Source organism: Papaver somniferum, chromosome 3 (genome assembly GCF_003573695.1).
Source record: "Papaver somniferum cultivar HN1 chromosome 3, ASM357369v1, whole genome shotgun sequence".
NCBI classification, from domain to species: Eukaryota; Viridiplantae; Streptophyta; class Magnoliopsida; order Ranunculales; family Papaveraceae; genus Papaver; species Papaver somniferum.
This window is the reverse complement of record NC_039360.1, coordinates 3,225,723-3,297,811: the sequence shown is the minus strand read 5'-3', so window position 1 is coordinate 3,297,811 and position 72,089 is coordinate 3,225,723. Positions and strand designations below refer to the sequence as shown.

The 72,089-nt window shown below is 36.5% G+C and overlaps 2 protein-coding genes, 1 long non-coding RNA gene, 2 other non-coding genes and 1 pseudogene across 11 annotated transcripts; 1 reads left to right on the top strand and 5 right to left on the bottom strand.

Annotated features, from left to right (window-relative positions):
- Positions 1-22,124: 22,124 nt before the first annotated feature.
- LOC113360861 (probable S-adenosylmethionine-dependent methyltransferase At5g38780) lies at positions 22,125-28,166 on the top strand. The gene is made up of 4 exons (XM_026604300.1): positions 22,125-22,237; positions 22,398-22,841; positions 27,165-27,407; positions 27,502-28,166. The coding sequence occupies exons 1-4, from the start codon at positions 22,172-22,174 to the stop codon at positions 27,862-27,864; spliced, it is 1,116 nt and encodes a 371-aa protein (XP_026460085.1). The 5' UTR covers positions 22,125-22,171; the 3' UTR covers positions 27,865-28,166.
- Positions 28,167-29,698: 1,532 nt separating this feature from the next.
- On the bottom strand, positions 29,699-29,770 carry TRNAM-CAU. The gene has a single exon. It is a non-coding gene; the product is annotated as a tRNA-Met (tRNA).
- Positions 29,771-39,287: 9,517 nt separating this feature from the next.
- On the bottom strand, positions 39,288-42,052 carry LOC113355162. 7 transcript variants are annotated; one of them, XR_003362181.1, is made up of 7 exons: positions 41,843-42,052; positions 41,662-41,736; positions 41,496-41,562; positions 41,188-41,295; positions 40,889-41,080; positions 40,706-40,812; positions 39,288-40,145 (listed from the first exon to the last, which is right to left on the bottom strand). It is a non-coding gene; the product is annotated as an uncharacterized LOC113355162 (long non-coding RNA). The 7 variants fall into 7 exon arrangements; XR_003362180.1 differs by having other exon boundaries at positions 39,288-39,801; positions 39,903-41,080; XR_003362178.1 differs by having other exon boundaries at positions 40,706-41,080.
- Positions 42,053-59,340: 17,288 nt separating this feature from the next.
- Positions 59,341-60,797, bottom strand: LOC113358923. The gene is made up of 3 exons (XM_026602634.1): positions 60,252-60,797; positions 59,973-60,154; positions 59,341-59,692 (listed from the first exon to the last, which is right to left on the bottom strand). Exons 1-3 carry the CDS (start codon positions 60,795-60,797, stop codon positions 59,341-59,343), a joined length of 1,080 nt encoding a protein of 359 aa, XP_026458419.1.
- Positions 60,798-63,457: 2,660 nt separating this feature from the next.
- On the bottom strand, positions 63,458-65,748 carry LOC113358922 (annotated as a pseudogene).
- Positions 65,749-66,252: 504 nt separating this feature from the next.
- Positions 66,253-66,332, bottom strand: TRNAL-UAG. The gene has a single exon. It is a non-coding gene; the product is annotated as a tRNA-Leu (tRNA).
- Between the last annotated feature and the right edge of the window lie 5,757 nt (positions 66,333-72,089).

Here is a 72,089-nt window from a genome sequence, read left to right as displayed (position 1 = left end):
ATCCAACGATAGTGATCCAGCTTTCTAGTATTGGGTGATGTGTGGCAGAATGGGTCCGCATCTCTCTCTCTCTATCGCGAAAAATCTCGGGAGTGAGTTTCGGAATATCTAGCATTTCGGGCGGATCTTTAGTAAAACAGTATGTATATATGTTATGATAGGTGAGACCACGGTATTGAAAGCGTGTAGCATTTTTCATTTTTATGAAGTGATGTGTATGTCGAACCGTGAAGCATGTTTTCTTTCCAAACATGTTTCCTTCACCTGCATGTTTTTCTTTGCATGTTTGTATTGTCTTGCTTGCGAGGCTTATGGACAATGTTTTATCGTGTTGTTTGAAATAAATGGGAAGTTATGGACTCACGTGTGGACTATGTTAATTAGTACTGTAACTATTTGTAGCCTCTTTAATACATTTGGAAGAGGGAAATTAATTTCAACAAATATGGTGTTTCGGAATTCTTGGAGGCCAAAGAGCAACCGTGCACCATGGTCGACCAACAAAATCCCTGATGTACTTGTAAAATTATTTGACCGAACAGTGCTGGGCGGCCGAACCACTTAGTATATTATATATCCAGCAAAGAAATAAAGAACACAGCAACTGATCAAAAAAATCCAACAAAAAAAAAAAAGAAAGTGGACTCGAACACTTCATGATCTGTAAAGGGATATCACTGTTAGCGGGGTGATACTAATTAAAAGATCCGACAGTCAGGATTTATTAACATTTTCTTGTCCTATATGCATTGGTATCACCCCCAAATAATACTGGTATCCCCTTTATAAATCATGAAATACTTAGTTTCCAACCAATGTCTAGACGGTACGAAGTACCCATTGAGATTTCAGTTTTTTGGTTAAATTGGCTTTCGATTTGAAATTCTGGGTCTAAAAGACAAGTAAAATATGAGAACCTTTCAAATAACCACAAATCCATAGTTCATGGTGTTAATATCCTCCACGGATATTTTGCCCAGACTAATATTAATTTAGGTAGTGTTAAGTTACCCATATGTCCCTCCTCTTTTTTTTTTTTGATACAAAAGAAGAATTTATTACTTAAGTGGGAGAATTGTTAATGTCCCCCTGCCAAGAGAGTACAAATTTCCTCGGAGAAATTATTTGAAATGCTTAAACTAGTAGATGAGACTCGAACATATTTTGCAACTGCATCTGCTATCCTATTGTCTTGTCTATTGACATAAGAAAAACTACAAAACAAAAACTAGAACTTAAGCTCTTAATTTGTTTTAAAATGTTTTTATTCTCCCATTGTATGAGGAGATCTTCATTGATAGATTGAATTAGCAATTGTGCATCCGTTTCGATGTGAATTTTTGTGTCTTGTTTATCCCTAGCCCACAACAATGCTTCTCGTATAGCCATGCACTCCCCTGCCTCTGCACTTAGTGCTCCATTTGAGTATGTTCCTTTATAGTCCCGTAAGAAATCATTAAATGGATCTGTGGTTTCTCTTCTTCCTGGGTTGTAGCTGTATTCGATTGGAGTATGTTGATTATGGGGGTTTTGCTTTGCGTTTGAATTCTTTGTAGGAATGATGATTTTAAGCATCAGTGAAGGTTTAAGATTAACTGGGTTTTAATTTGATTTTTTGGGAAGATCTTAATACAAGAAACAATGGGGAAGGAATTGAATTGCTTCCATAAACTTGTGGTTGTGTTTGAGATGCAAAGAGACCATGTGTTCTGTTGGTGATTGATTGTTGCTGCCATGAAGAAGCTCGTTGGTGATTTTGATGGAAATTTCTTGATATGAAAACTCGGATCAATTTTCTTTTACAAATTAAGCTAGGCTATAAAAGAAATCTATCAGATGGGTATACGAAATCATGAAAGTGATAGAATTATTTAAATAGTTTGTAACCTATGCTCAATATTATAATATTTGCATCAGTATACAGTGTTACAGTAAATCTCTTTAGCTCTACTTTTTTTAATGGAAACCTCTCGAACTCTTATATACACCAAAAAAAGTGTTTAATAGTTTTATTAAATGTAGTGATCCGAGTGACTCAAATGACCCTTTAAACGCAGTATTCCCAAAATGCAAGCTAAAAATGACAGAACCGAAGAAAAAAAAATGACAAAATTATAGAAGACAAACTCATTGCTAATTTGGTTTCAATATCTCATACTGATGAATCCGAAAATAAAGAAAAACATCTCATTCCTTATGCGGTCGTTGTGAAACTGAAAATATCTTAGTTTTTTGGTTAGGCCGCCAAATCGTTTACCTCGGATCCCTTATGATCACCACTGCAAAAACATAAATATACAAAAATATCAATCATATATATGTTTAATCAAAAATCAAGACATGCATCAAAAACAGGAAAAAAGAATATGCAGAGATCCCTGAGAGAATTCTGGAGTTATGTTGTTATGATCACCTGCAAAAGGAAGAGCAAAAGTTAGAACATGAAGGTAGAACGAAGAAGAAACGGCGAGTAAAAAAAAAACAGGGAGAGGAGAAGAGGCGGTGAAAATATGAATTAGGGTTTAGAGATATTTTCTTTTATACAGCAAAGTCGTGCGTATTCATCACCTACCACTCTTTTGTGCGGCAAAAATTGCCGAAAAGATGTCAGGACCCAAAATTCCTGTTAGTCTATATTCTCTCAAGTGTGGCCAGAAGTTCTAGAAATCGAGCTTTGTTCAGCTTTCAACCACAACTCTCTAAATTGGACTCAAATTATATATACAATAAACTATTGAAGAAGTATACTTCGCGTAAGAAATATCCATCCTTGGAGAAGTACGAAGCATTACCAATAATGAGCATGAGGTATACCCAATAAGAAATAAGAAATACGAAGTATAACCATAACCAATTAGAGATGTGAAGTATGACCAATTACAAGTATGGAGCAATGAGAAATGTCACTCTTCATTCTTGTATATGCAGTCGCGGGTATGCCCCGGTAATTACTAGTATTGTCAGTAGCTTTGTATGCGGCAACAGCGGTGTGGATTGCAGTAGATGAGTAGGTACTTAACATTAGATGCTGATGCAGACATTCATAGCCCTTTGTCCACAGCGTGGAGCAGTTTGCAGATACGTAGCATCTGTAGCTTTGGGTAGGCAGCATCGTTGCTTTATTCACATAGCAGCTCCGGCATCGGTCATGCAACATCTCTTTCGTTGGTACGTATCAGCAGCTGTCCGTAGCTTCTTGGTTTTGTCTACATCCAGCTCTATCGGTTTGGTTGCCTTCATCCTTACTTTCCCACAATTTTTTTATGTTCGTCTTCACGCTCATGTGGCTCTGTGCTTGCCCCTGTATTGTGCGGATTTGTAATCCATTACGCAGAGGTAAGTTGAGTGTTTGAACCTGTTATCCCGTTGGTCAATTTCGGGCTAGGAGATTACCGAACGGTGAGGGTTTGAAAATTTCCCGGAGACGTAGTGTAAAACTGAATGTTTTGCAAACACCCGTTCCGCTGAACTTCCCAAGGCATGCCATGTTGGATATATCTTTCTTGTGGAAGCCTTCTAATAAATTATGAGTATCGAGGGATCATGGACCAAAGAGAAATCGTGACATGAGATAGAGATTTTACGTGGTTCGGTCAATTCGACCTACATCCACGGACAAAAACCCGAAGGGAGAAATATTATTGATCACCAGTTTTGATGTCACTGGGATGATTTACAATTAAAATGACACTCTTTATTTATAGAGTGAATATGTAAATAATTAATTAATCAAGATATTATCTTATTCTTGAGTATATCTTAATTAACTATAACATATCCTAATTAATTAGAATATAGAAAATATAGGAAATTAATTAGATACCTTCTCTATAGAAAATAAGCTAAATTACACAAGATCTCCTATTCGCGTAAACTTAGCTCGATCTCTGTCAATCTTCTGTATTGCTTGATCTATGTCGATCCTCTAGTATCTTGGGTCTCGACTACTTCTTTTGACCTTTGACGTATGACTTGAGTCTTGGTCACTTTACCTTGATCGTTGACTTCATCTTGAGCTTGACCACCTCGATATATTCTAACACCTTCCCCCGGTCATACATTCAAGACACTTACGGGGGAGTCCGGAGAGATTGAACACAAGTGCTTTCCCCAGTATGACTATATGAGACCGGTGGTGCTTGCCACGATTCTCCATTGTATGCATTAGTATCCAAAAATGTATGCAATTTATGAAAATGTATGAAATGTTATCAGAAATGTTAAAAGTATTTGTTTGTATGCCCCCTTTTAGTTTCGGAAGCTGGTTGTGGAAGCTTGTGAAAGTAAAAGTAATTTATATTTTGTTGTAATCGTCCTGCCCCCTTCATGTGACTATCTGTCCCTTGACTTCGAACATAATTTCGGTGTTGTTGGACTTGAACTGCACCATTGAGGTTTGTAGGAAATGAACTTTGCGGGGGTGTATTTCTGACTTCGTCCCTTAGCAATACTGCCTTGCACGATGGTTTCGGTGGGCCTTTCTATTAGATTTATCAGTCCCTTGATAAATTTGTTCACGTATACATATTTACAGAAAGAAAGATAATATCAATCACTACCATTACTCAATGATCTAAATATGGAAAGAAGATCAATGCATGTAGAGAAGATTATATGTGATTAAGAATATGTTGTAATTATATTTAATTCCTTTGATATATTTATAGTATTAGGATCTTTACTCTTCTTATGTAACAATAATCAGTATATATAAATAATAAAATCATCAACCTTCACACTGTTGTGTGAGAAACCAAAACCTGTGTTACCCAATTTTCTTTATGGTATCAGAGCTAGGTTAATTTTTTTTCCCCTACAACATCATCATCATGACTGACGGAGGCGATCAATCTTCCCCTTCGACTGTCATTCCAGAGAAGGATACTGGTTTATCTCCTACCAGTCCCTATTATGTGCATCCTTCTGATAATCCCACATCAGTCATTTATTCTCCCTTGCTCACAAGTGAAAACCACTGCACCTGGAGTCGAGGTATAATGAAGGCAATAAGTGCAAAAGGCAAACTAGGATACATTGATGGAACGGTAAAAAATCCAACTAATGCATCAGATCTCGCTCACTGGACGAGATGTGATGACTTAGTAGGTAGCTGGATCTCTAATTCCGTGGATCCAGAAATCCGTTCAAGTACTCAGAACTTCCCCTCGGCATATGAAAAATGGTTAGAAATCAAATCTCGTTTTTCTCATCATAATGCGTCAAAGTTATATGCTATCAAACAATCTATTGCTTTTTTGAAACAAGAGAATCTGAGTGTTGTTATGTATTATACCCGGCTCAAATCACTCTGGGATCAATTAGATGCTTTTCGACCCATTGAACCTTGTATATGCGGAGCAGGTAAGAACTGTATGAGTCATCACAGTCAGGATCGCTCCATGGAGTTTTTGCAGGGTTTGCATGATAGGTTTTCAGCCCTGCGTAGTCAAATACTTCTTATGGAACCCATGCCAACACCTGCGAAGATATATAACCATGTCAGGCAGGAAGAAGAACAACAAGGACTCAATTCTTCTTCCATTCCTTCTGTGGACTCTGCTGCCCTGAATGTCTCTCGCATCTTCGATTCTCGTCAGTCAAGGCCTTTTCAAAATCCTGGAAACAACAAACGACAGCGGCCCTTCTGTGACCACTGTAACAAACACGGTCACACTAAGCAGACCTTTTGGAAGCTTAACGGGTACCCAAAAGACTTTCCCAAGCCAAGGGATTCAGAACCTTCTGTGGTCGCTGCTATCACTCAAACCCCGGCTGTTGCACCAGCTATAAGCGCTGCCCAGTATGCACGCCTGTTATCTCTACTTGAAGCTGACAATGATCGCGCTGATGTAGCACCATATGCTCATTTTGCTGGTATGTCTCTTTCCATATTCTTCTTTTCATGACATCAATCACGTATTATCTTGCATGTCTCTTTCCTGTTCTAATGATATTTGGATTATTGACAGTGGGGCAACCCGTCATATTTGTTCTTCCTTGTCTCTTTTTTCTTCTCATCTTGTGGTTAATAAACCACTCACTGTTCAGCTACCAGATGGTACACATACATCTGTGACACACATTGGCACTGTGAATTTATCTCCTCATGTTCAATTGCTAAATGTATTTCATATTACGAGTTTTAAGTTCAACTTAATCTCCGTTAGCAAACTAACCAGCACATTTAATTGCTATGATCAGTTCTCACACGAATCTTGTGTGTTTCAGGATCGTCAAACCAACAAAGTGATTGGATGGAGTAAGCATGTGGCAGGCCTATATCACTTTTGTTTTCAACCATTTTATTTATCATTAGCTGCAAATAAGCCTGTTGATACATGGCATTGTCGTCTAGGACATCCGAGTGTGGATTGCTTTAAGTTTTTATCTCGTAATTTCCCTTTCATTAGTTCTTCTTGTAGTCATGGTTGCGATGTGTGCCCTCCGGCTAAACAGACTCGTCTCAAGTTTAATAAAAGTATTTCTTTGTCTAAACATCCATTCCAATTGATTCATGCTGACATATGGGGACCGTTCTCAACTCTCTCTCTGAATGGTGCTAAATATTTTTTGACAATTGTGGATGATTATCCGCGCCGCACTTGGGTATTTTTGATGAAATCCAAGTCAGAAACTTTAAAATATCTTCATTATTTTTTCAACTTTGTTGTCAAACAGTTTGGTCGAAAGATCTCTACCATTTCATCTGGTATCAATTCGTTGATTATCCCTCAACTCCAGACTTTCCGGTCTGATAATGGATCCGAGTTCAAATACAATGAACTACAATCATGGTTTCACCAACAAGGAATCTTACATCAAACTAATTGTGTGTATACTCCGCAACAAAATGGCATTGTTGAAAGGAAACACCGCCATTTGCTCAATGTAGCTAGAGCATTGCGTTTTCAGGCTAATCTTCCACTTCGTTTGTGGGGTAAATGTGTACTTGTTGCTACTTATATTATCAACAAGTTACCAACTCCTGTGTTGTCACATAAGACTCCACATGAAATGCTCCTGCATAAACAACCAGATTATTCATCCTTGCGTGTAATTGGCTGTCTTTGTTTTGCAAGAAACACTCGAATTTCTCACAAATTCGATCAACGTGCCAAGCCTGGCATCTTCATTGGTTATCCTTATGGTCAAACGGGATACTCTATTTATGATCTAGAATAAAAATCCACATACACGTCTAGAGACGTTGTATTTCATGAGAATACTCTTCCTTTTCATGATGTTGTGAACAAACTCAATCCCACATTTTCTGTACCTGTTCAAAAATCTGAGTACATTGATTTCGATCCAATTTTTTCATCTCCATATTCGCATGTATTCTCCCCTGACAGTTCACGTCTGTCAGTTCCCAGACCTACCAATCCTGAAACTCAGGATTTCTCTCATTCTGGGATTCCACCTCATCCAATCTCTACGGCTCCAATTGGTTCCCACACTCAGGAGTCCTCTACCGTATCTCCAACTCCACGTGGTTCTTCCACTCTGGACCCCTCCACTACATCATCAGCTCGACGTGTTTTTCCTAACTCTGACGAGTTTTCTAAACAAAGTTCAACAGACACTTCTGTCACACCAGTTGTGGTATCTCATGCACCATCATCATTACGTATTGATTCTTCACATACTGTAATCTCGTCTCATCCTTCTGAGACTTCAAACTCTTATGTGCTGCCAACGCCAGTTGTGAATACTAGGCCAATTTGTTCCAGGAATCCGTCTGAATACTTGAAGGACTATCATTGTGCTGCAACAAGCTGTCCCTCTATATCAGTCCACACCATGACTGATTATCTATCATTTGATACTTTCAATCCAACTCATAAAGCTTTTTTGGCTGTTGTTGTCCTCACAGCTGAACCAAAATCCTTTTCCCAAGCCATTCAATGTCTTAAATGGCGCGCATCTATGGCCAAAGAAATCCTTTCTTTACAAGCAAATAATACTTGGGTTGAGGTTGATTTACCACCTGGTAAGACGGCAATTAGATGCAAGTGGGTCTTCAAAATCAAGTTTAATTCTGATGGCACCATTGAACGTTACAAGGATCGACTTGTTGCAAAGGGTTACACTCAACAAGAAGGTATTGATTATTATGATACTTTTGCACCTGTCGCTAAGCTTGTCACTGTTCGTGTTTTATTGTCAATTGCAACAATCAAAGGTTGGTCTCTCCATCAGTTGGGTGTCAACAATGCATTTCTTCAAGGTGATTTGGATGAAGAAATTTACATGAAAATACCTCCTGATTTAGCTCGCAAAGGTGAGTCTATAGTTTTTCGCCTTAATAGATCTCTCTATTGCCTTAAAGAAGCCTCTAGGAAATGGTTTGCCGAACATTCTTCGGTTTTGTTAGCTGAAGGCTTTACAAAATCTCTATGTGATAATTCTCTCTTCACATATCATCGGGGTTCTACCTCTATTTTCGTTCTTGTTTATGTTGACGATATCATCATCACGGGCCCAGATGATAACTTCATTTGTTCTCTTAAATCACGTCTTGCCTCTCATTTTTCCATTAAGGATCTAGGTTGCTTACAATATTTCTTAGGAATTGAAGTCTCTCGATCTCCTAAAGGTATTTTTCTCTGTCAAAGAAAATATGTCCTAGATATTCTAAAAGACTCAGGTCTCACTGGAGCTCGTGTTTCATCTTTTCTCATGGACACGGATATTAAATTGCTCCCTACAGATGGAAAAGCTTTAACTGATCCAAGCTCTTTTCGTCGTCTAATTGGTCGCCTTTTATATCTCACTGTCACTCGTCCTGATATTACATACGCGGTCAATTACTTAAGTCAATTTATGCAGCATCCACGTACAACTCATCTTGATGCTGCTCACCGTGTCCTTCGTTATCTCAAAGGTACAATTGGACATGGTATTTTTCTCTCTTCTTCCAGTGTACTCTCATTACATGGATACACTGATTCAGATTGGGAAGGATGTCCAATTACTTGACGATCTACTACAGGCTATTTTGTTTCCATAGGTTCTAGTCCTATTTCATGGAAATCAAAGAAACAACCCACTGTTGCTCGCTCTTCCGCTGAAGCTGAATATCATGCCATGGCTAATCTTACGGCTGAACTTCAATGGTTACGTTATCTTTTCAAGGACTTGCATATTCCTTGTCCTTTGCCTATCACCATCTCCTGTGATAATCAAGCTGCAATTCACATTGCCCAAAATCCTGTTTTCCACGAACGTACGAAACACATAGAAATTGATTGTTACTTTGTTCATGAGAAGTTACTGAACGAGTTGATTTTTCCAAAATATCTCCCATCTTCTAATCAACTCGCTGACGTTTTCACCAAGCCACTAAGAGCACAACAATTTGGGCGTCTGGTTGGCAAGTTGGGCGTCCATTCAGGCTCTCCCACTCCAACTTGAGGGGGTATTAGATTTATCAGTCCCTTGATAAATTTGTTCACGTATACATATTTACAGAAATAAAGATAATATCAATCAATACCATTACTCAATGATCTAAATATGGAAAGAAGATCAATGCATGCAGAGAAGATTATATGTGATTAAGAATATGTTGTAATTATATTTAATTCCTTTGATATATTTATAGTATTAGGATCTTTACTCTTGTTATGTAACAACAATCAGTATATATACATAATAAAATCATCAACCTTCAAACTGTTGTGTGAGAAACCAAAACCTGTGTTACCCAATTTCCTTTACTTTCTCGTCATTGTTGTGGTGTTTCTCATTGACCCTGCAACTTGTTGGGTGGCGAAACTTCAATGCCACGGACCGCAACCTCCAAAGTCGTATTGTTGATGACGCTTTGGTATGGCAAGGTAATGCATTGTAGTGCATATATGTGTCCCCGTTACTCTAGTGGAGAGCTGGTGGATCCATTCTTAGCACGGTGACAGTTCTTTGGATCGTCGAACCAAGACTTTGGTTCATCGTCTTTGGGGACTATTGTGGCAAGACTTTGGCTCATCGTCTTTGGAGACTATTGTGGCAAGACTTTGGCTCATCATCTTCGAATCGTCTTCTAACTTTGGCACATCATCCCGAGATTTTGTATCACCGTGTATGCGACTTTGGTTCATCTCGATCGGATTTTGAATCATAGTAGCAAGGCTTTGTGCCGCCATCGTCGTCTGATTTTATATCTTCGGTCTTTTGCGCCTTTGGACTTTGGATTATTGGCATCAGATTTTATACTGCATCTTCGTTGTATCCTTGGAGAACCCGTCGTCATCTATCTTTGGGTCATCAGCTTACCCTACAACAACCTTGCTTTGATCTCCTGCTCCATCATTCATCATCGGGATTGAGTTGATTTGCATCAGAACTATCATCGGGATGGAGCCTGCCTGCATCATGCATCATTCTTTTGGTTCTTTTGACGCATCAAAGTAACGTGACTCGTGCACTGCAGCTGTCACATAACTCCGTATGAGCCTGCACATAAACAAAACGAAGAAATTTTTCTGTAGATAGCACGTTTTGAGGGGGTTCTCCTTTGAAGTTTCCCAATTGAGACATCACTGTATTGCAAGCTTTATTGAACTGATCTCCTTTTATCGTCCTCGGGTTCAGCATGCTCTTTCGGCTTTCATCCTTGTCATAATTTGCACCTTTGTCTTTGTCAGTCTGTGCAGTCGTCGTTGTCCTTTGCATAGAGTGGATGATCGGGACTGCATCTTCGGACCAAAGCCAGGTTTGCGTCATCAGAGTGGAGGACTGGAGCTATCATCGGGTTTGTACAACGTCGATTTGTATCATCGTTGGTGTTGTAAGATAGAGCATCGTACCTTCACGTCAGGAACCATAATCATTGTCGCAAGGTGAGCTCTGAGCTTCGGATTACTTGACTGTATCAATAATGTGAGCAGTGGAGTGATCCTTCCCTTCGAAAGTACACAAACACCACATTATAGCTGGTGGAATTAAATTCCAAATCTTTCTAGATCGGTTGGATACAGAAAGATGCTTCCAAGACAAAACTGCAACCTCGACATTGAGCGGAATTGTAAAAAGAAAAACAATTCTGCAATTCCATCTTCAAATATTGCCAAACTTCCCTGGCCAAACAACAGTGCAGAAGGAGATGTGAAGTTGTTTGATTTTCCTGGCTGAAAATGCAATTTTCGGGCACCTCGATCCTTCGTCTTAACAAGTTATCTGTCCAAGATAAGTATATTAGAGCAACTGCAATGGTACGGGTAAATCCAAAGATTAAAGACCAAAGACAACGATCAAATTTGATCTTAGTCCGTGGTGCGACGCTACGGTACAAGACTAAAATTGGTCGAGCGGATGATTTTAACTGCGCTGGTCGAACAGACGGAAGAGAAAATCACGCCCAATGGGGCGCAAATACAAAATACGCCCAGAAGAGACGTAGACCTTTAATCCCGCCTCATGTGAGGCGTTAATCCAACTTGCGCCTTATCAGGCGGTAACACAAATGGCGCCCTATCGATTCCAGTTTCTTCTTCATCTTTTCTGATAAACCATCCCTTGTTCTCATCGAGCTTTTAGTTTCCTCACCGTTTGTACTCTTTTCTTTTTTTTCGTTTCTCAATCTCTATTATCCAACGACGAAAACCCTAGTGCTTGAGTATTGATTCTGTAAATACGCCCCACCAGGCGTTTGTCTATACTCCGCTTCATACAGGCGCAACTTTGGTTTGCGTCTCACTACCAGGTGGTGATTGAAATTGCGCCCCATGCTGGCGTAGTTCTATTTCTACGCTCCACCAAAACCAAACTATAGACCAAATACGGTCTGGTTTATAGTTTTAGTCTAATATATGATCTTCAGTCCGTTCCATAGTGTCTTGGTCGACTTTTTTAGTTTTAGTCCTACACTGTGGTTGCTCTTACGGCATATACACCACAAAAAGAAAGTAATTTTTGGAGGAGTCTTGAGCTTCCATGTGAAGAAAGGAATACTTGTCGGAACTAAACCGATCGGCTGCAGAAGAAACCAAGAAGCAATACTTGGACCAATAGGGAACTTAGAAAACCACGAAGAAAAATTTGTCCCGTATTTTTCCTCATAGTCTTACAAAGCATGTTGAGATTATTATCACCAATAAAGAAGAATACTCATCAATAACACCAATTCTGTAAATGTGGCTTTTGTTGAAATTAATCTTCATTAGCAACTTGAAAACCGCCCAGAAGGCCTCGAGATTGACCTTTGTTTATTAATCGAGTTAAAGCTTCTTAACCAGCAAGAACGTTGTAGGAGCTTTAGGGAATCTGATCGTCGGGTAGCTGTCATCGTCATCATCATTCATCATCGGAGTGGAACCGAAATCATGTTGGCCAAGCTTCTTATGCTTCTTAGCAGCTAACTAGGACGGTGTTTGCAGCGACAATCATCATCTTTCAGCAAGCATCTTGGCTGCGATCCTTCTGAATCATCGTCCAGACGCCTTCGTATTCGGATTTTTGCAAGGCTTGCTTCATCGGCATCAGTCTTTGTTTTATCAACGCTGGACTTGCACTATCATCGTTGTATTTTTCACCATCGTCGTCGGACTTGAGCCGGGCTACGCTGCGGTTACATAGTGGCTGTACTGCAACGTTGGACTTTGGCACATCGTCACGAAACTTCTCATCATCATTGGGCTTGGCATCTTCGTCTTCCGATTGGGCTCATCGTGGAAGGACTTTGCCTCTCCATCGTCATCAGGGGTGATCCATCGTTGTCGAGCTTTTAGTTGGGATTCTTTGATCATCGGCATCGGAATCATCTCATCGTTGCATGCATTGGAATCACGAGCTTTTACATCATCGTCGCCAGACCTTGCATCATCGTCAATGGACTTCGATCTCCACAGTAACATCATCGAGTTATGCGTCAGGTTATATATTCTTCATATTCATCATCGTTGGCTTCCTCCAAGCATCGGCTTTGCAGCAACCCTGGACTGGATTGGAGCTATCATTGGTTGGGAGAGTCGGTGTTATCATCATGTTGGATATGGATGTCTTTAGGTCCTTGTCATGGGATTTGAGCTATGCGTCGGGTAAACTGAGTTGGAGCGAAGACTTCGAACATCGTCCCAAAACTCTGTCATCATCGTTTGGCTTTGGTGTGCTGATGTTGTTACTTTATTCTCGAACTGATGCTCCCTTCGTCAAAAGAAGTTGGTCTCCCTAAGCTGAACTGCAATTTCTCTTGGGCATGATTCCCTCGTATCAGTGGTGCCTAACTTGATCTCGTATCAGATTCGTCGTCTGGATTTTCATTGTTCTTCTTGGTATGGTCGGTCATCAGAACTAGTCCATCGTCACAAGCTTATCTTCATAAGCATGAGGACCGGAGCTATCACCGGAGCTTTGGATCGAAGCATTATCTTCTTAGCTCCTTTGTTGGGATGCTGGTACAAAGTAAAAACTGGAGCAAAGATTAATCAAAGGCCTACTTTTAATTTTATTAATTCATAAAAACTAGGAAGTAGGATAAGATACTACTTTCTCACAAGATAAAGTAGTTTGACTAATATCCTGACATCCGACGAAAATTTTATTTAATCTGTAATCTGAAAAAACACTTTTTTTTTTTGTATTATTGGGCTAAACAATGTGAGATTTAAATGAATATTCATTAAAAAGTGACTTACTCCGTCCATTTCCAAATCTTGAAAAATGCAGAAACTTTCATTTTCTTTCCCCTTATAAATAAAGCAAGAAATGAAGGGAGACATAATCTCGATTTTGATTCCATCAGTAAAGTAAAATGGATTGAACTATTTTATCAAACACCTGCTAGGCTAGTTTAAAAGTTCAGTTCAAAGCTTAATCTTCTATTTTTACCAAAACCAAAACTAGCAGCTGCGGGACATTTTTAATTTACTTGATCAATTGACACATTCAATACCACACGCAATTAAATATAGCTGAACTACAGGTGCGCAAGTTTTGGGTAGTAACCAAGCACTTCTTTTGAAAGCAATGATTAAAAGAAAATCTCGATCAAAGAAGTAGAATAAACGAAAATTAATTTCAGAAAGTTAGTAAAGAGCTTAAAAAGATATTAGATCTAAGACGGGTAGAATAAATTCTTTACCCATAGCTTGTTTCTAGCGCCAAATTATTACTACCACTTTTCTAGTAGACAATCAAATGGACAAGATCATTGGACCTTGATTCAAATCATAAAACAACAAACAAAGATATGGAAAGAAGATATAAGTGTAAGTGCAAGAAAAATTAAATGAACATCGACACAAAGGGATTAACGTGGTTCGGCAAAGCCTACATCCTCGGGGATAAAGGAACAATTTATTATTTATCTCATCTGTTACATATGGTAAGATTGGAAATTCATTCAAGAAGATGTCGAAGAAATATCTTCATATCTCTTTGGTAAGGGGTATCTTCATTCATGAATTTATGAAAGAGATATCTTCATATCTTTTTGGTAAGGGATATATTCATTCATGAAGATATGAAAGAGATATCTTCATATCTCTTTGGTAAGGGATATTTTCATGAATGGGGATATGATGTTTATGGGAAAAATATCTTCTGGCAGATTACGCTTCTATCCTTAACTTAGGATTGAAGCTGTGTTGGGCTGATATACACTACATTAAATCTAGGTTTTCCTAACAATGAGTTTCCTAACTAAATTTTTTTTGGTAACTCAAATGGTCCATTATAAATCTAGTAACTCATATAAAGGGTTAGCAAATTAAGAAATAATTACCATAATTAGGAATTATCTCATAAAAACTAAATAACTATTGAAACTGTGAGATCATTAGTTATACATCTCTAACACATTCTACACTAAATCACTATTACTAATATTCCTACCCAAAATCCATGTATACCAAAATCCACCCCATCTTTATAACTCTTTGTCATTTTTAATAGTAACACAATTTTACATAGCTAACACATTGATTTATTTTAAAATTGAGAAAATGTAAAATAAAATTATCGGATTTTATAAATTTTTTGTTTGGAACCAATTTAAGTTTTAGAACCTTAGAATAATTATTATCCCGGAACCAGAAGATATTGGGAACCGCAACCTAACATAGCTATTTTCCCAAATCTTCCAAGGACCGAAACCACATCCGACACAACTCTTCCAACCATTACACACCTGAAGAACTCGATCATCTTTCTTCCTTTATATCAGTTGAACTCAAATCCGTTTAATTTTTCTCCCCCAAATACCGATCTGTAAGAGATCTCTAGCCATGATAGTTGAAGGAATTAAAGGATTAAATCTCAGCAATCTTGCCCAATTTTTCTAGAAAGTTATCAATTACAGGTTGGTTTTCTTCCTCTCTTTTTTTTGTTGTTTTAAGATGGTGATTGCAATTTAGGTTTCTTTTAGTCGGTTTTTCTGTTGTGAAAAGAACCCATGATTAAAAATTTCTTCTGTAACATCGTTCACGTTGTAATTTAGTTTTGAGCTCAAATTGTTTGTTAAATTGTTTGAATGGAGCTGAAATACTTAAATTTAAGTTCCCATAACTAGTTCTTGTTTCAATTTTTATTTTAGGGATTGAATTTTGGTTTGTTTAGTGCGGGTTTTTATGAGATTGGGTTTTTTATTTTTTTCGCGTGTGTGTAGAAAATGAAAAGTTCTTGAGAGGGTAATGTAAAAATTATGAATGTGTATACCGTTTCTTCATCTCATGCATTCAGATTTCTAATGCACTTTTTTAACCTATTTATGCACACATTTGGTTTGTGGGTGTTTTAATTTGCAGGTAAGGGGTCGAACTGACATGGTTACTAGAGATTGGGAACTCAAGAGAAAAGTTCACGCACACTTTGCCGCTCCATTAAGTACAAGTTGGTCAGACTTCTTAGCTGCCTTTGAATTTCGTGCTGAACTTTTGGGTACACATTACACTAGGCGTCCATTGATCTCTCTTCTATTTACGTCCATTATGGGAAATGTAAGAAGTTACTTTCCGCTGACGGTATGAAAACATTGTCTTTAGATGATCATTTTGAGTCTCAATTTGCACCATAAAAATATAGTATCTTGCAGAAACATAGTAATACAACAAGATTCATGTAGACCACTACTTTATATTGCTCTACTGTGTAAGCGAATGTAGCAAACATATATAGAAATCTCGTAATTTTGAATCAATCGCGCATGACCACTTCGAGGATTTCTATCGTCATGGGTTCAACTGGCGCTTGGGTTGGTAAGCCTTCTCACTCCTTGGTGTCTTTTTGGTGCCATCACACTTTCTCGTAATTCTCTGATATTTGAACTCGTCTTAGGATGATATTACTACATTGTGCTGCACCAAATTGAACGTTTGGGATCAACTAGTTAGTGAATCAGCTCCGTGCTTATTGACCAACTTGTATGAATTATTTATTATCCCCTGACTGGTATTCTGATTTGACTGTTGTACTTCATCTTTAGGAAGGCAGAAGGTTGCTGCAATTGGTATTCGGGTATCGCAGTCGATAACTTACTATGGTCTAGCACTAAATGTTTCCACAGACCTTCGGGACATAGCCTCATGCACTAAAATAATCCATGAATTCTTATATACTTACTTACTGCTCTTGCTGTTATGTGTCATGTTCTGTGCACCACATTACAGTTCTTACTGTTCCGCGTCACTAAATTCCTCTAAGTTCGTTATTATGAGCTTTCTTATAAGGCCTTATAAGATGAAAAGGACAGCCACATTGTAATTGTACCGTTAACATTTACGCAACTGGAGATTGCAGTTAGCAAAAAGAGGGTTTCTGAACTTGGTACTTCTGGAGATTTTATTTTTCTTTTATCATTCTTTAGGTTTTGTATTAATAGAGAGTAACACATTGCTTTTCAATTATATTTTCTGTTGAAGATACTTACCGGAATCCTCCTACAAGATCTTGTTGACATTGATGTCTTCCGCGATGCGAATAAGGTCATTGATTTCCTTCAAAGCAGGGTAACTCTTGGTGTGCAGAACATATCCAGGCTGAAAAAATCAAAGGTGCAAATTATTTCTCTTGTTCTTTGTTTGGCTTGTGATATTTATTTAGGTGAAAAGGCCATCATCTTTATACTATGCACATTTTAGTTCAACATTATCTAATGATTTTTAGAAACTTTAAACCTGCACGTAGGTTTTATATTCTCATATCCATGGTGCTGGATGATATTCTTTGGGCAATAGTTCTTAATGACTGTTATTTGTCTAGGTCAATAGATTCTTGTAGAATTTCTTTTACTGTTTTATATTCCCTTCCAACCTCTGTGCTAAATGATCGTTTTACTGTTTTGTATATCTCTTCCGGCCTTTGCAGCCTTTTGGTTTCATTGGTCTTGGGGAGAGTGGTACTAGTGGTGAGTGAGTGAAAGAGAGAGTGGTGAAGGTGGTGAGAGAGTCAGTAAATGGTGCTAGTGCACGTTGAGTGGGTGAATGAGAGAGTGGTGGTGCAAATGCCTCCATGGGAATCTGTACTTGGGGTTTTCAGCATCTAATAACTTTACCTCTAGTAGTATTGTTCATACTGTAGTATTTTTCAACAGTTAGTAAAATCATAGATTTATGAATCCTGTCAATTTGGTCCAAAACTATCTATTCGGCAATATGAGTTATCGACATCAATCCTGGTGCAATAGTTGATATGATTTTGAAGTTCTATATGTCCAAAGGTTAAAAATACTGTCCAAAGGATAACAATTCTAAAACTTTCTGCTGAATGTTATGTTTCAGTTTTCTCTCTCACAATTTTCCAATTTCTCTTCTGACTCACTATGTGCCATGAGTGACTAAACTGCAAATCACTTTTTCGTAGGGGTTTCATGGAACTGCGTGTCCGATTGACTTTTCCTTTCTTGGTTGTCTGTCCAAGTGATTAAATGTGTTTGCAGTTGACAAATTTGGAAGATAATCATATAATTCTTTAAACTATACATGTTTGAATACTAATGAATTTGTGGTGCAATGGTAGCACGTCTGACTTCGATGCAAAAAATGCGTGTTCGATTCACGCCAGGTTCACTCATTTGCATCTTTCATCAACGTTTTCTTTGTAGTGAAAATTATATAAATGTGTGAAATTGTGTGTGCAGTTTATATGGAATGGTAACGTGTTTCAGTAATGCAAATTATCTATAAATATACTAAATGATTTATTGCCGATCAGATGCGCATTTTCTTGTTTAGTGTGCACTTTTGCCTAATATAAGACAACTAAACTATGTCATCTGATAGCATGGCAATCTGCTATTTAGTTAAAAGATTTTGGTTTTTAACTAATTTGTAAGAATTTCGTAATTGTGTATAGTAAATTGACATATATTTTGTCAATATAGTTCAAAATTTAGTAATTTACCAATTTCTTCAAATTATTCGTAACTATGTCATCCGATAGCATGGCAATCTTCAAATTATTCGTAAGTATGTCGTAATTGTCTGCAAGAATTTAGTTGATCTCATACCTCAACAATTGATATGTGACTATATGTACCAATATCTTCAAACTTCTCGTCAATGGTGCACTTACATCTAATTCATTAATCTCGTTCGATTTAAACTTCCTGTTAGAATTAAAAAGTCGGCCTCATTGATCCACAATTTACTTATCAATTTATATATGTGAAACTTATGTCGAAATCTTGTTTGTTGTAAGTTCGATTATGGAAACTTATATTTACTATTCACCAGGATAATCCTCAGTTCGATTTTGAAAATCTGGTATATATTATTTTCGAGAGCAATATTTATTTCGTTGTAAGTCAAAAATACATTTTCAGACGAGTGCGGTAATTTCTAATATTGAAACCTTGTTAGTTACATCGGAGTCGTAAACCTACTAATATTTGCAATATTATCCTTAATGATCTCTTTCACTAAGTTGGAATGTTTACCGGAACCCTTAGTTATCGTAATTAGGATTTGAAATTTGTGAATTTCATTTCTCATTTTCTAATTCAATCTTATATATTATTCGGATTTATATATAGTCGAAGGTCGATAACAATATTCGAATTTATTCTAATTTATATATATATTATTTAGAATTCTTTCTTATCCAGAGTTGCTAATAAAACTGAATGCCAGAATAGGGTTTATTTAAAGTTTCGGGGAATATTCCGAAGGAATCTTACCTGTAAATGGATGGATTCATCGTTCTTACTAAGTATCTGACTTAATGTAGTCCGCTCACGGCCAGGTTTCAATCTCCGAGCCAGGTTATGGATTGTATCTTACTATTGTCTGAGAGGTTTGAGGCTGTAAACCATGTCCTAATAGAGGTGGCTCTTACTGGTTCACCATGATGCAAAGCGAAAAGCATTACCCAGTAGATATTTAGCTCAAAGCTGTAGGGAAGAGTCAGTTAAGTTCTCCCTTTTAGATTACTTACTTTCAATAGGACCAAATGCTTGCAATTCTTAAAAGGCTGGAAATTATTTGAGAAGGTGGTCATAAGAAAAAGCAAATGTGTAAGAACTAGGTCCTGCAATCTTTCCCTGTTATTTATACCCTTGAAGTAATGTATGTGTAGTTTTTAATTTCTAGTTTGTCCCACATGTTATTTCAGGAACCTGTGTTTCATGTTACAAACACGTAGCAGCTAAGAAGGAAAAACCAGAATCTTGCTGCTCTGAATCGGATTTGATAGTGACTCCGAGAAAGTGAGTACCTTTTCTTTTTGTGGGTTTGTTTATTTTGCATTTAAAAGATGTTATGTTTGATAAAAGTTTGTCTCTTAGATGCTGCTACATCTAAAAAGGTTGCAGCTCCTTTATCTAATAATGGAAATTTCAAGAAGAAAACGAATCAAGTACTGATGATAGTTCAAATGATTCAAGCTCTGAGGGTGTGAGTTTTTCTGGACCATTTGTAATATATAATAAGTTCAGTTTTCATTAGAACTATAATCATTTGAAAAAAAGAAAATCCATTGATGCAGCAGCCAGTTGCAAAGAAAGCTGCTCCTTGCACCAGCAACAAAGAAGCAAGAATCCAGTGATGATGACAGTTCAGATAACTCGTAAAGGTTACATAGTAAGTAGATGGTGTAGTAATTTGAAAGTATCATGAGTTTTTGTATGTTGGGTTACGTATTTTGTATGCTAATACATATCAATACTTGTTCTAATGTAGGCACAAATGAGGGAACACGCTGGGCACTTAGATGAGAATAGTAAGCAACAGTCCATTACTCATGAAATCTATGTGATTGTATTACCTACATGCCGACATTAACTTGTAAGAACTATATGAAATAGTCATTGACATGTGTTCTAGTTTCGTGTGAATGCATTATGAGAATGTATGTGGTGATTGACAACACTGAGAAGAGTCTAGTGTATTTATATCCATCTTTATGTGTATGTTGTATCAGATAAGGATAAGACTACACCTAACTTCTTAAAACAACTGTGCAGGTACTAGAAACATCATCACCTAGTGCTATTCTGATGCCCATACAGATCAATCTTTGAATCCTTGCGTTATTACAACTCCATCAAGAGGAACCAGTTCACAATGTCAATGAAGAAGTCCTCTTGCAAGTACAATTGAAACACCAGCACTGAGCACATCTTTAAGCTAGGGGTAGAGGTAATTTCGACTGATGATGTTGGAATACCAGTAGATATAAAGCAGTATAGCATCTGTCTAGTATATGGCACATGAACTAAATCATTTTTTTAACACCTGAATGTCTTATATGTGTTTCAGCCATTCAATTTGGTGAATGATTACACTGTAAATTGTTCCTGAATGTATTGTAGTTTCAGAAATAAGAATGGTTACAGTAAGTTGCAGTGTCAAAATTTGAATTTTAAAATATGGATGACCTGCCTGGCATTCCCAGGTGACCGGAACTGGCATTCTCAGGTGACCGGCTTCAGGCGAGGATCACCTGAAAGTGCCAGTATTTTTTTATTAAAATCTAACGAATTCCTAACGTAGAAAATGAGTTAGACTATTTTGAAAAATAAGACACGTGTCATCTCTTTATTAGTCACTTGAACTGTTATACAGAGGGTTAGCAAACATTATAACACAATCTCTACATTACAAGTAATTATGAAGTGTAAAATGTCAATAGTTAGGAAAAAAATTGTAATGAAATGCGTGTGTTAGGCTATTTAAGTTTCCTAATGAATTAAAAGCGTTAGATAAAATACTAACACATTATATAACTGGCTATGGGTAATCATTTTTCTTAGTTAGGGAAATTAGCTCTAATTTTTTTGTAACACTTTTCTTCTATAAGAAAATCTTTGATTTGGTGTAGTGATAGTGTGCGCTGATGTGTAATTGCATCCTATTTCAGCTCACGATCTCACTCCACGTGTCAAGTCATTTTTTGGTGTATACACGGATTATATCCAAATGAACAACCGTGAAAAAATCATACAGTAGCCAATTCATAATTTGATATGACATAAATAACAAAATTGTTTAAGCTATCAGTGAAGTAAGCTATCGGAGCATAACATACGTAATCAGTGTGCATGTCAAAGACGCTACTGTACTCAAAGCAGACTAACAAACTCCGAAATCATTAGCAAAGTTTATGTGGCAAATTATTTCCCACATAAAGAGGAGGGATTCCCTCATACTTTTATTATCACACTATCTCATACGTTGAGCGTTATTTTTATAAATAAAAACCAAACTGTAATGGATTTGAAGCAAATATTTTGGGAATATGTTCCTCTTACCAAGTTCTACATATCCACTAAATCCGGAATATTCTAGGATGGGTGTAATTTATTGATAGAATTTCTCTTTTGGGATAAACACATTAATTTTAAGTCTCACAACAGAGATAATGATCGGTGATATAATATGTAATAGTGGTCAATACAATTGGACCATCTCGTACTATACCTTCCTCTTTAGTACATTACCAAACTCATAATCAACAAGTGAAAATAACACTGTCTTGTTTTGTCAATGAAAATGCTGAATCAATCATTGAAATCATTTATCGTAAGATATCATGGGGATTTTGAACCATTTGTTCTTCTTATGGATGCACTCCACACATTTATATAAATATTGATGACTCTTTTTTTTTTTTTTTTTTGAAGGTTAAATATTGCCTATAAAGTGCAATGAAACAGCATCATTTTTTTTCATCTTTTATAAGCTTTAATATATAAAAAAGAAAATTCTGAGAGCTAACTAGCTACTAGTGTGTGTGAGAGATGGAAATTACCAGCATGAATGGTGGTGATAATCAGTATAGCTATGTCAAATACTCCTTACTTCAGGTATACATAGATTTTTACCCGGTGAGAAATTTCCAGATTTCTCAAGGTTGGTTAATTATTTTTGGTGATCCGACGTGCCTTATCCGTGTGTAGTTAATTTTTGTTAATAATACAGTCATTATATATGCTTTATTTTCACGTTTATATTCATTCATGGCAGAGAATAGGGGTGGATTCGTCAAAGGTGATGATTGAGGAAGCAATTGCAGACAAGCTTGACATCCAAGACTTGAAAAACTCATTTGAAACCTTCCGCATCGCGGATTTTGGTTGCTCTGTTGGCCCCGATACGTTCATCGCAGTGCATAATATAATCCAAGCCTTGGATCTTAAATACAACTCTCGATACCATCAAACTGCCGGTGGCCTTGTATCTTCTGATAACACTACTACTCCTGAATATCATGTCTCATTCAGTGACAATACTTTCAATGATTTCAACACCCTCTTTGCGTCCCTTCCAGAAAGAAAATACTTAGTTTCAGGCGTACCGGGGTCTTTCTACAATCGTTTATTTCCACGTGACTCGCTCCATTTTGTTCACACATCTTTTGCACTTCATTTTCTCTCAGGGGTGCCTAAAGAGGTAGTAGATATCAATTCTTAATAAATTATGGGTATCGAGGGTTCATAGATCGGAAAACAGAAATCAAAGAAGACAATGTTTAAAGTGGTTCGGTCACTGACCTACATCCACTGAGAAACCCCGTAGGGTGAATTGGATTGATCTCCAGGCTTGCTGGGATGTTTTACATTTACAAGATTGATCCTATTTATAGTTGATAGGATATGGACCTAGAAGATAAAGAAACAAACCATATCTTTGACTAGGTGAAACTTATCTATCTACATTAGAGGATTTACTAGCTGACTTGATCCTATAATCTAGAAGGTATTGTTACAGACTTGGTCTATAATGCACCGTATATTCCAACACCCCCCCACAAGTTGGACACGGAGAGAATTGAAGTGTGCAACTTGGACAACATCTTGAAAAGAAACCTTGTAAAGAAACTTTGTATAACGTACTTCGATAATGGTATATGATCTTCTTTCACGGACCATGGCGATTGAACTTTATGAGCTGGCTTTCTCATGTAATTAAAAGCTGCAATTTGATTGTTCTGCTTCAATATCTTCCTCCATATCTTGTACTTGGACTTCGAAGATCACGCTTGAGACGAACTGGATCTTCAATTAAGACACACAATAAAGAGGCAAAACGAGCATCGAACTGCTGAAACAGGTCTTGACTTGATTTTGAAACTTATCTTGATTACCAGAAATGGCAAGAAGTTCGAAAATAGAAAATATTTTCAGAATTGATTTGAATGTTTTTGAGAGAATGAACAAACAAATTTTGAGAACAAGATAAAAACTCAAATAATGAGTAAATAAAAAGAGATGACAGTCCTTCATAATAACAAGATGATGGACGTCTAACTGTTTACGATTATTTTTTTTTCGTGAATGAAAAACAACTTTTGAAAATAAGATCGTAAAAGAGTCTTTGCCGAATAAAGGATATAATCAAAAAACTACTTTTGGAAATAAGATCACAAAATATCATGTATTTTGGGAACGAGGGTAAGAAATAAATGAAGATTTCTTGAAGGAGAACTTCCATAAACCAAAGACCATCATAGCCGATGAAAATTATGATCATGAAAGAAAGCTTTCGTGGGCAGGAGATATATATTGCATCCATACACCCCAATTAATCAAAGGAGTCAAATTACACTTCTTCTAAAGAGAGGAGTACTCCTCGTAAATCAAATTCCTAGAACGAGCCAAGAACTTGTACAAGACACATTGATAACTAACACACATCAAAATTGATGCAATGATGAAAATATATTCTAATTTGTGCCCATGAACTGGAACAACAAGTTTCGATCAGAGGTAACTTGTTTGACAAAGTAAGATAATACAAAGTGCAGCAGTATCAACTAACAAAGAAGGCTATTACTGGCACTGCTGATGCAATATATTTCCGAGAAAAATATATTGGATATACTCCGAAAATATTTTTGGAAACAAAATCAATTTCACATAAACATGGAAATATTTTCTGGTTTGCCAGTGAGGTAATTAAGGGCATATTATAACACATACGATGTTAACAATTTTCATTGACAGAGAAATAATACAAATTTGTATGCGGATATTTTGGACATTAAATTGATTCGACTATGAAATAGTCAACTAGGATTACCCATATATCGGGTTTGCTTGAAAGGATATGAGGATATGAAATCCAATAATGAAAGATCAAGAATTTAGTTCTCGAATAACAAAGAGAACAATCTTTAGGAATGAAAAGTTGACATGATAACACGTACATCTTTTGTGAATGATTAAGATGCGCGGGAAAGTTGAATAAGTTGACCGTAAAATGATCAACTAAGTTTGAGGAATATTAGCTCATAAAAGAACCATATGAGGATATGATTTGATACTCGCAGCTTGCTATGGTAATTAATAAAAGAACCATAAGCTGATTGACATGCACCTTGAATCAAGGTTCCGACATACCGGGGTTTCACAAACCATGTGTTTCAACTGACAGCGAATAAAAATGGCACAAACTGCGACACTTAAGCAGAATTCCATGCCATATGAGATATTCCAATAATTTGGGGAATATGAATGCAGATATGCAAGCTATTTTTGGAAAACATAGATTCCAACAATGTGAATATATGGGAAAATATATTACTTTCATTTGATTGACCAAACGAAACTCTGAAATTTCCGTCGATGATTATTAGCCATGGAACTTGAACTTGGACTTGAAATGACCCATGTAACAGCACTTGAGATCGGATGATGAGAAATATGGTAAATTCAAATTCTTCCACAAATCGTGTACCAGAATGGTAGATGATAAATGAGCAGTTGAACTACTACATTTATGAATTAACTCATAAACTTAGGGGCTAGGTTGATCTTGCATAAAGATCTAAAAGGAGAGAATCGCCCAGTGAAACCAGGTGAAATCATATTTATATCGCATAATCGATAACCAATCATCCGTTTTATTTTGCATCTCCTATTCCTCAGGGAGAGACTTGTGTTGAATATGATCACAATCTTATCATTATTAAGTCTGTGGGTGTAGCCATAGCCGGGAATCACACAAACCCATGTACTTGAGAGCAGTAGCAGAATGATCTTCACGAGGCATAAATGAGTGAAATGGCTTTAACGGGCTTGAATTATACATCAACTGGAGAAGCAAAATGATCTTCATAGAAACTGGTAGTTGCGTCTTGTGGTTGCAAACGGTCTTGAATTGATATTAGGCTTTCAAGAAGGTTTAGAAGAGTGGTACGGACTTGGTTTGATGATTACGAACCAAGACATGACATGATAGACAAACCAATGGTTGTCTAAGAAAATAAAAGGAGAAAATTTTGAGATTGAATTGACTTAATTACCTGGATATTGGAAATATTGGAAACAAGAAAATTTTGATATCCAAAAATGTAGTTGGAATTGTGATCTTGAAAATAAAAGCCACAAGTGCAAAATCAGTGGTGCAAGCAAAAGATTCCATAATTACCATAAAAACTTTAAGGTAAAGAGTGTTGATATTAAGAGAAACATCTTGCCGTGAACAATGGCAAATATTGATAGAGAGAATATTATGTTACCCAATATTAAGAGAGAATATATTTTTTTTGTATATATTCGGAATTAAGAATTTAAGATGGAAAATATGAAAAATATTTCCAAAAAAAATACTGATTACCATAATTCGTCAAGGATGGATATTTAGTTCACATTAAAATGACGAACTAAAATACTTAAGGAATATATGTGATATTATCCAAGATCTTAGTGTTCAACTTGGTAAAAGGTACAAGAGTTTATAGATACCTTGAATTTGATTGTTCAAATGAGAGTGCCGAATGAACAAGGCACAACCAACTAGTTACAACTAGTATAAGATACATTCATATTGAGGAACACAGATGGACGTCAAAGAGAGTTTATGGGAAAGAAAACTGTATCCAAAAATATTTTGAGGAAAACCCATTTTGAATGGATTGGGATGAATAAATCCCTAACAGATGGGACAAGAAAAGGAAATAAACCAAGAGGAGTAGAAGATATGATCACATGGAATAGTTGACCATGGATTTCGAAAATTAAAAGTATCTCGGAACTGTGTTGGATTGAATGTTCTTTAGAAAGAGACAAAAATAGAAAACTGAACTGAATGTTTTCTTGACAGATTGAACAAACAGATAAGTGAAAGAAAAATAAAACACACCGATTGATTTGGTGAATAAATTGAACTCCGACAAACAAGAATAAAGGTTTGCCACAGAGATTTATTTCCACCACAATTGGGAATCGATTACCTATTGAAAAAGATAACTACTAACAATAGAGTAAATCCCAGATATTTATTTCGTCTACTAAACCCTAAGATTTAGTTATACAATCTACATAAAAACCATTGGTGATATGGCCGTGAGTAGTAGATGATGCAAACCGGAAGAAAAACTGATTTGCGATGAAAAATAAAATTTCAATTTTACTGCGGAAGCAATTCGAGCGGATCTCCCCGCTCTGATACCATAATAAATTATGGGTATCGAGGGTTCATAGATCGGAAAACAGAAATCAAAGAAGACAATGTTTAAAGTGGTTCGGTCACTGACCTACATCCACTGAGAAACCCCGTAGGGTGAATTGGATTGATCTCCAGGCTTGCTGGGATGTTTTACATTTACAAGATTGATCCTATTTATAGTTGATAGGATATGGACCTAGAAGATAAAGAAACAAACCATATCTTTGACTAGGTGAAACTTATCTATCTACATTAGAGGATTTACTAGCTGACTTGATCCTATAATCTAGAAGGTATTGTTACAGACTTGGTCTATAATGCACCGTATATTCCAACAATTCTCCTGCATGGAACAAAGGGAGAATTCATTATACAAATGCACCAAACGAAGTTGTAGCAGCTTATACAGCTCAACATGCTGTAGATATGAAAGCCTTCCTTTGTGCGCGTGCACAAGAAATTGTCTGTGGAGGTTTAATGGTAATGCTGATTCCTGCTATTCCAGATGGAACCTCACCTTCTCTCAGCCATCCTGGAATACTCAGTGATCTTTTGGGTTCTTGTCTCATGGACATGGCCAAGATGGTGAGTATTTGGATATTGGATATTAAAATACGTAAGAGCATAACTATATCTTGTAATAAGATCTTTGTAAAAAAAAAAAATTTAATGTTTTCAGGGATTAGTTGATGAAGATAAGGTGGATTTATTCAACTTGCCGGTGTACTCAACATCACCTAAGGAGGTAAAAGATGCAGTTGAGAATAATGGATGCTTTAGCATCGAGCGAATGGAAACAACTCTAGTACCTCCATCAGTGATGGATATTGGAGCTAGTAATATTGCAGAAATATATAACGACCATGTAAGAGCAGTTGGAGAAGGGATTATCAAAGAATACTTTGGAAATGATATCACGGAAAAACTTTTCGAGCTTTACCCTAAGAAACTTGCTGATTCTCTGTCTATCTTGGCGTCGGGGAAGTCTTCTCTATTGTTTGTTCTTCTCAAACGCACAAAGCTACCGTTGCAGAATGAGTAGCATATGTTACAGTCCCTTCCCTATCACCTTACTCTTTTCTGATCATGCAATTTGATCATCATGCATGACCTGATTCTCTCCGTTATCAGCGTGATCACTGGTCAATTCTAGTTTCTTTGTTTGTTTTTCTTTTGGTCTGTATCGTTTTGTGCTTGGCTGCTTGCTAAGTTGCTATTAATCTCCGTGTACGTGCATGCTGGCTTTTCATTCCTCCCACCATAGTGTACGTATTGCCTTGCTTGGAGGGCGCTTGTGGACAATGTTTTAAATTTTATCTTTTTGTTTGAAATAAATAGGAAGTTTTGGACTCGGGTGTGGATTATGTTAATTTTTCTTGAATATTAGAACGGTATCTAAGTTTGTTTTGTCTTATAAGTCAACCTAACCAATTCAAATCTAAGGGTTATTCAACCAATTAAGAGGTGAAAAATTAACGAAAGCAAAAACACTTATTGATAAGCAAAACCAAATAGAAAAATAACATCTATCACATGCAAATTAATAGACTTATTAGTCAAAAAAAAAAAAAGGGAAAATAAACCACGAAAACTTCAAAATAAAACTTGCATTGGAAGAACTATACGGTATTTTGTCAAAAAAAAAAAAACTTTAGTAAGTAGCCATACACGCAGGAATATGACTAAAATCTGATGACCATATTTGAATGATCATATTTGAACCTCTAAATAGGCCACTATATGCACGTCTGCATGATCATATTTGAACGTCCGGCGGTAATGGGTTTGTGTTTCACCAACTGACTGGTGGAAGTATTGTCGGCCTTGGTTTTATAGCAAATGTTAAGGCGCTCAAATAAGGAGCTGAAAGATTACTACCAAGGAAAAAAAGATGAGAGAGTTGTTCATGTCTCCCCGTTCTGATGTTGTAAGCCCAAATGTCCTTCTTGTAGGCGAGTATAACCACATTTTTATCAACCGGATTGAAACATAAAACCTGAATTTCTCTAATCAAATCATCACTACTTTCTACTCCGGTCAACATACCATTAAATTTGACATCTTTGTGCAACAAATACCAGTCTTCCTCGAGTACCCAAACACTCAAACTCATCTCCGTATGTCTGACCGTAGCATAACAGATTAATCCTTCTGATTCCCCTAGACATCGACTTAAATACATGTTCTTATCATCCATCACTCCATCAGGCAAATTAATCAACCTACATTCATTTCCACGATTCCCATGGACGTTCTTTCTATTAACACTGAAAGCTACAATATTGGTGCTTGCCTTTTGCATCCAGTAGAAAACACCATCAAGGGTAACAAAGTTATCATAGCCGGTGAGTTTCCAGGAAACATTAGGAGGATCTGACACATCGTAGACATTCCATTCACCCAAATCAGAAGAAAATATACTAACTTTGAATGCCCAAGATGATATTACATTATTACTCCATTAAAAATCGGTACACGAATAACCTTAAAAGTAGTAGAATCCTAGTTTGAAACGTTACTATCGACTACTAGCATGAACTAATGTCCATAGTGAAGCAGTGTTGAGTTTATACCAGTGGTTAATGAAATTAGGGTTTGAGAGAATAGATAACCATACCTTTGAAACACACCTGAATTTGTATATTGAATCGATAGGAAGATGAAGAAAGATCTCAGACCAAGAATCATCTGTTAAATATGTTCCGGTCAGTCTTTGGATTGATAAAGTAACTGAATAAGATGAACCCATTAACCTAGTTTTCTTCATTGTTAAAAAATAATTCGTAAGGATTGTTCACGAAGAAAAACAATGGAAGAAGCACTAATCCACAAAAACCTGACTACCCAGCTAGTTGGGAAAAAAATTTTTATATATATATCAGAGCCAGGTTTCGATCCTGGGACCTGTGGGTTATGGGCCCACCACGCTTCCGCTGCGCCACTCTGATTTGTTTTGTTGATGATTATCCTGCTGGCTTCTAGAATGTCAACAATCACTCGATCAAGGCATATTTAGCAGGATACCAAGCAACTGTGATAGCACGCCAAGATGTTACTGCCATTATTGTGGGTTTTGCCATTATTGTGGCTCTTTTAAGCATTGTTGGCATCCTCCATTGGGATGTTCATTAAAAAGAGATAGAAGGTTAAAACTAGTGGCGCTCAGAGGTAAATCTGATTGTTGACATACTTCACAGAAGAAAATTAGTGTCCTATAAATCCCTTTATACTTGCCATAAGCAAGTTAATAAACCACCATACCTCGTTCTTACAAAAATTACTGGGCACATGAAAAAAAGAAAAAACAAAGCCAGGACCAAAGAGAGTAAAGCTTCATTTACTTGTCTCTACTCCATTGCAATTTTCATGTAATCCATGTCGCTCCATACGAAATCTGGTTGCATTTTTTTTTAAACTTAAACTCTCGAACTCATTCACCATGCCTATGAGGTCGTAGCTTGTTGGAGTGCGCTAGCACTGGTTAATAACATTCCACTAGAGTTCGTCAAACTCGTCTTCCTCTATTTGTTTCTCCACTTTTTGATACCATTCCCTCCAACTCTCCATCTGCCAAAACATATAATGTAGAAAGTTTAAACTCATTTTTGAACACTATCTACATATTTCCTGGATTCTTAACCTGATACACAACTGTTTTACCTCACCGTCCGACAGCTTAGCAATTGCTCTGCAACAAAAAGTACATTCTTGCCGTCACCTGATGGAGGATCCCTGCTCGAATTTTCTGCAACTTCATCATACTCAATGAGTTTAACGTAAAAGCCATAGCTTCTAAAAAGTTTGTCAATCCAGTTCCGTGTATCAGGATGTTCAAGGCCCTGAAACATCAAGAATTTCATTCACATTTCATCTTAAAGTGATTAAAAAGTGAATTTTAGCACGAATTCGAAATCGACAACAGGCTAACCTTCATTAGAGAGTCAGCTTCGACTAACCGGGCAGGCAATTCTCCTACAAAAATGCATTTTTTTGTAGCTAGATTACCCACTAAGACCAAAATCTCTTTAAAATTCTCTAAGGTCATCATCGGTATCCCCTGCAAACAGACCCAAAGAGATATCTTTCAGCCAGTTACGTCTCGGCTAAGAGTTTGCACCCACATTTAATACAGACGAACACAATTGATTTGTTAGACAACATCAAGGTACGTACGCTCTGAAGAGAACCCGGAGAATTACCTGCAGCACCCATATGCTTGGCCTGATTCCGTCAAAGCCCTTTCTGTATAAAATCTCTTCGGTATCAGAAGAATTTGATGGAACATGAACAAGCAAGCATCTTCTTGGAACTTTAGCCCCAACATCTGAAATTTATTCAAACTAAACGTAACGAAATTGTTGAGATTATTAGTCCCATATTGTGTGGGCAATCTAAATCCTGCGGTTTATAATCCTTTGAGCCTCTCCACTCATTGTCAATTTGACCGCGCTTTTACTCCGCGTCACCCGATTTAATTGTCCACGTGTTAGACACAACGAGGCTACACGTGAGGGGTCGTGTTAAGATTATTAGTCTCATATTGTCTGGGCAATCTAAATCCTGCGGTTTAGTAAACACCCAGCGTATGGATCATGAAACAGAGGCTCTGCAAGTAAAAGAGGTGGAGAACTATCACGACATTGCTAGAATCGCTAGAAATCAGTATATCAAAATTTCTGCAGATTCAGACCCAGTATATTAGAAAACACACAGCGTATGGATCATGAAACAGAGGCTCTGCAAATTCAGACTTTTACCTGGTTTTTGGGTCTCCTGAAAACGATGTGAAGCACCATTAGTAGTTGATTGAAGCAGTGGGACATTGTCATTACTGAGTTTTGCAACGAACCCACAATTGTTTTTCTTCCTTCAGATAAATATATTGTTTTTGGGTGCGAAGAAGCGGATACAAGCAGCAGAAGAACTTACTACTCCTGCAGGTGCATAGCAACTCAACCCAGAAGACTTGTGATAGGATCCCGATATTATACAAACAAGACCCTACCACAAATCAATTGTATTGAATAATGGAAAAATAATCGTTTGGTCCTTTTTTAGGTGGGTTCATGTCAGTTTAGTCCTTTGGTCAAACGCCTTTACTGTTTGGTCCATAATTATTTAAAAATATTAAATGGACAAAAGTACCCTTTCGAGTTAATTTTTATTTTTTTTTGTAGCAGTTCATTCGTCAAAATGAACTCCTGTTAATTTCTACTTATTTTTTAAGAAATCACCTAAGAAAACAGAGTTCATTCCAGAAAATGAACTCCATATAAAACATAAAAAAACCAGAGTTCATTCCAGAAATGAAGTCCATATAAAAACCTAAGAAAACAGAGTTCATTCCAGAAATGAACTCCATATAAAACATAAAAAAACCAGAGTTCATTCCAGAAATGAACTCCATATAAAAACCTAAGAAAACATAGTTCATTCCAGAAATGAACTCCATATAAAACATAAAAAAATCAGAGTTTATTCCAGAAATGAACTCCATATAAAAAACCTAAAAAACCAGAGTTCATTCCCAGAAATGAACTCCATATAATCACCTAGAAAAACAAAGTTCATTACAGAAATGAACTCCGTATAATCACCTAAAAAAAACAGAGCTCATTCCAGAAATGAACTCCATATAAAAACCTAAAAAAACAGAGTTCATTCTTTACATGAACACACACAAAAAAATTCATAAAAATCATAGTTCATTCGTAGAAATGAACTGCAGTAGCATCATCTTCATCATCTTCGTTGTCTTCAAACAGCAGCAGCAACAGATCCATGAAATCGTCGTCATCGTTTTCTTCTTCTTCATCATCAACAACAACATCAAATTCAAGATCTTCAACACGAGCAACAAACATCAAAAAATCAAGATCTATCGTCTTCATCGTCATCTTTAACATAAATCTATCGTCGTCTTCATCGTTTTCATCATCACCTTCAAAAGAAAACAGAGTTCATTTCAAGAATGAACTTCATCAAATTCATCATCTTCAACAATAGCAGCAGCATCGATGAAGAAAAACATAAATCTATCTTCATCAAGAAAAAACATCAAAATCTTCATCACAAACCAGAGTTCATTCATGAAATGAACTCCGTCATCTTCATCTTCTTCATCAGCAACAACAACTCATCTTCATCCTCTCCATCATCAGCAGCAACAACAGACGGAAAAACATCAAAATCTTCATCACAAATCAGAGTTCGTTCCAGAAATGAACTCTGTCATCTTCATCTTCTTTTGTAGATCCGAAACTTACCCAAGCATGTAAGATGATAAAGGTTCATCATCATCATAAATAGCAGCAGAATCTTCAACCTCACCGTCTTCATCATCAAAACAGAAGCAAAACATCAAAAAAAAAACGCAAAACTTCATCGTATTCATCATCATCATCGTTCATCTTCTTCATCACTAGCAGAGAAAAAAATAGAGAGAAGAGAGAATCGTTCATCATCATCTTCATCTTCTTCATCACTAGCAGGAAGAAAATAAAAAAGAAAAAGAGAGAGAGAGAAACTCTAGATCTGAAAATATATGAGAGAGAAAGTAAATCTGAGAATGATTCTTTTTCTCTTACTTTTTGACTATATATATGGTCCTTATCCAAAAGGGTATTTCTGCCACTACAAGATGACATTTACATCATCCATGACATCATCATAGGACCAAACTATAATTTATATTACCAAATAAGACCAACCAGACAATTGACTAGGTCAATTGGACTAGACTCTCTCTAATATATTATTTGTAGGACCAATTGGTATTTCCTACTGAATAAAATTGAATGAAAATAAAACACATATACAGAATAGTGTTTATAAAAGAGTCCTAATCCTAAGCAAATACTGGTATATAAACTAAATTCTACTAAAACCAAAACTCCTAAGATAAGTAGAATTCTAAAATTACTTACATAACTAGAATTCTAGTTGCAGAAGAAAAATTTCTTGTCCTTCAACATTAACTCAGCGTGAATTCAACAGCAATGTATGATAAAATCAAATGCAGGATAAGGGCTGCGCATGAAGGTTTGCAGCATCCAATACAGATGAAAAGAGAAAAATGAAAATAAATCCAAAACAAAATGTGTTGCTTACCAAAATTCCGAAGAGTCCGCTCATATCGATGATTATACATCTCATCACTTGAAACCCATCTCTTTTTCCTTCTTTTTTTCCTTTCCATTTCTCTCTTCTGTAATCTTGGCGCAGCTCCTCTCTCTATACCACCAAGCTTACTTTTGGAGATGCTTTCTTGGAGTAGAATCTTCCACTTGTTTTTCCAGGATTGGGGACAGTGGCACCAGTATGTAAAGATTGGTGTCGTGGATTAAGAATTTTGTGCCAAGGAAGTTGGACCTGAAAAAGAAACATAACTGAAAAGTTAGAAGGCATTTAATAAAAGTTGGAACTAAATAAATAAGAATAACCGTGACAATTGGAAAGCCTATTATCGTGTTTCTAATGGCCAAAACAACTCTGAAAAAGCAGGTTCAGGTTGTTTTAAGAAACACATGAGGATCACACACCTCAAATTGCTCCAGGACAGAGATCACATACTTAGTGCATCACCAAATTAGATCCATGCGTGCAAAAACGTGGTAACGATTGTTATGTGCTTTCTACAAATTTAACCATCTCTAGTAAATCCTCAATGGACCGATACTCAGTGAAAGGTGTTAGTTTTAGTTGTCTATGAGGTGTGCCGGCTTCTATGTGTTATTGTGTTCCCTAATCAAAGAAACTTGCCAGACTGCGAAATAACTGATAGTAACTGAGCAACTGGTTACTTCCATCCTGTCAGAACTGTTTGGACTACAAAAAATTGCACTTGACAAAAAGCCTGACTAACAAGGCTCTACCTATAACATCACTGCAGTGACTGTCATTACAACTAGGTTGGCACTCACAGCAACCAAAAATCACCTTGCAAGGGCAACCCATTCAGAAATAAAATTATATAGAACTTTTTTTTACCTCCACTTGTGTATTGGAAGCAGTGCAGAAATACTAATGCCAAATTCCGACCCAATGTTACCAATTTGATCTCACTGATTATACTTCTTATGTAATCCTGTTCTAAGAGCATATTTATGAGAGAATCAAACTTTTCTAAGAGTCTATTGATCCTTTCCACCAAAAGAACAGTCACAGCACTTATCTCCAGCTGCTGCCCAGCTAAACAGGATAGCTTAGTTTGACTATTACCTCCTCCTTCCGAAAGCGGAGCAACTTGATTAATGTGCTAGTAATTGTGAAACAGAACAAAAAAAAAAAAAAACTATTTTCCCAATTAGAGATAAAATATTTAAGTTCCAATTCGCAATTCCAAGAACATCATCGATATTAATAACATATTTACTGAGAGAATCAAACTATTTGGGAATTCATTAACACTTTCCACCACAAGACCAGTTATTGCACTTATCTCCCGCTGCGATACAGCTAAACAAGATAGCTTAGCCTTCCCCTCCTTGTGAAAAGGAAAAATTAGACGCAGGCCCAAAAAAATAATATTTTTATTGTCAGGCCCACAATTAATTTTAGATACCGTGACAACCAAAATTATCCGAAATTATTAAGAATCAATACATAACTCGTTATGCATGCTATTTTTTCAGGCATAACTTGTTATGCAGCCTAATTTTTTAGGGGTATAATTGGCAACGCAACTTGGATATAACATATCTAAAAATCCGCGCCATGGAATTTTACAAATTTTATATCGTTGGAAATATTTTTAAGAGAGCTACACAACGAGTACAAACAACAATATCAAATTTTTGTTTTTCATGAAAAAATCGGAGGTGATCATCATTTTAGGGAAAAATTTCGAAAACGGACCACATATTCGTTATGCAGACTCCAAAAAAGATGCATAACACATTATGCAGACGCATAACGAATTATGCAACTATTTTTTCGACTGCATAACAAGTTATGCATCTATAACACGTTATGTAGCCATTATTTTGGTTGATTTTAGTGCGTACAAAAAAATTGATGCATAATGCATTATGCAGCCATATCTAAGGATGCATATCAGGTTATGCATCCATTTTCTCGATGCATAAAAGATTATGCAATAATTTTCTCGATGCATTATGCAGCAGTATTTTGGATGCATATCAGGTTATGCATCCATTTTCTCGACTGCATGATGCATTATGCATCAATTTTAATTTCACACAAAATAACAAAGATGCCGGATAATGTGTTATGCATCCAAATCTACCGAATCCACTACTTTAGTATTTCGCCACACTATTATGAAATTTCCAGACCAAAGTCTAAAAAGATGAACCGAATGGTTTCCTGATCCATTCTCATTCTCTAATTTTCTAACTCCTCCATTATTATAACACGTTATAACGAAATAGAATTTTATAACCACATCCCTATTTTGCTCGTTCAACTCCTAAGCATCACAGACATTAGAATGACCAGCAAACCATAACAGTCATCACCATCATTTCCCATCATCTTCAGTCTTGTTACTCGAGTTCCATCTCTGCCAAGCTTAACTGCACTAGTCCATCATCTCCGTAGACAGCCAGCTTTGCTACTGCAAACTCCAACTCTCCATTAATGATCAGCTTCATTCCATGTTCAGCTCACCTCACCAGCGACCACCGAGAATCACCAGCTAGCATAACTGCCAAGCTTCATCGTTACATCTATGTTCTCTTCATTGACAGAAAATAATCTCTGTTATATCTCTTTCGTAATCATCCCATGTCACAGCAATCCCCAATCAATCAGTCATCCACCATCATCTTTGCAGGCTCTCTTTGTTTTTTGTTTTCTCGGCTAACCCAAAACCAATACAAAATCTGAAATCGACAGTAGCAACGATAACCTCTAATAGCAACCATCTTCGTCACAACTTTGTTTTATCATTATACTCTCATACCTGAACTATCATCTTTCAGTCACCATCGCTGCCTGCTTCAAACTCGATATTCGACTCCCTGATCAGTTCATCAGACCTTCGCAGCAACTCAGCCTCCATCGATTATCACTGCCTCGTCCTTCTTTCAACTCTCGTATCTCTGTTACACTCGGACTTCACCAGCCATCAACACACCAAACTCAACAGCATCACCTACTATATTCTTCTCAAGCAGCAACAAAATTCTATATTACAAGTGGTCGTATTTCCCTGACTTTGTTTCATAGAAGCTATCTCCGTCAACTGCCAATGACAATTCCATTAACAAAATTCTATATTGTTGTTTGTTTGGAGTTCGATCTAATAGAAAGTAAGAAAGGTATGACTTTCAGTTCAGTTGTTGGATTTTCAAACCCATCAGCTCAGTTTCAACCTTAGATTCAAAACCCTAACTTCATTAACAACAAAAGCAACAGTAGCAGCTGTGATTCTCTTTCCTCTTGTGTTCTTGAACGTAACAGATGTAAAACCCCCTTTCAATTCTCGAATCTCGGTAACTTTCCACTGATTTTATTACCCAATTTCAGAGAAAAGGAATTGAAGAAGAAGAAAAAAAAAAGAACGAAACAAAATTTTATAAACTATGGATTTGAGAATAATTTTTTCCTGAAAAATGGGTGCGCTCCTTCAGATTTCTGGGTGTGGGTTTCACAGTGGTGAAAATCTGAAAAATGGGTGTGACTGTACTTTTCACTTGTGAAAAATGAGCAACTTGATGTTAGGGTTCTAGACCCTTTAACACTGGAGAATAATCTTAGCACAAGGAGTAGAACCGGATAAACCCTTTGATTGGGGGTTAGCCACCAGCTTTTGAGAAGAAACTTTAATTAACTGAGTTTGTTATATTGATTGATGTCTCAATTACAGGACTAGAGCAGTATTTAAAGCTGCAGATACTTGCAAATAAAGAAACCTAGTTTGAACTAACTAAGGAAACCAAACTATACTAAATATAGGAAAGCTAAAGTAAGTAAACTTTTGTAGATAGGTGTTGGACCGTAACATCCCACCCTGCTTGAAAGAAGGCTTATCCTCAAGCCTCAAATTCTGGAAATCGGACAAGGAAATCAGCTGCATCTTCCCAAGTTGCTTCATCTTGTGCATGATTTTTCCATTTTATGAGCCATTTGGTACCATCTCGATTACCTTTCTTATACATCATTCTGTCCAAAATAGTATCAGGCTCCCACTTATCGTAATCAATGATTGCTGGAAAAATTTGTTCCATAGAAGTAGTCGTTCCTAACTTAAGTTTAAGCTGCGACACATGAAATACTGGGTGAATGCGACTAGTTGTATGAAGATCTAATTTGTAAGCAACTGAACCAATTTTCTCCAAGATGCGAAAAGGACCATAAAATCTAGGAGATAGCTTAGAAAAAGTTTGAGTCGACACTGTTGTTTGTCTGTAGGGTTGTAACCGTAAATAGACCCAATCATCACTACAAGAAAATGGGCATTTGGTGACCAATAATTTTGTCAGGGAACTACCTTGTTTATTCGTGAAATACAATTTGGAACAAAAAAAAAATTGTCATCCAATCATCGGCGTGGAAACATTTTATGGTCGCAGGAGATAATTTTTGTGACACCAAATTTTTTGTCGTTGTATATGTCTTTCATTGACTACCGTAAATTGTCTTCAAAGTTCAAAATTAACGTCGATAAATTTTTCATCAAAATTAATTCTGGCGATAAATTTTTTTCTCATTAAATGTTTTCATGGCAATTTAGTTTTGTCCCGGTAATAAGTTCAAGCGACAAAGTACTTTGTCTTTAAATCATACTTTACCAACAAGTGTTTTTGTCTCCAAAGAGAGCTTTGGATGATCGGTACCACCGTTTTTTAAAATGGTTTTTGAGACAAATATTTCGACCATTAAAAGTGAGTTTTATACACAAAGAAAATTGGTCCCAAATTTCTTTTATTGACTAATGTATTTAGTTTACAAAAGATTCGTTTTGTTTTATAGACAAAAAATATTGGTCTCGGAATAAAAAATATTAATGACAGAAAAAAAATTGTGTCAAAATTAGTTTTTTTGGTGTCAGATATATTTGTCGATGGAATAAAAATTTATAGACAAATTTTGTTTGTCTCATAAAAAATTTTCAGGGATAAAATATATCGTTTTTAAAATTATTATTGGGAGACAAAAAATTTGGTGATTAAACGATTTTCTTTTGTCTCTAAATAATTCTTTTAGGCGAGGATAAATTTTGTTTTTAATTTTTATTTGAACACAAGTAGATTCACCCCTTTTTTTGCAATCAACTATGTTTGTTTCCAAAATAGTCAGCAACAAATGTAGTCTTTGTAATTCATTAAAATACGAAAATAATATAGAAAGGAAAACCATTTAAACTGAATAATATTCTGATAATTGCACTCATAGCTGCCAATTGAACTACTCTCTCCGTTCCACTTTAGATGACATTCTAGGAGTTTTCACGTAGATTAAAAAATGGAGAAAGATATGAAGATTTTCCAATTATACCCATAAGAAAAGTCTTCAAACATTAATTGTTATTAGTGCATTTTAAAATAAACTTATAGTTCCAAGACAAGGTGTTAGGGTATTATTGGTAGTTTTGTGGGAATATATGAAAACTTTCAAGTATTATGGAACAAGAAAATAGCCCTAAAACATCATCTAAAATCTAAAATGGAATGGAGGGAGTATTTAAAAGACAACACTTCTACAATACCGAAGAAAACTAATACTCATGTAACTTTAACTAGAAACAAGGAGTAATATAAAACTAAGCATTAAGCAGCTTCTGGATCTTCAATGGTTGGAGAATCAGCTGGACCAAGAACCAATATTTAACCGAGTGCATTGTGCCTGGAACTTGCATTGGGCTTCCTTAATTTGTTTCGTTTTCTCTATGTATAGATTGATTTTTTTCGTCATGTGAAACTGGCAACGTATGCCCTAGAAGCCTTTGTCATCCCTTGAACTTGAACGTGTACGCCCTTGAGGCCTTAAGATTCTCATGGCGATCACGGCATTTCTGAAATTTAAGACTCCGCAAACGAGCACTGATTCTCCGCAATTTGAATAATGGAAAATAAAAAAAGAACTAGAAATGATGTTTCACAGTTCTTCTTATACCTTGTTTATTTCCTTGTCGGAGAGACGAGGAATTGATCACCATATCTAAAACTAAAAGAGATGAGAGAAACACAAACTGGATTTGAATCAGTCAGGAATCTTATCGTTAGTGGTTGCCGTTGCCCCAACCAAAAAAATCAGTAGCCTTAACTGCATCATTACAGGGGGGGAATTGCCACAATCCACTTGTTTCCACTACCCAAAAAGTTTCAATGCCATCACAACAATGACACTGACAAGAATCTGCAGCACACATGAGATATTGCTGTTAGAAAGGCTACCTTGTTCAACTGAAGCACTTGACTATAAAAAATAGACACTTAGGGAAATAGTTGGGAGGGGTCATCAGATAGTACATCTCAATCTTTCAATAATTTTTATGGATGCTCAGATTTTGTAAGTGATTACTAATAAAAGATTGCATGGAAGCTAATCTAAGTATCTGTCACACACAACAATCTGTTCACATACTAACTAAAACATTGCAACATAATAATCCTTGGGATAATTGTACACAATATTGACCCTGCTTTGCAGACCAAACACAGGACCAAACTTTTGAAGCAATCTATACGTAAGCTAATCACGACAAGGCATGATTGCATACGCTTTAGGCGATCAAATTAACCACACCAATAGCATTATCCTTAGGTGAACTGAAACGAACAATTACTGGGAAACTTAAGGAACTACTAACTCATAATGAAATTATTAGCCTTAAATCCATTGCAAAACAGAAAAAGGCAAGCCAAAAGAGGGATAATTTTATCAAATAGCACAGTTCTAAGGAGCAATGTTTGTACAGCTTCTTAACAGCACCAGCAGTAGATTCGGACTAACAAGTCGGCTTAGACGCATAAACTGCAGTTGTATCACATGGACTCCATGGACAAAGCTTAACCGGGATTTTCTGGAAAAGAATAACATGTATTTCCTTAACTGAATGAGAAGTCTACATTCCGGACAATGAAATACTCGATGCATACCTGCAAGTAGGTTAGTAACACTAGAGTACACTTGACTAGAGTTCCATCTGCAAATGCCGTTACAACAGCTAGGAAGATAGACAAAAGTAATACCCTGCAGGTGATGCATAAAATATTAAATACAATACAAATACAAGGCCTCATCTGTCAGTATTGGTTAGGTCTTCCAGCTGTATGCGTTTCATCAATAATCTGTAAAATCAACAAGAAAAAACATCAAAACCATATGAAATTGGTTATTAAACCACAAGCAAAGCTTAACAAACACAAATTCTATAAATTTAAAATAGATATACTACATCTGTATTTGCATCCAGGAGGCAATGATTAATGGCTTCATCTACATAAGTTAGTTAACCCAAAATCTTCCCGGCTCATCACCTTCTTGTGTTTCAATTTGAATTTATCTGGTTTCAGAGAGGGGGGTTAGAGAGGTTAAGTAGCAGATTAGACTACTTATTCTACTCCACAATTCAAACACACATATTATTAACCATAGGTCCATAGAGATAGCATTCATTCCACAAATGCCAACTTTGATAAAATTTCAAGACTTTACTCAAAATCTAGAGAAACCAGAAAAAAGTCGGAATTGTAATAACCTAACCTTATGAATCATCTTCCTCGGCCACAAGAAATTTTCTCCCAAATTTTCTCACAAGAAACTATAACATCTGCATCATTCAACAAACAAAATTAACACCAGAAACCCTATAATTCTAATTAGCCACGAGAACAGTTGAGACCACTGATGCTAATGCTAAAAAAGTTACCAGAAAATACCAATTCCTTGATGTCGATGCTTTGATTTGTTGAGGATATTTATACTTTTTATTACATGGTGAAATCTGCATAATACAGACTCAAATAGTTCAAAACCATTATGAACCTGAGTGAAAACCAAATAAACTACGAAAATTAACCTATATAGATTAAAGAGAAGATCAAACAAACCATAGATCTTGCTTCAATCTTTGAGTTTAAGATATTAATAACGCCCAAGGATCAGATCCAACGCCATGTATGTGATCTCTGCTTTACGTATTCATAGTTCGTGTTTATTAGACTTTGATTTCGAAATTTGGTTACCAGATTTGGTTGAAGCGGAGTTACAGAGGAGAACATACCGAAAAAGAGAACCGAAGAAGAGAAGGAGGAAACTGAGAGGAAAAATGACCTTTACCTTTATGTTTTTCTATAAAAAATATTTTGGACGGTGGAGATGGATCCTCGTACGGATTGTGGAGATTATTGAACGGTATACATTTGGTTTTGTATTCTCGTACGGATCGAGACAAGTGTGTCGGAATGGCACGATAGAAATCCAAAGAATATATGTAAATTATTGAACAAATTTGGATATTTTTCTTCACCGTCCACTATATATAAATTTGAAGAATGTACGAAATTGAATCAGAAGAATGATAAATAAATTTGATAATTGTTATTGTCTTCCGATTAAACAAATTTTAAATTTCAAGGATGATAGATAAAGTGTTCTGGTAAAGATTCAGACTTAGTGGAAGAAGTCATTAAGGATATATGACAATATTAGTAGGTTTAGTGTTGTGGTGTAAATTCTAACTTAGTGAGAGACGACATATAGATAATATGAACAATATATATCGATAGATTTATGATTCTGATGGTAATCCCGAGAAAGGCTCATTTAGGATAATACAACAAACATTGGTTAATTTAGAGATCCATTAGAAATGGGTCTTTAAAGGCCAATTTCCCGAAAACGATTTGGTAATAAACTAAATTCTAACATAAGAAATTGGACATTTGACATAAAATGTTTTTTTTTGAAGATCAATTGAAAAACTTGCTTGTTTTGGAGAGAAAAGGTGACTCGGCGACGGAATTGGTGCTGGACTCGGAAAAATTCTCTTCATCGTTCTTTGATTTTTGGTCAACCAAGCATTAATTTCAGGTGATTTTGTTGAATCTTACATCATTCATCATGTTTTCTGGAATTAATTGGTTTTAACTCAGGTGTTTTACTTCGTAAAATTGGATCTAAAACAAACTCTGAGTCTGATAATATTTCTTCAGTAGAAGGAATGAAAATTCCTTAGATTGAATTACCTGATGAACTATTTGAGAAAATCTTAGATCCATGGCGTTTTTCTTTAATTGGTAGATTAAATTTACAGAAGATCAAATTTGTTGATGCTGCAATAATTCTTAGAAATCAATGGAAATTAACTGGGGAATGTAAGTTAATTCCATTAGGTAGAGGTTTCTTTACCATCAAATTGGATAATGCTACAGACCGTAACTACATCAAGTCTCAAGTATGGGAAGTTACAGATCAAATTTTGAAGGTTAGAAATTGGGTTTATAATTTTCGACCTACCAGTCAAAGAACTTCTAAGGCTTTTGTTTGGGTGAGATTTCCAGGTTTAGGTCTTGAATTCTGGAGTGAATCAATTCTGTTCAAAATTTGTAAAGAAATAGGAACTCCAATTAAAATTGATGAGGCAACAACTAAATGTGATGTTGGATATTATGCAAATGTCTTGGTTGAGGTAGATTTTGCTTTTTCAATTCCAAAAAAAGTATGGATTGGGACTAAATATGGGGTTTTTTTCAAGAGGTTTCCATTCCAGATTGTCCAAAATACTGCAGTAGCTGCAAAATGGTAGGTCCCTTTATCACATAATGTAGAGTAGAAAAAGCAAAAAGGAATGAAACTAATTCAGAAAACATAATTACTCCACAACAGCCTAAGAGTTCCTCAGAAATTCTTCAGCAGCCTAAATCAAGTTCAACAAACAATTTGAATGCTTTATATTCAGCAAGTGTCACTAGGTCATTGCCCTTTGATATTTGTGATACATCAGCAGATGACAATGAAGACTCTGTCATCCATACAATTCATGTTACTCCAATAGTTCCAGTTCATCAAATTATTCACAATGCTACTACTGGGAGATTCAGTCCTCTTGAATGTGTTCAAGAAAATATTCTTGAAGATATTGTGGTTAATGAAGATAAGACAGCTGATGTTGTAGAAACTCCTCAAATCAAATTTGTAGATGGAAAGACAGGGACTGTCTCTGATGAAACTGTTAAGGTTACTTCATGGTCAAAAGTGGTTGAAAAAAAGTGATTAATCCTACTTCTACTTCTTCCACTTCTCAACATTCTCCAGGTGCAGCTAAAGGTGGTAATCCAATTGTTACAAATAAGAAACATAATCTCAGACAAAATCATGGTAAGGGAGGTACCAAAAATCCTCCACCACCAAGATGAAGATCATATATTGGAATATTCGGGGCCTAAGAAGACCTAGGGCTCAGAATAAACTAAGGTCTTTGGTGAATCAATTTAACCCATCTCTAGTTTGGGTTGCAGAACCAAAAATTTCTTGTAGTGCTTCTTTTTGCAGTCAATTAAATCTCCCTGGAATGAAAAGTATGGTGATACATAATTCAACCTCATCTACAAAAGGTAATTTATGGTTATTCTGGACTGCTTCTTTATCTACTCCTCAAGTTATTTCAATGTCTAGCCAAATGGTAACTGCCAGTATTGGTGAAGTATTAGTTTCTGGTGTTCATGCTCATGTTAAAAAGAGTCAAAGATTGTTTATATGGTCAGAGATGGAAATCATTAGCCAGTTACAAAAACCATGGGTTGTTTTAGGTGATTTTAATGATATAATCTCACCTGAAGAGAAATTTGGTGGTAAAGCTCCAAACAGAATTTCAATGATGGATTTTATTCATTGCCTTAATGAATGTAACTTAATTCAAGCTCCTAGTACAGGTCAGCAATACACTTGGTCCAATTGTCAACAAGGAACAAAAAGAATCTTATGTGTTCTAGATAGAGTTGTTTTCAATTCTTTATGGTTACAGAAGTATGGTGATTGGGGATATAAGGTTGGATTGAGGATAGTTTCAGATCATGCTCCATTATTATGTGGTTATGCAAGCATACCCAGACCAAAGAATGTTCCCTGGAAATTTCAGAAAATGTGGATTGATCATCCATCATTCTTAAGTGAAGTGAAGAAAGTATGGACTGAGAATATTATTGGTGATCCATCTTTTATTTTCATGCAGAAGATAAAAAAGCTAAAAAAAATTCTTAAGTGAGTGGAATTGGAGTGTATTTGGTAATATTAATACAAAAATTAAGGAAGCAGAAGAGAAAGTTCAAAAAGCAATGGAGTTATCTGATCAAAATCCCTTAAATGAAGATCTTTTGGCCAACTTAGTAGCAGCACAAAATGAACATGCAACAAGAGAAGTTCAAGCAAATACTCTTATGAGACTTAAATCAAGAGAAAAATGGATTAAAGATGGTTCTGCAAACACTGCATACTTCCATGCTAGAATGAAGATTAGACAAGCAAGAAATACAATTAGTAAACTAGAAGATGCAAATAGAAATATTATTAATGATCAATCTCAAATTGCAGATACTTTAGTCAAGCATTTTCAACAAAAATTTGAAGCTCAAGATGTTGATGTTTCTGAAGAATTGCTTGATGTTATTCCCTCAGTTATTACAGATGAAGACCAAGAAATGTTGGACTCCGTTCCCACCACTGAAGAAATCAAGAAAGTTTTTTTTTTGAAATGGACTCAGATAGTGCCCCTGGTCCAGATGGATTTCCTGGATCCTTTTATAAAAGTTGTTGGGATATAATTCAATTGAATTTAAAAGATTCCATACAATTTTGTTGCAGAAGAAGATTTATCCCCAAAGGCCTGAATTCAAATTTCTTAACCCTCATTCCTAAACGTGCAGGTGCTAAGAAAGCAAGTCAATATAGACCAATTGGATTGAGTAATGTATTGTTCAGAATTTTCACAAAGATAATTTCTGTCAGAATGAATGGACTCATTGGAGAAGTTAATTTCATCACAACAGGCTGCTTATGTTAAAGGAAGAAGCATTCAATAACAAATACTTCTAGCTTCAGAGATGGTAAATGAAATGAGGAAAAAGAGAAGAGGCGGTAATGTGGCTTTTAAATTGGACATATCATAGACTTATGATTCTGTAAGTTGGACTTTTCTTCTTAAAGTTATGCACAAATATGGATTTTCATCATCTTGGTATGATTGGTTGTTAACCATGTTTAAATCTGCAAAATTATCAGTAATGGTCAATGGAGGACCATGTGGCTTTTTCTCAATGCATAGGGGTCTTAAGCAGGGTGATCCTTTATCTCCTATTTTATTTATTTTGATGGAAGATGTATTGAGTAGAAATATCACAAATTTGGTTAATACATGGCAGATAACTACAATGGTAGTTAGAAATGGAATATATCCAACACACTTATTTTTTGATGATGATGTTTTCTTATTCTGTAATGGAGCTAAGAAGACTTTGTTTTGTCTATATAAGCTGATTGACAGATATCAACATAGCTCTGGCCAGATGATTAACAAATCCAAAAGCAAGTGTTTCATTGATGGTACTAATTCAACCAAAAAGCAACAAATTAGCAGCATAGTTGGTATGGATATATCTAATTTTCTTGATAAGTATCTTGGTATCATTCTAGATCCAGGAAGAGTAACTACTGAAATGGTCTGGCCAATAGTTCTTATGCTTCAGAGCAAACTTGCAGCTTGGAAAGGAAGATTGTTATCTTTTCATGATAGACTGATTCTTGTAAAAACAGTTTTGTGCAGCTACCCTCTTTACAATATGGCAGTTTATAAATGGCCATCTTCAGTTATTAAGATATGTGAAAAACTAATAAGGAACTTTCTATGGTCAGGTGATGTGAGGTTAGAAAGTACAAAACTTTATCTTGGAAGAAGATCTGTGTGCCATATATTGAAGGTGGCTTGGGTATTAGAAGGCTAGAAATTCTTAACAAAATTTTGCTGATGAAAATGATGTGGAAATTGGTATACTCATCAAATGAATGGGCTCTGTTTTTTTACAGCTAAGTTCAAAGATAAATATGGTATATGGTTTTCAAGATGGAAATTATCATCAGTAAGAGCAGGTTTGCAATGGGCTTGGCTTACTTTACAAGAAGACATCTCTTGGAAGATTGGAAATGGTGCTAGCATCTCAGTATGGTTTGATAACTGGTATGGATCATCTCCACTAATTAATGAAATTGATTATACTGATTTTGTTCATAACAATATGCAGTTGAAAGTTCAGGACTTAATCATTAATGATCAATGAAATATACATCCTCAGTTGTAGCACTTGTTACAGATTGATAACTTGCCTCATATTCACAGTGGAAATGATTCCATAATATGGAACCTACATAGTAGTGGAATGTTTAATAATGCAAAGGCAGTGGAGAAAATAAGACACAAGGAAGACAAGGTAGATTGGTCTTCTTATATATGGAGGAAATCTTTGCACCCAACTATTGCCAACAACATTTGGAAGCTTCTACAAGGAGTTTATGTGAATGATGACATGAAAAGAAAACAAGGATATGAAATGCCTTCTAGATGTTGTATCTGCAAATCATAGCAGGATTTTATGGAGCATACACTGTGGCTTTGTGATTTCAGTGTTAAGGTTTGGAATTGGCTCGGCAATATGTTTCAATTTCCCAGGCCATACTCTTTTTCAGAAGTTTTTTCTGCAGCTAAACAGCACAGTCCTATCATTGATGAAGTATGGATAATCTCTACTTGTACTGTCATTAAGGAGTTGTGGTTTCAAAGAAACAGAGTTTTCTTTGAAGGAGGTGATGTTAATATTCATGGTTACAAGAACAGGGTTATGAAGATTGTTCAAGATCATGGTGTCAGAATAAAAGGGGTCAGGTGGAACAATGACAATGAAAACTAAATTCTTAGTCACTTTAAAATTGATTCTTAAGATTCCTTATTTTTTGTATTTTTTCTACCTTGTTTATTGTTTTATAGTAACATTTGTATTCTTTTAGTTTGTCAATAAATGAAAAAAAGGGTGATTCAGCAAAAAAGAAGAAAAACATAAAATGTTTTTCAGACCTACGATAAACTGAAAACGCGGAAAATCCTCTTCCTCACCTTGATAAATGTTTATTTTCTTCCAAACTAAATTTTATGTTGTTGATATAATTATGGACCTTTGACTTGGCAGAAATTCTAAAGAATGTGATCCGTGAGATGATTTAAATTCTTATTTGCAAGGTTAGATTTCAGATTTATGTGAAATTTGATGAACAAAATCGAATTTCTGTAAATGAAGTAATAAAGAACAAGACTGTGAAATTATATTAAGATCGGAGACTCGTATGAAGATTGTTAACCGTAACCGTGGACTTTCTGATGAGGATATTGAAGAACACTTTGTACTCCTTGCGACGGAGGATGATAAAATAAAGCAGTGGGTAGACCAAGTTCAACAGATGAAAAAGGATGCTCCAAGTTTTCGACAAAATGTCCTTAATCAAGTACTGGCTCGTAATCCAAATGTTGCTGCAGATTTGGATACTATTCAAGAAGATGCTTAGTTTTTTATTTTCCTAGAATCACTACCTTTGAAGTTTATTAAGAGATTAGCTTAGGTGGATGCTTAAAAGTGTCCCTTTTCAGTTTGTTAAGTGAGTGTCTCTGCATTGTTAGTGTGTTTAGTATTTTATGAGTGTCGGGTCTTTTAAACATGTTTAGTAATGTCAATGAATGTCTAGTTGATTTTTTAGAAGTGTTGTTTTCCCCCCTTTAATGGCTTGATTTATTATCAAGTCACTTCATCTTTCTTTAATGGATTTTGTTATGTATTCTTTGTTCTATTTGTTCTAAACAAGTGCCAACTCTTATTCTCTGACTATTGTCAGTGACCTTATTGATGACTCCACAAACTCATGGAATGTTTCGTTTTTGCTAATTTGACTCTTGATATTGCTAAGGCAGTAAGGATGTAACTAGTATTAGATATGGACAAAATGACTCTGTTAGAGGGAATCCTGAAAAGTTTGAAGTATTTAGTACTAAGTCGTGATACTCTTTTATCGATCTCAAACCTTTATCTAATGATAGCAACATATCTTGAAATAGGTCTGGAATATCAAAACTGCTCTTAGAGTTCAACTGTTCATCTACAAGTGTATTCAGAATGTGCTCCCTCTTATCTCTATTCTTTCTAGATACACTAAGATAGTTAACAATTGCACCTTTTGTGATTACCACGATGAGACAATGAAGCATCCTTTTCTCCAGTGTTCTTTTTCAAGGAGTGTTTGTTTTTCCAGCACCGCCAACCCCTTGTTTTCAGGCTTGATACCCATTTCTGTTAAAAATTGGATTCTTGATTGGAATACTAACCCTGCCTTTTGTGCCTCAGTTATCTGGAACATTTGGAAGGCTAGATGCAAGAATATTTTCGACAAAACACGTCCTAACCAAGGAAGCATGCAATCTACGGCTAGAATTTTCAAAAACTTATAGTCCTATACGCAGCAAAATGTGTTGATTGCACCAAATGGGAATTGTGGAGGCACTTGTTTGGGGGATTTCTCTTGGAAACCAAGATATCATCAAAGAATTCAGCTGCAATAATCTAGTTAAAGAACTCAATGGAGAGAGAGAAGAACCAAATGGGATGGCAAGCAAAGTTTACTGGAAAGACTAAAACCACAAACCTTTTGAATTATGATAGCTTTAAGAATTTAAAAAATTTCTGTGTTGAAGGCTAATCTGAAAACTAAATTCATAATATTAATATTTTATATGTCACCTATACTTTTTTTTAGTGTCTAAAATTGTGTTCATATTTTACTGCCAACTATTTTTTGTCTCTAATATATAAGTATTCCTAACAACAAATTATTTAGTCACCGGAAATTTTTTGTTGTGTCTAAAACTTTGTCACTGTAAATTTGTTTCCAGAGACTATTCTTATTTGTGGAAAAAAAAATCACGATAGCATTAATATTTTATTTCTCGCCTAAAATTTATATCGTGGTTAAGTATTTTAGACGCTAAAACACTATGAAGACAAAGTCTCATCCCGTCACAGTCAAAACTTACTAGCGACCGATGGGTATTGTCACCCTATATATATTTAATGAGAAAACAAAATAATGGTTACAAATTATGTTTTTTGCGACCGGTGTCTATCATTGTCAGTATAAGCAAAATTTGTGACTTGCAAAATTCTCGCTGAACAAATCATTGGCGACAGAGGAAATTGTGACAAGTTTTTGTTGTCATCCATAATTTCGGTGACAATTCTAGAGACCAAATAGTTTTTTTGTCGCAAACAGAATATTTATACTAGCAATTTTGCGATTCGTCACATGTGAATATGTTTGCTGACAAAAAAAAAATTGATGGAAAAACATTTGTCACTAAATGTCCATTTTCTTGTAGTGCATTTACTGAGAATTCACATTCTGTACGGTGAGAATCAACATATTTCTTCATTCTGGATTGTGCATCATGCAATTGGGATTTCAGTAGCTTGAGAGTATAGCCTTTAAATTTAAGTCAACATCACAGAAGTTGAATCAGGTAAATAAGATGTAATTGATGGCGGAGGGCGACTATACAAAGCTTCATAAGGAGTCATTTGAATAGCTGAGTGAAAGATTGTATTATACCACCATTCAGCCCATGGTAGCCATTTAATCCAATCGGTTGGCTTTACTCCATCAAAACACCTCAAATAACACTCCAAAGTGCGATTAGTTACCTCTGTTTGCCCATCGGACTGAGGATGGTACGCTGAACTGCGATATAATTGTGTATTATGAAGTGTAAAGTATGCCTCCCAGAAATTGCTCATAAAGATTGGGTCGCGATCACTCACTATAGTTCTTGGCATGCCATGGAGTCTGACAACTTCACGCACAAAAATTTCTGCAACAGAACTAGCAGAATATGGGTGAGTGAGAGGTATAAAATGAGCATACTTTGACAAACGATCAACTACCACCAATATAGAGTTTTTTCTGTTTGATGAAGGAAATCCATCGATAAAATCCATAGATATATCGATCCACGCATCTGTAGGAATTGGCAAAGGAATTAAAAGGCCTGGAGGTGAAACAACTTCAGATTTGCTTCTTTGGCAAACGTCACAGTGAAGAACAAAAGTCTTGACGAACTGCTTAAGCCCTTTCCAACAGAAACTATGTTGCACACGTTTATATGTACGTAGAAATCCTGAATGTCCACCAATTGGTTGAGTATGACACTCTACCAATATTTTTCTGCACCAAGAAGAAGTTGAGACTACTACAATTCTTCCTTTGTAACACAACACACCTTCAACATAAGAAAAAATTGGTTTGTAAGTAGGATCTGCAATTAACTTTTGAATGAGTTCTTTGTATTCAATGTCAGTGTGACATTCTTGCACTATCTCAGTAACTCCACCGAAAATAGGTGCACTTAAGCTATAATGTAAGCTGGACTGTCGTGATAGAGCGTCAGCTGCAACATTGTCTTTTCCTGGATGAGAAGTGATTTCATAATCATAACCTAAGAGTTTAGATAACCACTTTTGTTGCTCTAAAGAAGATAATTTCTGGTCAAAAAATACTTTAGACTCATGTGGTCTGTGTAAATTTTGAAATGCCTCCCAAGTAAGTAATGTCGCCACTTCTGAATTGAAGATATAATAGCCAGCATTTCTTTATCATAAACCGATAAATTTCTGTTCTTCTTAGCCAACGGTTTACTGTGATAAGCAATAGGCCTTCCCGATTGTAATAAAACAACACCCAATCCAAATCCAAACGCATCACACTCAATTGAAAATTGCTTAGAGAAATCAGGAAGAATCAAAACTGGTGTTGTAGTTAATGCACGTTGTAACAATTTAAAAGCACCAATAGCCTGATCAGTCCATTCAAAGGCGTCCTTCTTAAGCAGCTTAGTTAACGGAGCACTGATCTTACCAAAATCCTTCACAAATTTTCTGTAATAGCCTGCTAATCCTAAGAATCCCCTTAATTCTATGATTGTATTGGGAATAGGCTATGAAACGATACACTCTATCTTATCATGTTCAACTGAAACACCCTTCTCATAAACTACATGGCCTAAATAACCAACTGAAGACTGAGCAAATTGGCATTTAGACTCCTTGACAAATAGTTGGTTAGAACGAAGGATTTCAAATACCAATGACAAGTGAACTAAATAATCAGACATGTTCTTGCTATATATTGAAATATCATCAAAAAAGACTAGCACAAACTTACGCAGATGTTGTCTGAAAATATGGTTCATCAAGCTTTGAAAAGTAGCTGGAGCATTGGAAAAGCCAAATGGCATAACTAAGAACTCATAATGACCATCATGAGTGCGAAAGGCTGTCTTAGGAATGTCAGATTTATGCAATCGTATTTGATGATAGACTGAGCGTAAATCCAATTTAGAGAACACAGTTGCATGAAACACATTTTTGTGTCCGTTTTGTCTCGATTTTATATATTGATAGTTCTCATTTTTGTACTTATTATGGTGTTTTATGTGTGTGTAGGTATTTTTTCCAATAAATATTTTTGGAAAAATCGGCTCGAAAAGTTGTCGAAAAGCGCACCCGGAGGACACTTGCTATTCGGACTCTCACTATGGATAAGGGGTACCCGAATTACTAAGGGGCACCCTCAGGACACCCCCAAGGAAGCTGCTATTCGCACTCCTAATCTGGATAGGGGGCAACCATCTTCATTATTTGAATTCTGGTTTTTGGCGGGAAAAAAAAACCAGCATGCATATTAGGGTTCGCATTCTTGGGAAGATTTAAGGAGATTCAATCCCGGATTTTTGGTGGGCTGAACTTCCTATAGCATAACAGGGTCGTTGTAATCAGTTGGACCGAACCAGTTGGGCTAGATAAGCCGAGAGAAGAAGACAGAGGAGGTGGAAAGTTTTACCGGGTTTTGTTAATGACTAAGGCCAGTTTTAGTCGGAGTTGGACGTGCAGATGGATTGGGACTCATTAGATTCGTTAAAACAGGGTTGGAACCATCTTTGGATTCGAAAAAATGGGTTCATATCTTCGGTTTTAAAAAAACAGAGGCTTGGAAAAATACACAGGATTTTTCATGATATTGTTGGAAGTTAGGAGAGAATTTTACGTTGGGTTGGATGAATCTAGTCTTGTTCGAGTCCTGAGAGAGTTTTGGAGGATTTGGAAATCTCAGAAACGCGTAAATAAGTCGGCAGAAAGAAGAGAAAAAAGAGGGAAAGTCCGTGACTTTCTGTGGAAGAATAATCAAGATTTTTACGGGATTAAGCTGACCTGTTGGCTATATAAGGGCTGTTGAGAGTCACAAATGGGGTTACAAAGTCATTGGAGCAGTTGCAGAGAACTTTAGAACACCACAGAGCTGAGAAGATCGAGTTGCAGGAAAATAATATTTCTGCTGCTTCTGCTGAAGAACAAGTGTTGAAAATAAGAACAACATCTCAAATTTGTAACAGTGCTACAGTGATTTCTCTGTAACAGTCAGTTCATTGTAACAGTTGTTTTGTAACGCCGATACACTGTTGCAAACAGTCTGTTTTATTGTTTCTCATCCTTTTAATCATCTTTTGAACCATAAAACAATATTTTGAGATCATGATTAATATGAGTAGCTAAACCCCATTGCTGAGGCGATAGAGGAAGCTATTTTTCCAACAAGAAGTGGTATATTCTTATTTATCTATTTATTTTCCTTGATCGGAAATTGTTTGAATGATTTTTGTTAAGCAATTGTTATTTCTTTTGATAGAGCATACTTGGACTTTGGTTTTTGATGTTCTATGCTTCGGATTTACACTTGTAATTTTGAGAATCTACTTGTTGCAATAGTTTAGAATCAAATTGAACGAGAAAATTGCATAAATATAAACATTGGGTTAAATCGCTTCGAACTTGGAAAATAGTGGAATCTTAGCCTCGGTGTTTTAATATTGATATCAAATTTTCAGTGTTTACTATAATTATTAGTGATTTTTTTATTTTAGTTTTGAATTTAAGTCTAAAAAAATCCTTCACAAGTTCGAGAATCGAATCATTTTACTTATCACTATCACAATCACACCAATTTTTGGCGCCGCCGACACGGACTTGTTTTTAGATTTGTTTTTAGGTTTTTAGTGATTTTTATTCTTTTGTTCTATTTTACGTTTTCTTGGGTATTTGTGTTTTGGTTGCAGGTTTGGATATTGGATCGAAAAGAAAGCTGAGCCAAAGATATTGGTGATTAACTAAAGACTTGGAGTCAAAGACAATCGAAAAGAAACGAGGAAGAGACAAATAATTTTATTTTATTTTTTAGTTTTTTTTCGAAAACTGTATTAGGGTTATAATTATTTTTGTAATTTTTGGACTTTTTGGACACTTTGGACATTCTTGGACATTATTTTTAAACCCTAAGGTAGGGTAAAAATTAAATATCAATTGTTTGCAGGGAAGGACGACAGTTACGATACTGTCTCGGCCCCTCGGGTTCGTACACTGACATCGGAGTCGGTGGCCTGATTCGACTTCAACAGTTCATCGCCCGTCTGGTACGGGAGGTAAGACTCTATCCACCCACGAATCCCCTGTAAGTGGGTTTTATTTTGTGTGACAACTCACACCCCTGCAATAGAATGTCGACCTGGTATTACAATAGCCAATACAACGAATATCCGGCTGAGTTTCAAAATGGACGTTACTACTTTGACCATAGTGTGAACAGTGGTTGGGAACATCATCCTTTTCAAGGTTATGGCTCATACCATGATGAGCCCAATTACTATCCAAACACGCACCAATCATACGAGCAAAATTCTTATATTTCTCCTTTAGAAGAGTCCCTCAGGAAATTAGAGGAGTCGACACGTAAGATAGCTGAGATGAATAACTTAGTTTATGACGAAAGAAAACTTTCTATAGAGGAATCCCTCAAGCTGAGATGAATCTAGTCTTGTTTGAGTCCTGAGAGAGTTTTGGAGGATTTGGAAAGCTCAGAAACGCGTAAATAAGTCGGCAGAAAAAAGAGAAAAAAGAGGGAAAGTCCGTGACTTTTCTGTGGAAGAATAATCAAGATTTTTACGGGATTAAGATGAACTGATGGCTATATAAGGGTTGCTGAGAGTCACAAATGGGGTTACAAAGTTATTGGAGCAGTTGCAGAGAACTTTAGAACACCACAGAGCTGAGAAGATCGAGTTGCAGGAAAACAATATTTCTGCTGCTTCTGCTGAAGAACAAGTGTTGAAAATAAGAACAACATCTCAAATTTGTAACAGTGCTACAGTGATTTCTCTGTAACAGTCAGTTCATTGTAACAGTTGTTTTGTAACGCCGATACACTGTTGCAAACAGTCTTTTTTATTGTTTCTCATCCTTTTAATCATCTTTTGACCCATAAAACAATATTTTGAGTTCATGATTAATATGAGGAGCTAAACCCCATTGCTAAGGCGATAGAGGAAGCTATTTTTCCAACAAGAAGCGGTATATTCTTATTTATCTATTTATTTGCCTTGATCGGAAACTGTTTGAATGATTTTTGTTAAGCAATTGTTATTTCTTTTGATAGAGCATACTTGGACTTTGGTTTTTGATGTTCTATGCTTCGGATTTACACTTGTTATTTTGAGAATCTACTTGTTGCAATAGTTTAGAATCAAATTGAACGAGAAAATTGCATAAATATAAACATTGGGTTAAATCGCTTTGAACATGGAAAATAGTGGAATCTTAGCCTCAGTGTTCTTTTAATATTGATATCAACTTTTTCAGTGTTTGCTATAATTATTAGTGATTTTTCTATTTTAGTTTTGAGTTTAAGTCTAAAAAAAAATCCTTCACAAGTTCGAGAATCGAATCATTTTACTTATCACTATCACAATCACACCATTGCACCATGCAACTCATTAAGTAACTCATCCACAACCGGTATTGGAAATCGATCTTTGATTGTAATCTTGTTCAAAGCACGGTAATCAACACACATACGCCAAGAGCCGTCTTTTTTGCGCACCATCAAAACTGGAGAAGAGTACAGACTAGAGTTATGACGAGTAAATCCATCTAATCGTAGCTCAGCAACAATTTTCTCAATCTCAGATTTCTGAAAATAAGGATAACGATATGGTCTCACGTTGACCGGAGTAGAACCAGAAACTAGTGGAATACGATGATCGTGTATCCTTTCTGGAGGAAGAGAAGTTGGTGTCTCGAATATATCAGAAAACTCAGGTAACAACTGTTGAATTTCAGGTGAATGATGTACACTTGGAGTGGAAGAAATAACTAAAGTAGTCTGGAGTAAAACTGCATAACTTTCTTTACTCAGTAACTTTTGCATAGGTGTAGCATCCAATAACCTAATCGAAGAAGAATTAGTTCCCTGCAAGAATACCTCTTTGTCTTGGTTTTGAAAATTCATAGTAAGCTTAGAAAAATCCCTTGTAATAGGACCTAATGTGCGTAGCCAATGAACACCTAAAACCGCATCGCATCCACTGATATCCAATAGATGAAAATATGCTAAAAAATAATATCCATGTAGTGTGAATGGAATGCTATGACATGATCCCTTAGTCTGCATATGACCACCATCTCCTACTGTAACACATAATCCAGTATCGTTCACTTGTGGAGTGTAACCACATTGCCTAGCCAAGTTGGGGTGTAAAAAGTTATGAGTAGAACCAGAGTCGATTAAGAATGTGAGGGTCCGACCCTTCATATAACCCATAATATGCATTGTTCTAGGAAAAGAAGATCCCATAAGTGAAGTAAAGGAAATCTTTGGTTATGATTCTGAAACTTCAGCGTGATCAAAGGAAATAGTTTCTTCAGATTTCTCGGCAGGAATATCAGTGTATTCCTCATTGATATCCAAGAATGTTAATCTAGGGTTCACACAAACATGAGTAGGTGTGTACAATTGATCACAGTTAAAACAAAGATCTTGATCTCTTCTCTCTCGTTGTTCAGCTGGTGACAGACGTCTTGCTCCTAGAGGTAATGTAGATTTATTGTAAGGAGTATGCTATACATTAGCATCAGTCCTAACATGAGGAGGACGATATGGTTGTTTGGATATAAACCTAGTAGCTTCATATGCTTCTTCTTGGTGAAATGCTTTGGTAAAAGCCTCGGCTAGGGATTGTGGTGCAAGCAATTTGACCATACAACCAATATGTGGTTTTAATGAACGAATAAAGCATCTAATCAAATAGTCTTCTGGAAAATAAGCGAAATTTAACAATCTCTCAAATTCAGGAATATGTTCTCGTACTGACCCGTTTTGGTTGATTGTGTTAATGGCGAGCCGAGCATCAACAAACTTGGCAGGAGAAAATCTAGCACGAACATTCGAACAAAATTCTTCCCATGTAATTATCATAACTTTGGTTTGTTTCCAACGATACCAAACATTAGCATCACCTTTCAAACTGGCAGCATCAATAGTAATCTTGAGAGCATCATCAGCTGTATGCACCGAGAAATATTTATCAGCGTTAAAAATCCAGCCATCAGGATCCTCTCCGTCAAAGTAAGGAAACTTTAGATTAATAACCCTAGCTCTGGCAGGCGGAGGTGGAGGTGGGGGTGGAGTAGTTTCACCACGATTGTTACCATACCATTGAGGTGAGAAGACAAAGCAGTGGATATACTTTTCGACAGAGTCGTGGACAAAGTATTTAGAGCTGTGGTTATACTGGTTGTAACGGTATCTGCGAGAACCTTATTATTCTCAGTTGTTTCCTGTGTGCGAGCAACTCGTTCCTCTTCTCGTTGTTGGTGTTTTGCAACAACTTTGGTCTTGCTCTTTTCTTCATCCTCAAGTTGTTGTTTAGCTAAAGCCGTGATTAGGTTATCAAGGTTTTTATACATATCAGCAAAACCATCGCTCACGAGTTTCATATTCTCTGTATAATTTTGACCCATTGGAAAAAACAAATTGGTAAATTTAGTGTTTGATCTAAACCTGCTCTGATCCAGGTGTTAGGGTTCTAGACCTTTAACACTGGAAAATAATCTTAGCACAAGGAGTAGAACCGGATAAACCCTTTGATTGGGGGTTAGCCACCAGCTTTTGAGAAGAAATTTTAATTAACTGAGTTTGTTATATTGATTGATGTCTCAATTACAGGACTCGAGCAGTATTTAAAGTTGCAGATACTTGCAAATAAATAAAACTAGTTTGAACTAACTAAGGAAACCAAACTATACTAAATATAGGAAAGCTAAAATAAATAAATTGTTGTAGATAGGTGTTGGGACGTAAAACTTGATTAATGTGTTTGGAAGTGGAAATGGAAAAAAAAATCCAGATAAATATTTTCATTAGTATTTGAATATGCATAAGAATCTGAAGAATGATAAAAACCGAATAAAGAAGAGATTGAGAGGGATATCAACTAAAATGAGTCGCAGCAAATATATAGATCTATTTCTCCATTAAATTGGTCAACCTGGATATATAATCACTCACGTGGATATAGTCGTTGCTGGTCTTCTGTTCAAATAAAATTGACTTTGAGTGAATCATGATGTTTTCACCAATCTATCTACCTAATTAGGTCAAACTAGGTCAGTGACAAACCTGTTAGAGAAATAACTGGAGCCATTCCAAATCAATCACACCATTAACCAAGAATCCCGTCCAGAAACAAGCGAAACCAGAGATCTTAAGAGCTACTTGAGAGTTGAGATCTCAAAATGAAAATAACAAAAAATAAAATAAATGAGACCTTATGTTTTTAGGGTACCAGATAGAACTCGGTCGTGCATACTTTAAAAGTTTATCCTTAAAAACATTTTTTACCCAAATTGGAAGCAGTCACTTGGTTGACTCCAAATCTATTTTTTGGATATTGGTTTGGTCGACTAGGCGCGGGACGAAGATAGGTGCCGCCCATCTCCACCGTGATTAATAGGGGTGCTTTTGGTGTGAAGCATAGCCGGGCACCTAAACTGGCAAAACATCCTACACATTGAGGGTGTTTCTTTAGTTAATCCCTTATCTGAGTACTTAAGATTTTTTATTTTATTTTATTTTGAAGTAAAAAACAACAGAAAAAAAAAACCTACGGAGTAGAAGAATACTCACTCTTAATGAGTTGAGCAATACAAGGAGGGGAGGTAATCCATTCATTAAGGGAGTAGTTGTTAACAACTAAAGCTGCAACATTGTGTGCCACATTATTGGCAGTTTTCGTATCTATACTCCACAGATCTGAAGTGCTTGAGTTCTTCTCTGATTTTTTTGATTGTGTTTTGCAGTCTCCAGTTGGGCTATACTGAACATACCTGAGAGCATTTATAACAATGAGAGAATCACCTTCCAAAATGATCTCTCTAAAACCTTTTCTGCGAGCCAGCTCTATAGCTAACAATGCCCCATTCCCCTCAGCTTCCACTGCCTTGCAATGAATTAAAGTCTTGTTCTGACAACCCTGAATCTCGCTTCACAGTCTCTAGCCACTGCTCCACAGGAAAAACCCCTTGGTCATGCTGCACCATCAAAATTGACCTTGATTTTCTGTCCTTCTGGTGGCATACAACTGTCATTTTGACCCTCCAACATCAGTCTCATCAGGCATAGTCTCCAAATCTCCAGCACAACTCTCCATATTATACAAGTACATGGCTTCTTTAAGGACTAATTTTATCTTCAGTTTATCTCTGTTGAATACCACATCATTTCTAGCTTTCCAAATGGCCCGCCACATACAAGCTCCCATTCTCAGTCTCGCATAGTCTCCACCTTCAGCAAGCCATTGCATTACACAATATTGAATAAACAAATCAGGTTGTTCACCAGTTCTTAGACCAAGTAGAGAAGCAAATATAATTGCTTGGGTAGCTTGGCAGTAAATAAATAAATGTTCATTTATTTCAATATCCATGTCGCATAATCTGCAGTCATCATTAATCCTAGTTATGTGTTTCTTAATACTCTGAGCCACTAGAAGTTCATTTTTTTAGCAATCTCCACATAAAAATCTGAATTTTTAGAGGTATGTGTTTGATACTCTAGAATTTCTTCCAAGGAAACTCATAGATATTTGAAGGAGATGGAGAGCTATCATTCGTCGACTTGAGAAAGGATTTTGAAGAAAATTCATCTTTTGGATGAGGGGTCCAGATCAACTTATCAGTGTGATTGTCTTCAGTCACTTCAGGTAGATGAATCTACATTATCTTCGCCGCTTCAGAAGGGTTGAACAGCTGCTGCAACTTATTTTCATCCCATCTGTGTTCTTCTTGAATAATAAGGTCCTCCACTTTAGTGATTCTGTGATCTCCTGCTGCTCTTCTGTCAGGTTTTGTTGTTTGGGATTCATGGTATCCAAGGGTCATCCCATATATCAATGTTCCCTTCATTTACAACAGACCAACAACATCTATCTTTCATATCCTATCTAACAGTCAGCATAACACTCCATGTGGCTGAGCATCTAGTAGGTTTTTTGACCTCCCAAAAGTTTCCTCCTTTAACATACTTAGCCTTCATTTTTTTGCCCCTTAGGCAGTCTTCATCCTCCAAAAACTTCCACACAAACTTAGCTATCGTGGCCTTATTCAATTCCTGCAGCGACCTTATTCCCAAATCACCCTTCTCCTTTTCAAGTTCAAACTGGTCCCAATTAATAAAATACATCTTCTTGACCTCCTTGTCGTGGCCCCACCAGAAATTCTGAATAATTCTAGTTAGTTGATTTAACGTCTTCATAGGTAGAAGATAAGTAGCCATATAAAAAGGTGGGATCGGTCCTGATTCAGTCTTGATGAGCATTGTCCTGCCAGCATGTGTTAAAAAAATCCTCTTCCACCCAGCAGTTTTTGAGGAAAATTTATCTTCGAGGAATTTATGCGAAGCTATGAGATGGGATGATTTAAGAAGCTGATGTCCCAGGTATTTGTAGGTACTCTCCATCTGCTTCACCCCAAGAATACCTGCTACTTCTAATTTTTTGTATCTTTCGACACCTTTGCTGAAGTAGACGACTGACTTCTGCATATTTGCACTCTGCCCCGACCAAGCAGCGTAGATAAAAAGATTTGCAGAAGAGTCTTGTTGAGGGGTGAATATAATTTTGGTCCTACCCGTCCTAACTTACACCAAATGACCTCACACTACTAAATGTGGTAAGAGAGAGAGTTGTCTTTCCATTGTACCTTGTCCTTTCTTTTATAGCCTTTCCTAAAAGCCCTATTTTCACTACATCATGACATATGTCCTAACACCTCTTAATTACCCTTAATGCCATTCTTTAACATAACCTTTCTCTTCTTCATTAATCCCTCCCTTGCCCTTCCTTCTTTATGGGTATCTCCTACTTGGACTTGGGATTAGTCCCCAAGTCTCCATACCATAACCCAAGATCACCTCCATTTTTAAAGGCACCCCCAACTCGTTGAAGGGGGTATTTTTTTCATGTATCAACATTAGTCCCCTGACTATTGGATTAATTATTTGATAATCCAATAGTCAAAGGATCTTTTTGGGCGCCTCCTTGCTTTTATAGTGGATTTCAGTTATCTCATTGAATACATGATCGTGGGCGACGTTTCAACTTCCCATCGTGAAAAAACTTCGTCTCTTTTTCAGTTTCTGACGGTTGTTGTTTCCCATTCATAACTGCCACGCTCGACCTTGAATCCCCCTATATACAGAGGGTCAATTTATTTCTCCTTCAATACATTTATTTCTTCCTTCCTTCTAAACACACCCATACACGCGCCATGTCTAGTAGTTCTTCTAGCGGCTCGTCGTCTGACGAGAGAAATGAATCTGATCAACCTAGTAGCTCAGGCTCCGAATAGGAAGAACATCCTGAGGAGGTCGTCTTGCCCGCCCTAGCGGATGGTAGGTTATATACAATCGCCGATTTTACGAGTGGTCCTTCTTTAAAGCGCGCGCTGAGGTTAAGAGAGTTCCAGGAGGTAAGTGTGTTTTCCCTCTGGAAGATATTTTTGTTGCTCGCTTTTTAAATCCTCTAGTATTGCCTTATCCTTCTGCTCCTGGATGGCTCATGCAACCTGAATCGGAGAGCATGGATGCTTTTCCGTTCAAAACTATCCCGCGGATGGTCATTCATAGCGGCGATTACAACCTTCCCCCTATCGATATTCAATCCAAGTCTAAGACCCATCTGGTATGGCCACATTGGGTCGCTCGTAGGAGTTCCAACCCTGACCATGTTGCTGCACTTCAGAAGGCCGGCATCGAGGAATCTATTCACTCGTCCCTTAAGCGGGAGGTAAACAGGTGCATCCGCGATATAACGCGGCTCTTCTGTCGTTGGGCCCCTGTTCATACCCTTTTCACAGCATGGGGAGAAGCTACCATCGTTTTGGAGGACGTAGTCACCCTTACGGGATTGTCGCTTCATGGTAGTCACTCATATGAGGAGGAAGCCATTTTCGGAGCGCTAAATGATGAAGACAAGATATTGTGCACTTATCTGCTGAAATGCAAATACGATTCTCGTCGTGAACTGGTTCAGAAGACCCAAGTGCCCCCGGAACAAGCTAAAGGAAGGGAGGCCGCTCATAAAAAGGGGACACCATCGTACGCCAAGAAGGGGAAAGCCGCATGGGTAGAAGAGAAGAAGGCGCCTCCTAAACGCTCATCCGGTGATAAATTGCTGTCCAGCTCTTTTCGCGCGTATGAGGCGGCTCATGGCTCGTCCGATCCATCGAAAACTGATTCCAGAGTGGTTTATCAAGGTTAATCGTCACACTTCCTTTTCTCTCTGGTTGAAGTATTGGGCCCCCCAGATCATTGATCAGAAATTGCTCCCCTGTAAACGCAATGAGAAGAATCCCCGCGCAGAGTTAGCCGCTTTCATCTTGTTTTGTCTTTGTCATGATGTGTTGGAGTACAGTCCTCATGATACTATTAAAGTTCAGCTTGTGTCGATGGCAGTGTTGTTGTCCCGCGGGGTTTTGCTTTCCGCTCGCGCCGATGTTGTTAGGCGACTTGTACCGCCATCTTGATCTGTTTTGTCGAGATCTCCAGACGGTAGGTTAATCCCATAATTTTTAGACCTACATCCCAGCTTCCTTCATGCAGGCTTAGTACTGGGAACATGTTCCTCCGTGCGCGCCAGAGACGAATGACCTCGTCGTTCATCGTGAGGAAGATGTTAAACAGGACGACGGTTCAGTTAAGAAGTTTCCTGTTGATTATCGCTATCCACAGATGGCTTTATGGAACTTGAAGGGGAAGATACCGCAGGGCTATTTAGGCAGGCATTTGGATGTAGCTAAGGATTTTGAACCATTCCCCTATCAAGACGGTCGTTCAGGTCCGGCGCATTACGATTTTCTTCCTCCTTTTGATACAGAATTGAATTCTTCGAAGCCCCTATCAGAAGCAGATTTTGATTCGGCGATGGATGTGTTACCCGGTTATCTTCCTGGTTTCTATGCTGGTAAGTTTATCACCATGGCTACACCACTTGTACATTTTTTTTCTTTCTTTTACAACCATTTCAAAACAAAATAAAATAAAATAATAAATTCCTGCTCGCCAAATGTACTAGTTTGCATGCCGCCGAAGGATCTAAAACTGCTTCCGCTGATCTTGCTGCTGGTGGACTGAAAACACTAATAGGCGAGCAAGTACTTTCTCTCTACCTCTTTCTTTCTCCAAGAAATGTTGTATGCAAGAGCTCACCAACCTTTACCAATGAGCCATACCCAACTAAGTGTTACCCCTGCAAGTATACCTCCCCCCAGAAACAATACGAGCAGATTCCCCAATGCGTTTTTCTCCGGTCCCTGCAAAAACAATGCGCATTCGTCTCCATGAGATTTTCAGCTAGATTTTAGAGGGGGCTTAGGAGAAATTCAAGTAACAAACATCTTGGATTTGATGATAACTTCCTTAATGATTTCTATTCACCAGGATTTTCCGCCATAAAAATAAGTAAAGCAGTATAATATATTCTCTAATAAAACATTCCTTTATTTTTCTGGATTTTGCAAGGTGCGTACAAGGTTGTCGCCTTCGCCTATGTTCATGTGGATGCTGATTCCCATTATAATCTGGTATGAAACAAAAATCGCTTACTGTTACACAATTCCGCGGGAGTTACTAACCTTATAGTTTTTTGGCGCCCCAGTTAGAAGACAAACAGGCAGATATCCTTGACTTAAACCTAAAAATGAAGTCAGCATTATCATCCAGCCCTGATCTCCATACTTGGCCCCGTAATAAAAACATGGAATCAGTAAGAAACGAGAAAAAGACACAATGAGCAGCCAGAGACGTGACTTCAACTTCAAGGAATCAATAAGCGGAATATATCTTCCAATAAGATTCGACACATTCTGTGTTGCAATTATCAGAAGCACATACCTGAAATCATTCCCAAGAAGTACAAGAGATTCATGAAAAGCGTTGGGCAGATAACATGATAATCGCAATTTCTAAATGTCTTAACAACTTACCATGATCCCAAGCTATGTTTTCTAGTATCTTCTGATAAAAACCCGGGAAAAATTGAAAATGTCAATACAAATGTGAGAAATATTGCAATTGCGTAGTCCATGTTTTGAGCAAGCAACTGTTTGTTGTTTAGGCGCGCCATATATGCAGGGTTCTCCTCTGAAGCCTGAATTAGTTTCCGAAACCTACTTGTAAGAAAATCTGAAGCTGACGGGAAAAAGAACAAAAAACTCTTTTCCTTATATTAGTACGTACCTGTATTCCACCAGCAGCAAGATCAGCGCAAACCGTTTTAGATCCTTCTGAGGCTGCTTTCGAACGGTAGTACTTTACAAAGTAGACAGTTTCGGGAAGACATATGCATAAAGAATTAGACAAAGTAGCTCAAATAACATGGAGACTGCGAAGTACATCACTGCAATATAAAATCAAGAGATTAACATATATTCAATATCGTTTTATGTTTCTCTAGTAAATCCATAAATTAAACGGGCAATGGTAGAGTTTTTACGTACTAGCACCCTTACGAAGACCATTCCTTGAATTTTCAAACGCTGCTTTTGTAATTAACCTCAAACCGGTAGTTAGGACACCAGAAGCAGCCATACCAGCCAAGAAAGACTTTAGGGGATGGATGAAAAGGAAAAAAAAAGGTTAGGCACGTATGCCAAAGATAGTTACAAATGTCACAGGAAGATGGCTCTCACTTGAATGAAGTCAGGGCACATTAAGGATAGATCTCCTATCATTCCACCTTGAACAAAAGCATCACCAACTCCGAATGCACCACTAACTATACATATACCAACGTACGTTCCAATCCCCCCTTTCCCAGATGTACCCAAGTCCAACTATATGCGCAAAATCATTGAAAACCAGGATGATTCATAAATCAAATCAATTTATATTGATTTTCAGGTGCTATAACGATATCAAACGAGAACATATATAATTAAGATGTTGGGGCCGGGCTCACTTACAACAAGAATCATTAAAGAGCTCATGAAGAAAAGGAAATAACCAAACAAGTTCCTTTTTCTTGTGTTTATCTTGGCTTCGTTGTAGGATAGAATTAGCAATACTCCAACTGCTAAAGGTTGATAGACTATGGGAAGAACCCTCGCCGGATGGTATTTCTACAAGATGAAGAAACCAGAAAATTGATCATTCATTTCGAAACTAAATAAAGTCGAGAATATGTTATGAAGTGCCTTAGACTAGTAATCCGACTGGCAAAAGCATAGTAAGAAATAAGAAATTGCGTCAACAGGAACCGTACCGGGAACAAGATAGCGTAGTAATCTATAATCGATACCATACTATTCCACGAGAAAAGGCATCCAATTCCTAGAAGCCAACAGACTACCGTCGCTGCAAACTTTCCCTGATCATCCAACAAGGACAGTTACATTTTTAGAAGTTCACCTTTCACAAAACTAAGTGTACATGAACACGAAAAAAAGAGTTGGAGTAAAGATTATCAGACCTCTCCTTTTTCAAACTGAATTGTCATAGACCTCTTTCCAGATTGCCAGGATCGCTACAAAATCTCCGTTGATGCGTGTGTACACAGCTGGTCGTGATATTTGATATTCCTGCAGGTACATACAGAGGCTTCAAAAGTCTCCTCTCTGGAATCACATGGGCATAATAATTAATTAAAGGGATTAATTTAATCTCCACGTTTCATTATCATTATTATAAATGGGAGGATAATACCAACTACTTAAAAGAATTGCTCAACGGCTTCCTTCAGTTGTGCTCAATACATTCTACGGCACACGAAGATTGCTAGAAGGGAGTTTAAGTAGATTTTAAGAAAGCCTTCTTGGGTTAGTAACCATTATTTATGCAGATTATAGTTTATCTCCTTTGGATATCATCACCAACGGCTACTTGGATGTTTGTAATAATCTACCATTGCATTTACAGAAAATTAAATTGTGACGGCTAGCTGAACCGAAAAAGAAAATAGTAAAAGTAAAAATTGTATTGTGAAAATAGTAAAAGAAAAAAGTGACGGCTGTGGGATTTGAACCCACGCCCTTTCGGACCAGAGCCTAAATCTGGCGCCTTAGACCACTCGGCCAAACCGTCGGTTTCTGACACGTTTAAACTTTTTTTGGTTTTTTGTTGATGTTTTTCTGTCGGCTGTGTCGAAGCTCAGTAAATTTGCAGACAAGTTGGATATTTAAATATTCCGCAGTATATCATTTCATAGCCGACCACCAAAATGTTTCATTTATGCTTCGTTTGGACACTCATGGAAGCACATAACCTACCTCGAAGTCTGAACCCACCATCTATTCCTCTATAAAAATCTTCACATAACTTTCCTGCTCCAATTTGTGCATAGCCATGCACTAACTAAATCATCTTTGGCATAAGCCTCAATAATTAATAAGTATATGTAAGGTTACTTCTGCAAGATTATCCAAAAATTCTTGAGAAACGGAAGAATTTTCGATGTTTAAACCCGGCTACTGTCTCTACAATATCTTCCATGTCCCAAATTTTGGGGTGTTTACATCCTTTCACCCATGAGGGTAAAATTGATTAGTTGTGATGGTTAATTTAATAAATAATTTAGATTTTTATAATCAGGTGCACATGTTAATCACTTATAGTATTTTGTACGTGACAATGCCTCGATGATTAGGAACACGATGTGGTAGGTAGTTGATGGAATAGCTGGTATGGTCGCATATCACGGTTCCCGACATAAAAAAAAAACTTATAACATGCCAGCATATCTTTAACTGATTGAGATGCTTGTGCTCTGGTTTGATTATTAAGGGAATTCTGGGAAAGAAATCAGTTATTAAATTTTTATTTTTTAAAAGAACGAATAGGAAATATCTTTTTATTCGAAAAAGTGTAAAAGTAAAATATTACAATAATATAAGAATTTTCATATAGCAAAGGTACATTATTGTTGATTGCAGAAGTCATGGATGTAACTGGAAAGATGGTATTTTGATTATGTATCCACCATTTAGAAAAAATTTCTTCATTAAGAGAAATTTTTTTATAAAAAAGATAATTTGCACTAAACATTGTTATCATAACCAATTCTAGTAGCCATTGATCTTCTTTGATTGAATCTTGATCATTGTCACATTGAAATTAGTTGTCTCGAAGATATACTTAAATATAACATAAGACTCCAATTGAAATGCCCGAAAGCTATAGAAATCGCACTTATGGAGAATATGTAAGGAAATTCCAGACGAACTGGTGCATACAATTCTTGTACAATTCTAACAAACGTGGACTAAATAGGATCTTAGAATATTATGATGAATAATAAGTAAACCAAGAACAAGCAACAATAATAAACGGAAAAAATAAATAAACTCACAAGACACAAGATTAATAGTGGTTCAACATTACATACAACGTGTATATATTGTCTACGTCCACTTTGAGCCGCACCAACTCAAATCTACTATGAAGAAACGATTACAACGTAGAACTCGTTTAAATCCCAGCAAACCCTTGGTTACACCGCAACAATTACCCAACACGATCACCTTGTCTTTTGTTCCTCTCTGCAAGGCCTAATAATCTATTTATATAAGTTATAAACTTGGCCACCAAGAATCCTATATGGTTTATGGCTAACCTAAAGTAGGAAATAAAAGACCCAACAGTTCTTGAATCACCCTTCGCAGTTCACAAAAAAAATCAGGACCTTAGGTTTGGTGAACTGTGTTCGCGAACCCCTCTCAGTTCACAAAATCTAGGGCCGCAGGTTTGGCAAACTGAGTTCGCGAACTCCTCTCAGTTAACAAAATCTAGGGCCTCAGGGGTTCGCGAACCCCTCCCATATGTCATGAATATAAACATAAATATAACTACATGGGATGAAGTAGCCATAAGATACCAACAGTAACATAAACACATAAATTCTAAAACCTAAATCGCAAACAATGTGATTTTTTATTGAAAACATGATATACTAGTTACAAAACCCAAATCTACTTGGGTAATCAGATATCTCAGATCATATCTGAATAGATCTGGGTTTAGTGACAAAGAAAGTAGTAGAAGAAAACTTTTGCATAGTATTCAAGAAAAAACGATTAAGGGGAGGGAGTAGAGAAGAGAATGATAGTACTAGTTCATTCTTGTACAACATGCAATCTGTTATCAAATTAAGCATGATTTGACATTTAGCATATATACTAGATGACCGTGCAACGGTGGGGGAGCCAACTGAAGATTGAACCTTTTGCAAGTATCAAATATGCTTATCAATTTCTTCAAATTTATTGGCCATTTAAAACTATTGTAATCAATTATGAGTAAATTATACTTGGTTTATTGTTCAATTGAAAGATTTTGGTTCCTTTGAAGAAATTTGAGTTAGATTTGAATGAATTTAAAAATCAAGAAATCAAATGGTTGTTAAAAGCTTTTTATTATACTATCAGGACTTTTTGCAACTAAGTCAAATTCTTCTTTTTCTTATTATCATTTAAACTATGTCAAGTTTGGGAAACGCGAAGTAAAAAGTTAAGTATTATTTATTATTTTTGCTCTAATTTGAAAATAATGTGGTTTTAGATTTGAAAATAATAAAAGAAAAATAAATTTAAAATAGTCAGTAAAAGAGGCGTACATTTTAAGCCCCATTATCATCATATAGAAATATTCCCAACGGTCGTCCTCTAAGTGTTAACTTTGTGAATAAGACATGTAGCAGTGTTTTACTCGTTATATATATAGAGAGTGTCAATTGGAAACATGATCTATATATTGGACTGTCTTTATATGGATTTTTATTAGTGGCATGAGTGGATAAACGAAAAAAATATGAGAAAGATTGAACTGAATTGATATAAGAAAGAAACTGGGTCAAATCCCCAAGTATCACAAAAATACAACCTACAAAATGAGGTCAAGGCTTGATTACGATCAATGATAACCTTATAATATATAATTAAATATCTAGATAAATTAGTCTTAAACCATTTCCCTTGTCACCCCCACAAAAAATTTAAGGCATTCATCTCATTTATTTGTTTTTCTCGTCCCTGACTGCCCAACAAATTCCAAAAGCAATAAGTGATTATTTTTGTTTCCTTTGTTTCCGCGTCTCCTAAGTTTCCAAGCTTCAAGTTGTTCTTCGATCAATTCACTTTGTGCCCATCCGACATTGAACCCCCGATCAAGTGGTTCCATAGTTTGTGAGCGAAGATGCAATTAATGTATGAGCAGATGATTCATCGTTTCTCGAAAATTGTGAAATAGTAGATATAAATCAGTAGTTATTGGACATCCTCTCCTCAATAGATTATTTCTTGTAGGAATATCATTTTGGTTAGCTTCCATAATAAAAAATGGAAATTGAATTATTGTCCCTCCTTTTGATGAGCCCTCTGTTGGGACCTTAGTCCCACATTGGTAGATGGGGCTTAATTGGGTAGCTCATAAGTCAATGGGATTCTTCATCTAGTCAACCGATTTCAGAGTTGAGTTCTACCCATGGGCTTATGACGAGTTTAGGGTCGGTACCCTAACATTTGGTATCAGAGCCAACCACCACAACCCATACCCGATCCACGGAAAGGGTGACCTATAGGCTGGATTAAGGTGTAGGGGAACCTATATATGGGTGTAGTTGTCACCGCATTGAATATTGATAGTCCAGTGGAGCCGCCATAAGGAAAGGGCTACCGCCAGGTCAGTGTCGATAGAGTGGGCCAACGAGGACGTTGGGTCTGGAAGAGTGGTGGGATGTTGGGACCTTAGTCTCACATTGGTAGATGGGGATTAATTGGGTAGTTTATAAGTCAATGGGATCCCTCATCTTGTCAACCGGTTTTCGAGTTGAGTTCTACCCATGAGATTATGACGAGTTTAGGATCGCTACCCTAACACCTTCATAAATATCCCTAAGCCTCTTTACAAATATCCCTGATGGCATAATTGAAATTATCAATAGAAATATATTTTGCAATATCCTTTATTTAACCTTTCCCTTCTTCTTTTAGAGAACCCTACGTAATTTCACTTCTAAATCTAACGATTGTATATCTTTTATTATTCTCACCTTCTGTTTCAACAAACTACCAACACCAACTCCGTCGTCGTTGTCGCCGTTACCACCATGTGCTATTAACAGCAGATCTATTACTATGTTTTTGTCAAACCAGATCTAAAAATTGAGAGAAGATTATCAAATTGAATATTCGTAATCATGATGAAAAATTAAAACTTTATTCAGAGTCACATCTTGAAATCGATTTACACTCTCTGCAATAGATTTCTAGAGAAATTGTAATAAGGTGTTGTAATTGGCAGTACAGTGGTGGTGGAAGAGGATTTATATTCGAAAATTCATCGTCGTCGTCATCAGTGGTGTTTGATAAAACACTCTGATAATGTTTTATCAGTGGTGTTAGATTTGTATCAAATGATTTGTTTATTTATTTATTTATTAGTTAATCTTATTTGTATAGATAAGAGTTTCGATATAAGTTGTTTAATTAGGGTTGATTCATATTTCATAACTACATGAAGCTAATTTGTTTGGTTTGCATCCATGTGCGTGGGAATCCAACCAGGAAGCTGATATGTATGATTGTGGCTTACTGCCTTTGGTTTCCAGTGGGTACAGAGGACGCCCTAGATATCCAGTTCACATGAAAATTCGTCTTTCTCTAATGGAAGCTTGGTCTTGAAACTGTTGTTGTTTATGAAGCTACAAGTGATGATCAATTGTTGTTGTTTATATGTTTTTACAGGATCAATTGTTGTAGTTGACCCAATTTTTTATGGGATCAACTACTATTATTGCTCCCATTATGGGATCAACTCCTATTGTTGACCCAATTTTCTATGGGATCAACTACGGTTATTGATCCATCTACGGGATCAACTCCTGTTGTTGACCAAATTTTTTATGGGATCAACTACTGTTTTTGATCCTTTCAACTCCTATTGTTGACAATATTTCCTTGGATAAGTGAAAAAGTGGGGGTACAACAACCACACCCAATATTTCGCTTAGCAATCTGTATGGACAAACTCCAATATAATTTCTAGAGAATCAACTAGACAGTCAGACTCAATCTAGATAAAAAGTATATCAAAGAGTTTATATCTCAATCTCTCGATTTGATATATACTCAAGCAAATATAAATCTACGAGTCTTTATCAAATACTAGAGAGATAACTTGGATGGTACCAAGGACCAATATCCAAGTGTCAATCAATTTAAATCAACAACCAAAAGGTCAAATATTCTAATCGATTGAATCAACTCACAACCTGTGATATTTCAATTATATAACAAAATATAATGCGGAAAAGATATAACACAGACACCATAATTTTGTTAAAGAGCAAACCGCAAATGCTGAAAAACCCCGGGACCTAGTCCAGTTTGAACACACACTGTATTAAGCCGCTATAGACACTAGACTACTCCAAATTAACTTCGGTCTGGACTGTAGTTGAACCCCAATCAATCTCATACTGATCCAAGGTACAGTTATGCTCCTATGCCTCTAATCCCAGCAGGATGCTACGTACTTGATTCCCTAAGCTGATCTCACCCACAACTAAGAGTTGCTACGACCCAAAGTCGAAGACTTTAATAAACAAATCTGTATCACACAGAAAAGTATACGGTAATAGATAAATCCGTCTCCCACGAATATACCTACGAGTTTTGTTCCGTCTTTTGATAAATCAAGGTGAACAAGAACCAATTGATAAACCAGACTTATATTCCCGAAGAACAGCCTAGTATTATCAATCACCTCACAATAATCTTAATCGACGCGGCGAAAAAAGATATTGTGGAATCACAAACAATGAGATAAAGTGTTTGTGATTACTTT

Excerpts from the sequence above, each read along its gene's own strand:
- LOC113360861 (XM_026604300.1), top strand. The coding sequence starts at position 22,172 with ATGGAAATTACCAGCATGAATGGTGGTGATAATCAGTATAGCTATGTC. Across the intron at positions 22,238-22,397 it reads TCAAATACTCCTTACTTCAG|AGAATAGGGGTGGATTCGTC; the intron begins GTATACATAGAT and ends CATTCATGGCAG. Across the intron at positions 27,408-27,501 it reads TCATGGACATGGCCAAGATG|GGATTAGTTGATGAAGATAA; the intron begins GTGAGTATTTGG and ends TAATGTTTTCAG.
- LOC113358923 (XM_026602634.1), bottom strand. The coding sequence starts at position 60,797 with ATGCAGAAGTCAGTCGTCTACTTCAGCAAAGGTGTCGAAAGATACAAA. Across the intron at positions 60,155-60,251 it reads AAGGAGGAAACTTTTGGGAG|GGAACATTGATATATGGGAT; the intron begins GTCAAAAAACCT and ends TTGTAAATGAAG. Across the intron at positions 59,693-59,972 it reads TCTGAAGCGGCGAAGATAAT|ATTATGCGACATGGATATTG; the intron begins GTAGATTCATCT and ends TGATGACTGCAG.